Source organism: Bufo bufo, chromosome 1 (assembly GCF_905171765.1).
Source record: "Bufo bufo chromosome 1, aBufBuf1.1, whole genome shotgun sequence".
Classification (NCBI taxonomy): Eukaryota; Metazoa; Chordata; class Amphibia; order Anura; family Bufonidae; genus Bufo; species Bufo bufo.
In genome coordinates, this window is record NC_053389.1 from 41,715,093 (window position 1) to 41,787,181 (window position 72,089).

Consider the following 72,089-nt stretch of genomic DNA (forward strand, 5'->3'; position numbering starts at 1 on the left):
AATATTTCTGGGTCCAACGACCACTCTCCCGGGAGGGGTAAGTCGCGGCTTAGTCTGTTGGCTACTACGTTGTTCTTCCCTCTGACGTGTACAGCTGATAGCTGTTGAATATTGGCCTCCGCCCATACGAAGATACGTTCCACCTCTTTGAGGAGGGATAAGGATCTGGTACCTCCCTGGCGATTTAGGTACGCAACGGTGGTCATGTCTGATTTTACTCTTTTGGCTTGATCCCGGACCATGGGGTGGAACTGCAATAGGGCATTGTAGACTGCTGAGATTCGAGGACATTAGTCTCTCTACTGGAGTCCAGGTTCCTTTCACCCTCTGCCCCTTCATGTGAGCACCCCAACCTGTGGCCAAAGCATCAGTTGTAATCTCGGTCCCTACGGGAAGGGCGAACGTCCTGCCGTTGTTTAAAGCCATCCACCACCTCAGGGAGTCTCTCGTCTCTCTTGAAACTATTGTCATATGATCTAGAGAATTGCTGTCTCGATCCCACTTCTGTAATATCTCCCACTGTAACTGCCTCGTGTGCCAATTTGCCCACAAAATCGCCTGGCTGGCAGCAGTCATGAGACCGAGCGTCTTTATCATCTGACGAAGGGAAACCAGTCTGGTCTGTTGCTTTGGTGTCCAGAATGAATCCCAGAAATTGTTTCTGTTGGGCTGGTCTGAAACTGGATTTTTCTATATTGACTATCCAGCCTAAAGACTGAATTCTGTTGAATATTAACTTCACCAGCCAGTCGTCCAAATATGGGATTATTGTTATCCCCAGTTCTCTGAGGCCGGCTACCACCGCCGCTATCACCTTTGTAAATGTGAATGGGGCTGACGAAATCCCAAATAGGAGTGCCGTAAACTGCAGGTGATGTAGATGTCCCTCTAAAGAAACTGCAATGCGTAGGAATCTTCGGTGACCTGTATGAATAGGGATGTGCAAATACGCGTCCTTTAGATCTATCGTAGCAAGGTAGTCTCCTGGCTCTATTAGACTTAGTGCGGACAGAATCGTCTCCATACGGAATCTTTTCTTGTGTATGAATTTGTTCAGATACCTTAGAGCTACGATAGTTCTCCACCTCATTTGAGGTTTTGGAACCAAAAACGCTTTAGAATATACTCCATGAAAGACCTTTCTTTCTGAAACAGGTTCTAGAACATTCATCTGAATGAACTCTTTTATAGCCTGTTCTACTAGGCCTTGTTTTTGACCTTGTAATTTCTGTGTTCTGACATACCTGTCTGGGGGGTCTGGCCTGCAGCTCAATACGATAGTCACTTTTTATGGTATCTATAACCCATAGATCCTTCACCACCTTCTCTCATTCTACATGGAAATGGGTCAGTCTCCCCCCTACAGGCATACCTCTGGTGTCAGAACTCCAGCCTGCCCTCCTCTTCCACGGCCTCTTCATCGCAGTGTAGAGGATCCTCTGGAGATACCCCCTCTTGAAATGGATGTCTCTGCTCCGTCTGCTCTTCTGTGTCTCGTGCCTCTATTAGCTGTGAAAAAGGAAGAAAACCACTTCTTCTTAGCAGCATAAGGAAGGGACTTACCCTTTTTATCTGACAAGTTTTCCATGAGTGTGTCTAGCTCAGTTCCAAAGAGTCTATTCGGACGGTATTCCATGGCACATAGTGTGTTTTTGAAGTGGGCATCTGCCTCCCAAGGTTTTATCCATAGGGATCTTCTGCCTGCAGTAGACAACGCCATGGACCGTGCTGCAGACCTCGCTTGTTGTACTGAGACATCACAGAGGAAATCAGAAGCCAGAGCAATCTTTTTAAAAGATAGCAAAATGTCCTCTCTAGGCACACCTTTATCTATGTCCTCCTCCATCTGGAGAAGCCATGATCTAAGGGTCTTAGCGACCGTATAAGAAGCTAATGCTGCTTTTGACTGTCCTGGAGATAGGTCATTATGGGGCATTATCTATCCTTCTATCCATTGGGTCTGTAAAATTAGATCCGTCTTCGCTTGGAACCAACGTGCGTTTGAATAACTTCGAAATGGCCACGTCTATTTTGGGGGGTTCTCCCCACAGTTTTTTTTCCCTCTTGATCTATTATACACATGGTTTTAAACCTTTTGTTGAATATCGATCAGTCCCTTATGTGGCGTCTTCCACTCATTGATCATAAGACTCTTCACTAAGGGGTCAATTTTAAACACTCTAGATTTTTTACGGATACCGTCATTTCCGATTATTTCTGTCTGTACTACACACTCAGGCTCAAGAGATTTAAATAATCTTGACATTCTCTGTAACGGAAATATATTCATCTCTTGATCACTTTCTTTAGATTCTGAGGAGTTAATCTCGTCTATAACTCTGTATTCCTCTATAACTCTGTATTCCTCAATCATGTCGGACTCTCTGGGTGAAGAATCCATCTTTTCAGAAGTAGCCGCCGGCCTGAACTCTGTCTGAGAAGCTCCTGCTTCATTATCCTTACTAGCTGACTGCTTGAACTGCTTAAATGCATCATGTACAAAACCCTTCATCCATAATAGGACGTCTTCCCAGCGGACTGTCTTGCAGTGGAGCCTCTATCTTCAGAAGCCTGAGACATTGTTCTACAATAGAGCAGAGCAAGACTTAGTTTAATCTGTTCCATTGTGACCAACCCCTAATAGCTAGACCTAGTCGCCAGCCCACGTCACTAATAGTCTAATAATATATATATATATATATATATATATACAGTACAGACCAAAAGTTTGGACACACCTTCTCATTCAAAGAGTTTTCTTTATTTTCATGACTATGAAGGCATCAAAACTATGAATTAACACATGAGGAATTATATACATAACAAACAAGTGTGAAACAACTGAAAATATGTCATATTCTAGGTTCTTCAAAGTAGCCACCTTTTGCTTTGATTACTGCTTTGCACACTCTTGGCATTCTCTTGATGAGCTACAAGAGGTAGTCCCCTGAAATGGTTTTCACTTCACAGGTGTGCCCTGTCAGGTTTAATAAGTGGGATTTCTTGCCTTATAAATGGGGTTTGGACCATCAGTTGCGTTGAGGAGAAGTCAGGTGGATACACAGCTGATAGTCCTACTGAATAGACTGTTAGAATTTGTATTATGGCAAGAAAAAAGCAGCTAAGTAAAGAAAAACGAGTGGCCATCATTACTTTAAGAAATGAAGGTTAGTCAGTCAGCCGAAAAATTGGGAAAACTTTGAAAGTAAGGGCTATTTGACCATGAAGGAGAGTGATGGGGTGCTGCGCCAGATGACCTGGCCTCCACAGTCACCGGACCTGAACCCAATCAAGATGGTTTGGGGTGAGCTGGACCGCAGAGTGAAGGCAAAAGGGCCAACAAGTGCTAAGCATCTCTGGGAACTCCTTCAAGACTGTTGGAAGACCATTTCAGGGGACTACCTCTTGAAGCTCATCAAGAGAATGCCAAGAGTGTGCAAAGCAGTAATCAAAGCAAAAGGTGGCTACTTTGAAGAACCTAGAATATGACATAGTTTCAGTTGTTTCACACTTGTTTGTTATGTATATAATTCCACATGTGTTAATTCATAGTTTTGATGCCTTCATAGTCATGAAAATAAAGAAAACTCTTTGAATGAGGTGTGTCCAAACTTTTGGTCTGTACTGTATATATACCCTCTGTATGATGAGGTTAATATTAGCCATCAGTGGTAATAATATGAATATCCACTAGATGGAAGCAGACTACCTGAATACATACAACTCTTGTAAATCAGAACCCCTTGAGAATACAGCATTGAACCCAACTCGACATAAGGAAAACTCCATAAGAGGGAGACCCCCTTATTTAGCAATCTTGGCGAGATCCCGGCAGAGCGGCGTGAATGACTGACGCCAGACTGTTTTTATTCCGCCCTCCCCCCAGCGAGGCGGCGTACGCGCAGACATACGCACGTAATGCTGGCCGGGGAGAGGCGGAACCTCCAGAGGGACGCGTCGCCATCAGCCAAGGTAATACCCTGGTCTCTTAAAGGGCTTCTGTCACCCCCAAAACACATTTTTCATTTTTGGGCTTGTTAAAATCCTTATTGAACGACTATTCCCTATATAGGGCTCTTACCTTGGTCTGTGGCTTCCTTTCATTAAAAATCGATCTTTTAAAATATGCAAATGACTTCACTACCAGCAAGTAGGGCGTCTTATTGCTGGTAGCCGCCGCAAAAAACTGCCCCCTCCTCCTGTTGATTGACAGTGCCAGTGAGCGCTCTCCTCCTCCGGCTGGCCCTGTCAGCATTTCAAATCCCGCGCCTGTATTCATTCGGCGCAGGCGCTCTGAGAGAAGGACGCTCGCCTCCTCAGCACTCCCTCAGTGCGCCTGCGCCGATGACGTCACCGAAAGAGAAACCTTCAGGTTTTTTTGCGGATCCATTGAAATGAATCGTTCCGTATACGGTCCGTATACGGAACGCAAAAAACGGAACTTAAACGGAAAAAAAACCCTTCGTGTGCAAGAGGCCTTAGGCAGTTTTATAGGATCTGCATTTAAATTGATTCATTGACATCTCCTGTCCTATGCTTTCAGGAGGATTAGAAATCCCTGTGGGTGCTGCTGCTGTAGGACGACAAGAAAAGGTATATTTTTTAACGTGGAGATTTTTTATTTAATAAAAATTTATTTCACTTTTTTAACCATTTACTAGTCCTACAAGGGGACTTTGACAGGTGATCTTTTGATCCCTTCTATAGTCACCTGTACTGCTTATGCAGTACATTGTATTATACTGTCAGTGCTATACTGACAGGCACCAGCAGGCAGCTCCAGAGAGGGGCAGCCTCATACGGATATACTGCAGTGAGGTCTGGAGCCTTTATTAGGTCCCAGCCTGCCACATGAAGATCACAGGTTGCAGATGGGGGACACAGGGAGCATCATCTCTATAAACCACTTTGTTGCCGCACTCACTATTGACTTTGGCATCTAATGTGAGAGCTGAGCCCCTGCTCTCTGCTGCACAGGGCTTCCGTAAAAAGGCAGCGGCCTAGCCAAAGGACCCTTAGGCCTCTTTCACACGGGCGTCGCGCGTGAGGGCCGGACAAAATGCAGGTGCGTTGCGGGAAAATGCACAATTTTTCCACCCGAGTGCAAAGCGTTTTAATGCGTTTTGCACACGCGTCAGAAAAATCGGCATGTTTGGTACCCAGACCCGAACTTCTTCACAGAAGTTCGGGGATCGGTGTTGTGAAGATTTTATTATTTTCCCTTATAACATGGTTATAAGGGAAAATAATAGCATTCTGAATACAGTATAATGTCCATTGAGGGGTTAAAAATAATAAACAAATTTAACTCACCCCATCCACTTGGTCGCGGATCTCCTCTTCTTTCTACTTTCTTCAGGACCTGGCTAAAGGATCTTTGATGATGTCACTGCGCTCATCACATGCTCCATCACATGGCACATCTCCATGGTGATGGACCATGTGATGAGCGCAGTGACGTCACCACAGGTCCTTTTCATCAAAAAAGAAGGAAGACATGCCAGGCTGAGCGTTCAAGTGGATTAAGGTGAGTTTATTAATTGTTTTTTATTTTTTAACCCCTCCATCACTATTTTACTAGGCGTTCTGTATTAAGAATGCTATTATTTTCCCTTATAACCATGTTATAAGGGAAAATTATAAAGATCGGGTCTCCATCTCGATCGTCACCTAGCAACCATGCGTGAAAATCGCACCGCATCCGCACTTGCTTGCGGATGCTTGCGATTTTCACGCAGCCCCATTCACTTCTATGGGGCCTGCGTTGCGTGAAAAACGCACAATATAGAACATGCTGCGATTTTCACGCAACGCACAAGTGATGCGTGAAAATCACCGCTCATGTGCACAGCCCCATTGAAGTGAATGGGTCGGGATTCAGTGCGGGTGCAATGTGTTCATTCTCGCCCGTGTGAAAGGGGCCTTAGTGTTTGCCGTAATAAAGTGTATCGCGGGTCACTCACGCGGTAGGCTACTTTCACATTAGCGTTTTCAATTCCACTATTGAGATCCGTCATAGAATCTCAATAATAAAGAGAAAACGCTTCAGTTTTGTTCCCATTCATTGTCAATGGGGACAAAACTGAAACGGACGAAACGGAGTGCGCCAAAATGCATTCCGTTACGTTTGGTTGCGCTCCCATCGCGAACAGAATAACGCCGCAAGCAGCGATTTTTTTCTGACCGCGATGTGGTGCGGAGCAAGATGGATCCGTCCTCACACACAATGTAAGTCAATGGAAACGGATCCGTTTTCTCTGACGAAATAGAAAACGGATCCGTCCCCCATTGACTTTCCTTGGTGTTCGTGACGGATACGTCTTGGCTATAGAAGACATAATACAACCGGATTCATTGCCGACGGATGCATGCGGTTGTATTATGGTAACGGAAGCATTTTTGCAGATCCTTAAATCATGTTTTTATAGTAACAATGTTTATTTTTATTTTCCATCTGACTATATTTTTAAAACAAATCCTAAAATCGTGCAGTTTTCACACTGACCTAAAATAAGTCAAGACTTCCTGTTCTTTGAGAGTAGCTACATGGGTCATAGACACAGTGGTCAGGAGAGGACCTCTGACTTCTATGGGAGATTTTTCTATGCATGCTGTGTGACTTGTGCAGAGGTCATTTTACAGGGAGGGGAAGTAGATAAGCTGTAGCCATACTGTGGATGGTGGATCATGTGTTATCTATGTATATAGGTGATATCTGTCATTGTAATCCTGCCTTTCATGATAATGAGACGACTGCTGAAAAGTTACCTGTACAGAACAGGAAAACATGACTTATTATTAACCTAGTGGCCAGTGTGAAAATTGCAGGATTATATAAATTATAAACTATAAATAGTGATGTGATAAATTAAAAACAAACTCACCAAAAATTCAAAAAATATATGATTAAGGCATCTTTCACACTACCGTTTTTTTTTCCGTTTAGCGGGCCGTTTTTTGAATGGTTCCGCAAAAAAAAACGGAATGTGTTCCGTATGCATTCCGTTTCCGTATTTCCGTTCCGTTGAAAGATAGAACATGTCCTATTATTGCCCGCAAATCACGTTCCGTGGATCCATTAAAGTCAATGGGTCCGCCAAAAAAACCGGAACACATACGGAAATGCATCCGCATGTCTTCCGTATCCGTTCCTTTTTTGCGGAACCATCTATTGAAAATGTCATGCCCAGCCCAATTTTTTCTATGTAATTACTGTATACTGTATATGGCATACGGAAAAACGCAACGGAAACACAATGGAAACAAAAAAACGGAACAATGAATCCGTGAAAAACGGACCGCAAAACACTGAAATAGCCATACGGTAGTGTGAAAGAGGCCTAACACTAAAATGTGATTTAGGCCCCATTCACACGTCCGCAATTTCGTTCCGCATTTAGCGGAACGGAATTGCGGACCCATTCATTTCTATGGGGCCGCACAATGTGATGCCCGGATACGGAATTGCGGACCCGCACTTCCGGGTCCGCAATTCCGTTCCCGAAAAAAATAGAACATGTCCAATTCTTGTCCGCAATTGCGGACAAGAATAGGCATATTCTATTAGTGCCGGCGATGTGCGGTCTGCAAAATGCGGAACGCACATAGCCGATGTCCGTGTTTTTTGCGGATCCGCAAAACACGCTACTGACATGTGAATGGAGCCTAAGGCTTCATGCACACGACCATATGTGTTTTGCGGTCCGTATGCCATCCGTTTTTTTGGCGGATCCATTGTAACAATGCCTAAAACGGACAAGAATTGGACATGTTCTATTTTTTTTGTGGGGCAACGGAACGGACATACTGATGCAGACAACACACGGTGTGCTGTCCGCATTTTTTGCGGACCCATTGAAATGAATGGGTCCGCATCCTATCCGCAAAAAAAACAGAGTGGACACGGAAACAAACAACGTTCGTGTGCATGTAGCCTTAACCTGTAGGATCCCAGCGCCGTACATGTACAGCACTGCGGGACCTGACTTAAGTCCTAGCGCGGTACATGTACGGCGCTCTGATCAGACGGGTGCAGGAGCTGCGCCTGCTTGATCAGCAGCAGGGGTCCGGCTGTTCCTGACAGCCGAGCCCCTGCTGTATACGCCAGCATCAGTGCATACATTGATGCCAGCGTATTAACCCCTTGTATGCCGCTGTCAGTGGAGGGTATGAACTCCTCTGTCCCAGTTGGGTCCCAGTGCTGCAGTGACAGGGACTTCGGGGCTTGCCTCGTACGGAAGCCTGAGACCCAGCTCCCAGACTGAGTCTCATAGGCACTCTGTCAGTGTAAAAGCTGACAGGCAGTGCATTACAATACACAATGTATTGTAATTTTTTTGTGGAACAGACATACAGACATGGAACGCACACGGAGTAATTTCCAGATACAGGCTGCAAAAAAAACAGAACAGACACGGACAAAAAATAGGTTCGTGTGCATGAGCCCTTTTTTTAAAAAAAACAAAACGCCCCTTTACCATAATAAAGGCATAAAAAATAGAACAAAAAAAAAACCTGAAATATTAGGTATTGCTGTGTTCGTAATGACTGGCTCTTTAAAAATAACATGATCCACACCGTCAGGTGAATGCCATAAATTTTTTTTTTTAAAAACTGTGCCAAAACAGCCATTTTTTGGTCACCTTGTCTCACAAAAAGTGTAATACCAAGCGATCAAAAAGTCCTATGTATCCCGAAATGGTACCAATCAAACCATCATCTCTTCCCGCAAAAAAAAACAAGACCCTACATAAGAAAATTGCCTGAAAAATAAAATAAAATGGCTTTCAGAAAATGGCAACACAAAAACAAGTTTTTTTTGTTTTCAAAAATGCTTTGACTGTGTAAAACTTAACAAAAATAAAAAAACGGACACATTAGGTATCGCCGTGTCTGTAACAACCTGCTCTATAAAAATATCACAATATCTACTCCCTCATAAAAAACAAACTGTGCCAAAACAGGCATTTTTTGGTCACCTTGCCCCAAAAAAGTGTAATATTGAACAATCAAAAAAATCATCAAAATAGTACCAATACAAAAGTCTACTCTTCCCGCAAAAACGAGCCTCTACACAAGACGATCGGCAGAAAATGCAAAAAAAAATATGGCTTTTAGAAAATGGAGACACAAAAACATTATTTTTTTTTCAAAAATGCTTTATTATGTAAAACTGATGTAAAACAAAAAAAAAAGAACACATATTTGGTATCGTCGCGTCCGTAATGACCTGCTCTATAAAAATAACACATGATCTATTCTGTCAGGTGAATACCAGAAAAAAAAACTATGCCAGAACAGCCTCACAAAAAAGCGTAATATTGAGCGATCAAAAATCATATGTGACCTAAAATAGTACCAATAAAACTGTCACCTTATCCCATAGTTTCCAAAATAGGGTCCCTTTTTGGGCGTTTCCACTGTAGGGGTGCATTAGGGGGTCTTCAAATGTGACATGACAACTTAAAATTATCCCAGTGAAATCTGCCCCACAAAAAAACATACGGTGCTCCTCCCCTTCTGCGCCCTACCGTGTGCCTGTACAGCAGCTTACCACCACATATGGGGTGTTTCTGAAAACTACAGAATCAGAGTAAACAAAATTGAGTTTTGTGCGGCTCTTAACCCTTGCTGTGTTACAGAAAAAAATGGATTAAAATGGAAAATCTAAAAAAAAAAAAAAAAAGGAACATTTTGAAATTTCACCTCCATTTTCCTTTAATTCTTGTGGAACACCTAAAGCGTTAACAATGTTTGTAAAATCAGTTTTCCATAACTTGAGGAGTGTAGTTTCTACAATGGGGTCATTTATGAGAGGTTTCTACTATGTAAACCTCAGAAAGTGACTTCATAACTGTTTTGGAAATTTTCTTAAAAATTTTAAGAATTGCTTCTAACGTCCTAAAAAAATAAAATGACATTTACAAAATGATCCAAACATAAAGCAGACATATGGGGAATGTTAAGTAATAACTATTTATGATGTATTACTATCTGCCTTAGGGCTTATTCACATGAACGTGTGCCCGCCGTTTGCAGATGGGAACACATTCATATGAATGGGTCCGCAATATTCTGTCCGCACCAGGGGAAGCGGCTGCTTTGGGGCCCCAACCCAGAAGGGGCCCACCCAGGAGGAGGCCTAAAAGATTTAGGGCTCATTCACATGAACGTATTTTCTTTCCGTGTCCGTTCCGTTTTTTTTAGGCTTTTTTTGCGGAACCATTCATTTCAATGGGTCCGCAAAAAAAAGTGTGCATTCCGTTTCCGTATGCCCGTATTTTTGTCCCGCAAAAAATAGAACATGTCCTATTCTTGTCCGCATTACGGACAAGGATAGTACTGTTCTATTAGGGGCCAGCTGTTCCGTTCCGCAAAATACGGAATGCACAGAAACGTCATCCGTATTTTTTGCGGATTCGTTTTTTGCGGACTGCAAAATACATACGGTCATGTGCATGAGGCCTTAATGTAATTTATTATACAGAGACACTGTAGGAAATGGACGGAGCGGCTGCCGGGCCTTGTCTGAGAGAACGATCTTGACTAGTCACAGGAGTGAGGGTTGTACGGGAGAAGGGGGTTGAGAAGAAGTTGCTGGGGGGCGGGGTCCCCGTTCCAAAATTTGCTGTGGGGCCCAGTTATGTTGCTAGTACGGAAGCGCTCCGTAGTGCTTCTGCTCTGTGCCTCCGCACTGCTCCTTATAGAAAGCAGCGAAATTGAAATTTTGAAAATCGCTAATTTTTCAACATTTTCTATACATTTTGGATTTTCTTTTATAAATAAAACATGTTGACTCAAATTTTTTCACGAGAAAACAATCTCAGAATGGCTTTGGATAAGTAAAAGCGTTCCAGAGTTGTTACCACATAAAGTGACACAGTGTCAGATTTGCAAAAATCGGCCTGGGACTGAAGGTGAAAAGTGGCTCGGTATTGAAGGGGTTAAACAATAGGCGTTAAACATATAAAGACATGGCTGCTTACTTCCACAACCAGCAGCAGCAGCAGCCCGCCGTATCTTTTGGTTGTGTCTTGTATTACAGCCCGGCTCCATTGATGTCAATGGGGCAGAACTGCAATACCGCGCACAACCTGTAGACAGTGGTGGTGCTATTTTTGAAAGAAAGGGGCCATGTTTTTTTATTTTTTTTTATTCTGTACATCCCCCTTTAACCCAGAGATGCCCACCCACCACCACCAGTTGCAGTACACAGAAAGAGGCTCAGTGGGCAAGGGAGCAAATTTAAAGGAAACGTCAAAGCCTAATGCATTTAATAAAAATACAAATAACATAAATGAAAAAACAAACCAAAAAAAACACCAATAAATGTCTCCAAAGACAAGATTCACAGAGCAGAGAGAGAGGTACGGGAGCCCGTTACCCCAGTGCTAAGAGCATCCCTCACAAAAACAAGACCTCAGTAAGGCCTAGTTCACACGAACGTATGGCTTTTATAGTTTATTGCGGTCCGTTTTTCACGGATCCGTTGTTCCGTTGTGTTTCCGTTTCTGTTCCGTTTTTCCGTTCCGTTTTTCCGTATGGCATATACAGTATACAGTAATTACATAGAAAAAATTGGGCTGGGCATAACATTTTCAATAGATGGTTCAGCAAAAACGGAACAGATATGGAAGACATACGGATGCATTTCCGTATGTGTTCCGTTTTTTTGCGGACCCATTGACTTTAATGGAGCCACGGAATGTGATTTGCGGCCAAATATAGGACATGGTCAATCTTTCAACGGAACGGAAATACGGAAACGGAATGCATACGGAACACATTCCGTTTTTTATGCGGAACCATTGAAATGAATGGTTCCGTATACGGACCGTATACGGAACACAAAAAAAAAACGGCCCGTACACTCGCAAAAAAAACGTTTGTGTGAACTAGGCCTAAACCTCAGTCCCGGAGACGTCTTCAGTGAGGTTGTCACAATTTCCGCTCCTCCTCCGTTTCCTCTCTATATCTATGACAACCAATATGGCCGCCGGTACTTTACCAGATTCCAGAATGGCAAATCTGGCCAGATTTGATGTTCAGACACCTGAAAAAGCTGGGTCACGCTCCCTATGAGAGCAGCCATATTGGTTTGCACCCAGCTTTTCCAGGCGAATCTGGCCAGATTTGCCATTCTGGAATCTGGTAAAGTACTGGCGGCCATAATGGTTGTCACCCATTGGTAAACCGAGTTTAATAGACCGGAGTTTTTGCATTGGCTAAGAATTTTTGGGATTTGTGCCATTTTCAGAGTTCACCCTCTGCAGTTCAACCTCCATTGTAATGAATGTCCTCCTATGACTCAGTAGTAAGTCCCAAGATGTGACCCCAGATGGCCGCCATGTTGTCTTGTCTGCCCTGGGTACAGTCCACCACCGGGGGACGTGCTGAAGTACTGCACAGGGATGATGGTGGCAGGCAGGGAGGGGGACTGGTTGTGGTGGGGGGGTAGTGGCACAGCTGACTTGGCTTGCTGGGTATAATAGTTCCCGTCCTGGTATTTGCAGCCTGAGGGGTCGTTGTTGTGGGATTGCTGGACCACCTGGATTCCTTGGAAGTCGAACCTGTAGGCGTAGCGCTTCCCGTGCACCTTGCTCATGATGTTCTTGTCGTAGTAGTAGCGCAGCGCCCGGCTCAGCTTATCATAGTTCATGTTGGGTTTGCTCTTGCGTTCCCCCCAGCGCCGGGCCACCTCGTCCGGGTCCGTCATCTTGAATTCCCCATTCACTCCTTCCCAGGCGATGCAGCCGGCGTTCCCGCTGTCCGATAGGAGTTCCAGGAGGAATTGCCACAGCTGGATCTGGCCGCTCCCTAAAAAAAATTAAGACAAAAATATCAGCGACGATCCCCACATGTGACTGGGACGTAATTCACACAAGAACCACATGGCGAAATGCGCACGCGGTTTGCAGTGGTTTCTATTGTATCCTCAATTCAGGGTGAAAAAGCATATGGCGGGTGGTCGCTGACGGACTAGCCTTATTAATTAAAGACCAAGCCTATTTAAATTTTTGCATTTTCCTCCCCACGTTACAATAGCCATAACGTTTTTATTGTTCAGTTCACATAGCCATAGGAGGGTTTTTTTTTTGCGGGACAAGATGCATTTTCTAATGGCACCAGGTAATTTACCTGGTCTTGTATTGGAAAACGGGGAAAAAAAATTCTTAGTGGGGTAAAATAGAAAAAAACAACAACCCACAATTCCACCAAGGTTTTTGGGGTTTTGACGTAACAGCGTTCACTTTCCTTATTCTGCAGCTCAATACAATTACGGTGATACCCAACTTGTATAGTTTTTATTTTGTTCTATTACTTAAAAAAAAAAAAAAAACTTTTGAAAAAAAAAATTTTTTCTTTGCATCTCCATTTTCGGATAGCAATTTTTTTAAAATATTTTGGTCTACAGAGCTTATGAGAGCTTGTTTTTTGTGGAAAGAACTGTAGTTTTTATTGGCACAATTTTTGTGGTATGTACAACTTTTTGATCACTGATCAATTTTTGGGGGGAGGACAAGGTGATTCAAAAATGACGAATTGTGTGTTTTAAATTTTATTTTTTTCCTTTATGGCGTTCACCTCACAGGAACTTTTTTAAATAATTTAGTGGCTCAGACATTTTTGGATGCGGTGATACCTAATATGTTGATTTTTATATGTAAAATTGTGAAAGGGAGTGATTTAAACTTTTAATATTTTGATGGTTTTTATTTTTATTTTATTTTTTAACTTTTTGCTTAAAGGTTTTTTTTTTTACTGGTGACCTTAGGATAGGTCATCAGTATTTGATTGGTGGGGGCTCCTGTGGGCGCTACGGCCTTCTCATTGCTTTTTCTAGGCCAGTGCCGTCACATTCATCGCTCACGTGGCCTAGGCACAGCTCAGCCTAATAGAAGTGAATGGGGCAGAGCGTGATACCAAGCACAGCCGCTATACAATGTACGTCACTGTCCTGGGTGAGCTACGAGAAGGCCGTGGCACTCACAGGAGCGCCGTTGCCTTCTGAAAACAGCTGATCGGTGGAGGTACCGGGTGTCGGACCCCCACCGATTAGATACTGATGACCTATCCAGAGGATAGGTCATCAGTATAAAAATCTCAGAAAACCCTTTTAATAACTTTTAGCCCCCTTAGGGGACTAGAACCTGAGATCTTTTTGTCCCTTGTCCTATTCACCTAATAAAGATCTATTAGGCAAGGACTACACGGCGACACTGATTGCAGCCAGGATCGCTGAGTAACGGTGATCCCGTAGAAATGAATGAGATCACCTTGGCAGTCGCATGAAATCCAACACGGCTGGATTTCTTGCGACTGCCGCAGCGATCCCCTTCATTTCCATGGGATCACCGTTCAGCGATCCTGGCCGCAACAAGTATCGCGCGACCAGTGTTGCCCTTGCCTTAGGGTGAATGGCATTCTGACGCACTCCCTGCTGAGCTGTGTCTAGTGCATGGCTTTACAGGCAGATTACTATAACAGCCCTGGGAAGCCTCAGCAGGCCCCAGGTTGTCATGATAACCAATCGGAGCCCTGCAATTTCACTGTAGAGGAAGCCGCATCCCTCTGCCTAACCTCACAGATGCCGTGATCGCTGTTAAACACGGCATCTGAGGGGTTTAATGAGGGAGTTCAGCATATTATACAGCCGACACCCGCCGTGTATGGAGCGGGCTCACTGCAGCAGCCCACTCCATACAATTCCCTGCATTAAGGGATTAAAGAGGCGCATGCAACTATAAAACCGCAGCAGAAATCTGGGGCTCAACCTTGGATTTCTGACATGGATTCCGTGGCAAACACATGTCAGATTTTGCTGTGTGAACATGCTTGTAAGATCTTAATGGCGCCTGAGGGAGCAAAACAAAGGAGATGTTACTTGGAAAGCTGGGTGACTTTCTGACAGGCCAGTTGGCATATGTCGTTATCATTCGGGAACATGGGAAAGCTGGGTGTGACAAGCACTCTGGTGGTACAAAATGACCGGTCGTACTTCAGACCACTCGTGTACACAGACCGCCATCAGATGATCACAGTGGAGGAAAACTCAAAATGGCCGCCCCTTCCTCATACACTTGTGAAACTGTCTACAAGAAAAATTCTCTTGGTTGCCTATAGCAACCAATCACAGCACAGCTTTCATTTTACAAGCGCAGGATTTGAAATGAAAGCTGCACTCTTATTGGTTGCTATGGGCAACTAAGACAAGTTTTCTTTTAGGCTGGTACCACACACTTTTTTTCTGGCGTTTTTGAGGTTTTTTGTTTTTTTTAAGTATTTTTGTATACATTGTACAATGGCTGTGCTTTGTATTACAGCTCAGCCCCATTCACTTGAATGGGACAGAGCTGCACATAGGTCATCTGACGTCACTGGCCTAAAAAGAGGCCGGAAATTGATGACGTATCCTGAGGGTAGGCCATTGGTATCAAAATCCCGGAAAACCCCTTTAACTAAACTTCAATGCAGGATCCGGATGCCGTGTTTTTTGTCTAAAATAATAATAATAAAAAAAAAAAACACTGAATGGAAACTCCAGGAAAAGCTATACCCAAAACAAAATCAAGAACAAAGGGTATTTTTTTCACCCTTGAGATGCTCTTTTTTTTGGGGGGGGGGGAGACAAACAAAAAAACGTCAGACATGCAAAAAACATCAGGTGCTAAAACATCATGCTATATGGGCAAAAACACCTAAGAAAATGCTCATGAGTTTTTGGGACAAAAAATGGTTTAGGAGTAAAAAAAAAAAAAAAAAAACTGCAAATACCCTTTTTGTGATTTTTTTAAATTCCTGTGTGACAATATTTTGTCGCACGGGTGTTTTTGCGCAATCTTTGCCACTTCGGAGTGGCGGGGCCCGGGACATGGATCCTGGCAAATTTAGTAACTAGGGATGAGCGAATTTCATATTTTGAAGTTCGTGTGTGGGTTCGTGTTGTGGTATTTACTGAATTGCGTTCTGGATTCCATTACCACGGACCATAACGCAATTCCATGACGAAATGCCTTTAGAGGCATTCCGTTATTCATTCCGTCATAATAGAAGTCTATGGGCTGCAAAACGGATCCGTCCGGTATCCGTTATGCAGGGGAGTCCTCTCCTGCATAACGTAAACCGGACGGATCCATTATGCAGGCCATAGACTTCTATTATGACGGAATGAATAACGGAATGCCTCCAAAGGCATTCCGTCACAGAGTTGCGTTGTCGTCCGTGGTAACGGAATCCATAACGAAATTCAGTAAATACCATAACACGAACCGAAAACGAATTTCAAAATATGAAATTCGCTCGTCCCTATTAGTAACATTTACACCTGGCGCAAATATTGGCAGAAAAAAAAACGACTCCACCCAGATGCAGGCCTAAAGGTCATAAATTAGCCGAATCTTACGGCAGCGTAGAGGGAAATCTAAGACCGGCGTAACGAAGCCTGTCTTAGAGAATGACCCCCGGCGTGTGAAGGAGCCCTTAGACTGCTGCAATATGGCCGACCTCTGGCTTTACTTTTGGGATGAAGTCATTATAAGGTGATTACAGCTAATTAATGAAAAGACGGCTTATAGGCGCTGGCCTAATAAAAAACATTCACACATTTGTACACTCAGCGCGAGTAATTAAAGGGCCAGACGTCCTGCGGAGAGGCGTAATCTGCTTTCTGCAGGACTGAGATCGACAAGTGGTCGCCAGCTGAGCAGACAGAAGTAGTCGATTGGTGGAGGAAGGTTGGGCTATGAAACCAGAGACCCGGAGAGCGAGCATTACAACATGGCGATGTTTTCTTACACAATATTGTGTCAACAGAGCAGCTTGTGCGGTATTACTAAATCCTCACAGCTTTACCCCCGGCTTACAGAGGTTGTGCAGCCTGTGGAGCAACGTGATCTGCACAAGACCCCCTGCGTTCTAATTAACGTACTCCTCTTACTGAAATACACAAACACGCGCTTGGCCCCCCGGGCTCCAATGTTCCGTGTAATTGCCTTTCTCCTTTATTATAGAACCCTCTTACGGATAGGATGGCGGTTTTCCATCGCCGGATTTGCAGCGTAATGTGGTACCAGCGAAGTGGACGACGGTTTTATCAAATTTCTTCCCCATTGGAAATTGACCCATAGGGCGGATTTTAGATCCCTAGCGTGTATGCTGCGGTTATCCACCGCGGATTTCACCCCTTTGCAGCAAAAACCACGACAAATCCACACAGAAATTTCCGCTGAGGATTTGGCTGCGTCTTCGTGACAGAAATTCCGTAGCGGATTTGGCTGCAGATCTGCCACGGATTTTACCGTATGCATTGCAAAAGATGACCTCTGTGGTGGATAACTTGACACGATGCAGATTTAGAATCCGCACCGCAGGGCAATTTACGCTGGGGATTTTTTATTTTTTCAAAGCAAGGAGATTTCTTAATATGGTAAACACTTTTCTTGTACGGTAAAACACAGCGAATTTGCCACACGCAAATCCATGGCCGCAAATTCACAGAGTATCTGCTATGTGTGGACACACTCTACGGGCTCATGCACACGAACGCATTTTAATGTCTGTGTCCGTTCCGTTTTGTTTGTTTTTTGCAGCCCATATGCAGAACCATTCATTTCAATGGGGCCGTAAAAAAAAACGGAAATGACTCGTGTGCATTCCGTATACGTATGTCCGCAAGTCAGTTCTGAATTAAAAAAAAAAATAGAACATGTCTTATTCTTGTCCATTTTGCGGACAAGGACAGGCATTGTTACAATGGATCCGCAAAAAAAAAAAAACAGATGTAACACGGACATCATCTGTGTTTTTTATTTTTTTGCGGATCCCTGTTTTGCGGACCACAAAATACATACCGTCGTGTGTATGATCCCTAAGGGTGGCTGCACACGGTGCGGATTATGCATGTTTTTTCAGACCTAAAAGCTCATGCATACGACCTTGACATCCGTATTGCATCCGTTTTTTTTTTTTTTGCAGATCCATTGTAACAATGCCTATCCTTGTCCGCAAAACAGACAATAATAGCAGATATTCTATCTTTTTTGCGGAATGGCCATGCGGACATACGGAAACGGAATGCACACGGAGTCATTTCCAGTTTTTTTTTTGCGGAACTATTGAAGTGAATGGTTCCACATACGGGCTGCAAAAAAAACCAGAATGGACACGGAAACAAAATACGTTCATGTGCATGAGCCCTAATACAGTACAGATGCTGTTTTTGGTGTGGAATAAGATCATCTTATAATAGGACTAACCCCAAGAATATTTGTTTTTACTACCATCCCCAGTGCAACCGCAAAGTTATTATTATTATTATAAAGTGAATTTCCCAGCAGGGGGCGACAAAGAGCATAAGAGCAAGCTCCTCCCTGCACAAGGAGACCAGGAGATATCAGCCCCTCCCTGCACAAGGAGACCAGGAGATATCAGCCCCTCCCTGCACAAGGAGACCAGGAGATATCAGCTCCTCCCTGCACAAGGAGACCAGGAGATATCAGCTCCTCCCTGCACAAGGAGACCAGGAGATATCAGCTCCTCCCTGCACAAGGAGACCAGGAGATATCAGCTCCTCCCTGCACAAGGAGACCAGGAGATATCCGCTCCTCCCTGCACAAGGAGACCAGGAGATATCAGCTCCTCCCTGCACAAGGAGACCAGGAGATATCAGCTCCTCCCTGCACAAGGAGACCAGGAGATATCAGCTCCTCCCTGCACAAGGAGACCAGGAGATATCCGCTCCTCCCTGCACAAGGAGACCAGGAGATATCCGCTCCTCCCTGCACAAGGAGACCAGGAGATATCAGCTCCTCCCTGCACAAGGAGACCAGGAGATATCCGCTCCTCCCTGCACAAGGAGACCAGGAGATATCCGCTCCTCCCTGCACAAGGAGACCAGGAGATATCCGCTCCTCCCTGCACAAGGAGAGCGGGAGATATCAGCTCCTCCCTGCACAAGGAGAGCGGGAGATATCCGCTCCTCCCTGCACAAGGAGACCAGGAGATATCCGCTCCTCCCTGCACAAGGAGACCAGGAGATATCCGCTCCTCCCTGCACAAGGAGAGCGGGAGATATCAGCTCCTCCCTGCACAAGGAGACCAGGAGATATCAGCTCCTCCCTGATGGGAGTGAATTTTTGAATAGAATTACAGGTATTTTTCTGAATGGGTCCGCAATTCCAGAGATGCGGAACGGAGTCACGGAACGGAACACCAGAAGCACTACGGAGTGCTACCGTGGTGTTTTTTTCCGTTGTTCCGCACCGCAAATAAATCTGACATGTCATATTTTTTTGCAGTGCAGACAGACCATGGACCCATTCAAATTCAATGGGTCTGGCCCGCTGCACGGATGTTGCAATTGCGGTCCCCAATGCACGGATTGGCCGCACAACGGCCGTGGGCATGTGGCCTTAATGAAATGTCTGCTCCATGTGACTTAGGCCTCTTGCACACGGCTGTTGTGGTTCCGTTCCGTGCTTTGGGGACCGCAATTTGCGGTCCCCAATGCACGGGCAACCTCCGTGCAGCGGCTGGGACGGATCCAGACACATTGAACTTGAATGAGTCCGTGATCCTTCTGTTCCGTAAAAAGTTAAATTTTTTGTGGAACGGAAGCACTCCGTAGTGCTTCGGTGGTGTTCCGTCCCGTGCTTACGTTCCGCACCGCATTCTCTGGATTCCCTTGAATGGGTCCGCATCCGTGATGCGGAATGCACACAGCCAGTGCCCCGTGTATTGCGGAACCGCCATATGCGGCCAGCAATACGGCCACGGGAGCACAACGGCCATGTGCAAGAGGCCTTAGGAATGTTCCTTGTATCATCAGTGGAAATCTCAGCTGTATCTGGAGTTACCCTTTAAGGCTACTTTCACACTAGCGATCCAGCAGGGTTCAGCAAAAACGCTTCCATTACTGATAATACAACCGTCTGCATCTGTTATGAGCGGATCCGGTTGTATTATCTTTAACATAGCCAAGACGGATCCGTCATGAACTGCATTGAAAGTCAATGGGGGACGGATACGTTTTCTATTGTGGCAGAGAAAACTGTTCCGTCCCCGTTGACTTACATTGGGGGTCATGCTGAATCCTTCTTGCTCCGGACAAAAAGCAAACTACAACATGTTGCGGTTTTCTCTCCGGTCTGGGAACGCAACTAAACGGAACGGAATGCATTTTGGAGCATTCCGCTCTGTTCAGTTCAGTTTTGTCCCCATTGAGTCCTTAGATAGATTTCAGCTGCGGGGAGCCTAGATTTTGGGTGTGTTCATACCTGGCCTATATAATGAAGTTTGCTGTGACATCTCACCTGGATTAGACAGACGGCTGCTCGTCGGACCCAACACCTGGTACGGATCTGGAAAGGAAAGATTTCAGGCTCTAAAATGACTTGATTATGTATAACGCATTTTCTTAGTGTGAACAAAGATGCAAAAAAGTTTTTCAACTCTTTCATATACTTTGTTTCCCTGCCTTGTCATGTTCTAGATTTGTGATGGCTGTCAGTGAATGGAGGTTTACACTGATGTGTTACCCAGGATTTGATGAGAATGTGAAATGAAACCCTCATCAGCGTTCAATGCACATGACATAGTTCATGTCACTATATGCATATAGCACTGCTGCATGATAGACACACATAGAAACATATATTACAAATCCATACACATAATACACACGCACGCACACATATTCCAAAGCTCATTGCGGACAGAGCTGCCTGTAGGGATCCAGTTACAACAGCTAGTATAAGGCTGGTTTCAGACGGGCGTTGCGGGAAAAGGTGCGGGTGCGTTGCGGGAACATGCGTGATTTTTCCGCGCGAGTGCAAAACATTGTAAGGCTACTTTCACACTAGCGTTCGGGGCTCCGCTTGTGAGTTCCGTTTGAAGGCTCTCACAAGCGGCCCGAACGGATCCGTCCAGCCCTAATGCATTCTGAATGGATGCGGATCCGCTCAGAATGCATCAGTCTGGCTCCGTTTGTCCTCCGCTCCGCTCAGCAGGCGGACACCCGAACGCAGCTTGCAGCGTTCGGGTGCCCGCCTGGCCGTGCGGAGGCAAACGGATCCGTCCAGACTTACAATGTAAGTCAATGGGGACGGATCCGTTTGAAGTTGACACAGTATGGCTCAATTTTCAAACGGATCCGTCTCCCATTGACTTTCAATGTAAAGTCAAAACGGATCCGTTTGCATTATCATGAACAAACGGTAATGCAAACGGATCCGTTCTGAACGGATCTAAACGTTTGCATTAGGCCAAGTTCACACGACCGTATGGCTTTTATAGTTTTTTGCGGTCCGTTTTTCACGGATCCGTTTTTGAGTTCCGTTGTGTTTCCGTTTCCTTTCCGTTTTTCTGTTCCGTTTTTCCGTATGGCATATACAGTATACAGTAATTACATAGAAAAAATTGGGCTGGGCATAACATTTTCAATAGATGGTTCAGAAAAAACGGAACGGATACGGAAGACATACGGATGCATTTCCGTATGTGTTCCGTTTTTTTTGCGGACCCATTGACTTTAATGGAGCCACGGATCGTGATTTGCGGCCAAATATAGGACATGTTCTATCTTTCAACGGAACGGAAAAACGGAAATACGGAAACGGAATGCATACGGAACACATTCCGTTTTTTTTGCAGAACCATTGAAATGAATGGTTCCGTATACGGAACACAAAAAAACGGCCCGTATACGGAACACAAAAAAACGTTCGTGTGAACTAGGCCTTATAGGTGCGGATCCGTCTGGGCAGATACCAGACGGATCCGACCTAAACGCAGGTGTGAAAGTAGCGTTTTGCACGCGCGTGAGAAAAATCGGCATGTTTGGTACCCAAACCCGAACTTCTTCACAGAAGTTCGGGCTTGGGATCGGTGTTCTGTAGATTGTATTATTTCCCCTTATAACATGGTTATAAGGGAAAATAATAGCATTCTGAATACAGACTGCCTAGTACAATAGGGCTGGAGGGGTTAAAAATAAAATAAAAAATAATCTAACTCACCTTAATCCACTTGATCGCGCAGCTGGCATCTCTTCTGTCTTCTTCTTTGCTGTGCACAGGAATAGGACCTTTGATGACGTCACTGTGCTCATCACATGGTCCAGTCACATGGTTCATCACCATGGTGAGGGACCATGTGATTGGATCATGTGATGTGACGTCACCACAGGTCCTTAGCCGGCAGCTCAAAATTACAGAAGAAGACAGAGATCTGCAACTACGTGATCAAGTGGACTCGGTGAGTTAATTTTTATTAATTTTTAACCCCTCCAGCCCTATTGTACTATATATTCTGTATTCAGAATGCTATTATTTTCCCTTATAACCATGTTATAAGGGAAAATACAGATTGGGTCCCCAGCCCGATCGTCACCTAGCAACCATGCGTGAAAATTGCACCGCATCCGCACTTGCTTGCGATTTTCACGCAGCCCCATTCACTTCTATGGGGCCTGCGTTGCGTGAAAAACGAATATAGAGCATGCTGCGATTTTCACACAAGGTTTTTTTTTCTCTCAGGCTATGAGCTGAGCGCTGCGATTGGCCAGCGCTACAGCATAGGAGAAAGAGACGCCGGCAGGTTCCCCTGGGTGGAGCCTAACTATGAAGATACCGGAGGCTATACCGGGAGAACGGAGCGGCGCCCAGGTATAACAGTAAGTGCAGGGAGATCCTTAGGCGCCGCTCTACACGTCTGTATAGTTAGTTTAGATGTTTTATTCTGGTGAAAGGTCCTCTTTAATCCACTTGCTCGCACAGCCGGCATCTTTTCTGTCTTCTTTTTTGCTGTGAGCAGGAACAGGACCTGTGGTGACGTCACTCCGGTCATCACATGGTCCGTCACATGATCTTTTACCATGGTGATGGATCATGTGATGACCGGAGTGACGTCACCACAGGTCCTGTTCAGCAAAGGAGATAGAAGGAGATGCCGGCAGCCCCAGCAAGTGGACTAAGGAGAGTTAAATTATTATTATTATTTTTTTTAACCCCTCCAGCCCTATTGTACTATGTATTCTGTATTCAGAATGCTATTATTTTCCCTTATAACCATGTTATAAGGGAAAATAATACAATCTACAGAACACCGATCCCAAGCCCGAACTTCTGTGAAGAAGTTCGGGTTTGGGTACCAAACATGCGTGATTTTTCTCACGCGAGTGCAAAACGCATTACAATGTTTTGCACTCACGCGGAAAAATCGCGCAGGTTCCCGCAACGCACCCGCACCTTTTCCCGCAACGCCCGTGTGAAAGAGGCGTTAGGCCTGTACTAGCTTCCAGTCTCTGGATGTAAACAAGAATATTCTCATTCACTGGCAGCAAGCAGAGATATTTTTTTTTTTTTTTTTTAGGAATTTAAGCACAAACTATAATACAAGGCTGCCTAACTTTTTACCATACACTGGAAATGCCCTTGACCTGGTCTACGTGTTCCCACTCACCTGGTGTATTGCGTATGGTGATGGCTGGAGTCTGGGGCGGGGAACCTATAGTACAAAATAATATATATATATATTTTTTTTTATGAGATTGACTCATTTATATTAATCATGCATTTATTAATTGCTCCTGTTGTACTGAGCTTAGACGACATTAGCTCCATCATCTAGATAGAGCCGACTGAGACTTTTCACCTCTGTGGATTGTATTGCTGATGGACTGCAAGCTTCTCCGCACCTCGTCATATGCCGGCTCTGCAAATACAGCATAGGAGCCATAGTCAGGTACAAGGCGTGGCTCTATCACATCCCGTATGCCACCAGTGGCCTGACTTACCTGACTTCACTGTGTGCCTCGGGGCCACTGGATAAGCTGGAGCAGCAGGGACCACAGAATATGTGAACGTTGGGCTGTCTGTGGGAATTAACGAGAAAATGTAACTTGTTGGAAGCGAAATGGTAAGAAAAACATGTTAAGGCCCCTTGCAGACGAGCGTGTCCGCATTATGTACGGATGCGTTCAGTGAAAACTGCGAGATTTCGCAAAGAAAGCCACTCAGTTTTGTTTGCGATCGCGTTCAGTTGTTCAGCTTTTATCGCGCCAGTGCAATTCGATTTACTGCGTTTTGCACGCGCGTGATAAAAAAGCGGAATATTTACAAACAACATTTCTTAGCAACCATCTGTGAAAGTCGCATCGCATCCACAGTTGCTTGCGGATGCGATGCGATTTTCACGCAGCTCCATTCACTTCTATGGGGCCAGAGTTGCGTGAAAATCGCAGAATATAGTACATACTGATGCGTGAAAAACACCGCTCGTGTACACAGACCCATTTGAATGAAGGGGTCCGGATTCCGTGCGTTCGCATCAAGCATTGCACCTGCGCGAAATTCTCGCTCGTGTGAAAGGGGCCTAAGTGTTCACGCTGCATGTGGTGAACTGACTGCAAAAAATATATATTTGCGCGTACATACTTTGGCGGAGATATGACAAGTGTGAGATCAGCATGTCGGTACTGTAAGAGGATGCCATTCGTAGGAAGTCCTCCCGCGTCATCCTGCATAGCTCTTTCCCATCTACACCCTGCATCAATGAGGTGTTCACGTCACAGAGGGCATATTCCTTCACTGCCCAGTCCAACCACTGAGCTACATGGTCTTGTGTCCAAGCCAATGGGTCTGAAGTCAGAAAGATATAGAATATAATTTCTATAATACTGCTCCTATGTACAGGAATATAACTACTATAATACTGCTCCTATGTACAAGAATATAACTACTATAATACTGCCTCCTATGTACAAGAATATAACTACTATAATCCTGCTCCTATGTACAAGAATATAACTACTATAATACTACTCCTATGTACAAGAATATAACTACTATAATCCTGCTCCTATGTACAAGAATATAACTACTATAATACTGCTCCTATGTACAGGAATATAACTACTATAATACTGCCTCCTATGTACAAGAATATAACTACTATAATACTGCTCCTATGTACAAGAATATAACTACTATTATACTGCTCCTATGTACAAGAATATAACTACTATAATACTGCCTCCTATGTACAAGAATATAACTACTATAATACTGCTCCTATATACAAGAATATAACTACTATAATACTACTCCTATGTACAAGAATATAACTACTATAATCCTGCTCCTATGTACAAGAATATAACTACTATAATACTGCTCCTATGTACAGGAATATAACTACTATAATACTGCCTCCTATGTACAAGAATATAACTACTATAATACTGCTCCTATGTACAAGAATATAACTACTATTATACTGCTCCTATGTACAAGAATATAACTACTATAATACTGCCCCCTATGTACAAGAATATAACTACTATAATACTGCCCCCTATGTACAAGAATATAACTACTATAATACTGCCTCCTATGTACAGGAATATAACTACTATAATACTGCTCCTATGTACAAGAATATAACTACTATAATACTGCTCCTATGTACAAGAATATAACTACTATAATACTGCTCCTATGTACAGGAATATAACTACTATAATACTGCTCCTATGTACAAGAATATAACTACTATAATACTGCTCCTATGTACAAGAATATAACTACTATAATACTGCCTCCTATGTACAAGAATATAACTACTATAATACTGCCTCCTATGTACAAGAATATAACTACTATAATACTGCTCCTATGTACAAGAATATAACTACTATAATACTGCCTCCTATGTACAAGAATATAACTACTATAATACTGCCCCCTATGTACAAGAATATAACTACTATAATACTGCCTCCTATGTACAAGAATATAACTACTATAATACTGCATCATATATACAAGAATATAACTACTATAATACTGCTCCTATGTACAAGAATATAACTACTATAATACTGCTCCTATGTACAAGAATATAACTACCATAATACTGCCTCCTATGTACAAGAATATAACTACTATAATACTGCCTCCTACTTACAAGAATATAACTACTATAATACTGCTCCTATGTACAAGAATATAACTACTATAATACTGCCTCCTATGTACAAGGACCTAACTACTATAATACTGCCTCTTATGTACAAGAATATAACTACTATAATACTGCTCCTATGTACAAGAATATAACTACTATAATACTGCCTCCTATGTACAAGAATATAACTACTATAATACTGCTCCTATTTACAAGAATATAACTACTATAATACTGCTCCTATGTACAAGAATATAACTACTATAATACTGCCTCCTATGTACAAGAATATAACTACTATAATACTGCTCCTATGTACAAGAATATAACTACTATAATACTGCCTCCTATGTACAAGAATATAACTACTATAATACTGCTCCTATGTACAAGAATATAACTACTATAATACTGCTCCTATGTACAAGAATATAACTACTATAATACTGCTCCTATGTACAGGAATATAACTACTATAATACTGCTCCTATGTACAAGAATATAACTACTATAATACTGCCTCCTATGTACAAGAATATAACTACTATAATACTGCTCCTATGTACAAGAATATAACTACTATAATACTGCTCATATGTACAAGAATATAACTACTATAATACTGCTCCTATGTACAAGAATATAACTACTATAATACTGCCTCCTATGTACAAGGACCTAACTACTATAATACTGCCTCTTATGTACAAGAATATAACTACTATAATACTGCTCCTATGTACAAGAATATAACTACTATAATACTGCCTCCTATGTACAAGAATATAACTACTATAATACTGCTCCTATTTACAAGAATATAACTACTATAATACTGCTCCTATGTACAAGAATATAACTACTATAATACTGCCTCCTATGTACAAGAATATAACTACTATAATACTGCTCCTATGTACAAGAATATAACTACTATAATACTGCCTCCTATGTACAAGAATATAACTACTATAATACTGCTCCTATGTACAAGAATATAACTACTATAATACTGCTCCTATGTACAAGAATATAACTACTATAATACTGCTCCTATGTACAGGAATATAACTACTATAATACTGCTCCTATGTACAAGAATATAACTACTATAATACTGCTCCTATGTACAGGAATATAACTACTATAATACTGCTCCTATGTACAAGAATATAACTACTATAATACTGCTCCTATGTACAAGAATATAACTACTATAATACTGCTCATATGTACAAGAATATAACTACTATAATACTGCTCCTATGTACAAGAATATAACTACTATAATACTACCTCCTATGTACAAGAATATAACTACTATAATACTGGCCCCTATTATGTAATTACTATAATACTGTTATACCATTTCTTTCTACTGACCTGCAGGTACAATCACCCTCTTTTCCTCGTTGCCGTTCATATGACTTGGTGACTCGGTGCCATTACTCGTGGTGTCGGGGTAGGTGGTCTGGTAGTTTGTATGGGGGCTCTCATTGTCCTCTTCGGTTTTGTTCACTTGTAATACCGATACTCCACCTGAGGGGAGTCTTAGCAAGAGAACAAAAGAAAAATCATTGATGTATTGAAGTGACTCTCGTGCGACCTCCCTGACCAGACACAAAGCGGTGGTTCCCCTGATTAAAACGCTGGTTTTGTTTTGTTGATCTGCGGCTCCGTTCCCGAGTTATGAGACTTTCTTAGTATGTAAATTAGACCTTTGGTGCAATAAGGGCGTCACCTGTGCACTTGTTGCATCAGAGCTCCACTCCTTTGTGAGCCAGCCCCTCCCTCTCTGCTTGGCCCTGTCAATCAAAACAGTCAGGGAAGGGATGGCCACAGAAAGGAGTGGAGCTCTGCTGCAACAAGAGCAACGGTGACAACCTCGTTGCACTGAATGCCCAATTTACATATTAAGAAAAAGTATCGTAACTCTGGAACGGAACCTCCAATCAACACAAGGAAAACAGCGTTTTAATCAGGTGAACTATGGCTCTGTGTCTATGTAAACAGTTGTCTTTCTCTCAAACAGCGCCACCCTTGTCTATAGGTTATATCTGGTATTGCAGCTCAACATCTATGGAGAAATACAAAAGTACATGTAGCCTGAACTATTACAGATAATAGTATGGACCTTAGAGAAAGCAATTTTTTTTTAACACCAGGGGAGCTTATACTCTTCTCACCGATCCCTTCTCGACAAAGCAGTGACCTGTCTCAACTTGCGAATGTGTCAGTGGTCACACTTCTATGTCAAGTGGGACCAGGAAAAAGAGACCAATGGGGGACCTGGGATTCGTGGGAGTGGGATTGGTAAGGTTAGTATGACTTCTTTTATTTTCTTAAGCTTTTCTGGTCAGCTAGGTGTCCCATTAACAAAATTCCTGATCTCCTGGTGGTGGTGGTGGACACTGTCCTTCTCTTTTTTTTATAGAAAGACTGTATCTTTCAAGATGTCAGAAGAGTTGAGTAGCCTTCATCATTGGTCTAATCTAGAATGGTGAAGGTAGGATCACATTCTATGGATCTTTGGTTGGTTCTTGACTTTTGCAAACTAACCAAAGGACTTCTAGAAACATTCACAGATTTTATCAAGACTATTATCAACCCAATGTAACCTCAGGATGAATCCTTACCGGTTCCTGGATTGCTCTTCTGTCTCCTGTTTAATGTTCTGCTGACGATCACTGGTGGACATCCATGTGGCCTCAGGATAATTTCCACGTTCCTTAATGGGTGAATATTCATCGGGCATCTCTGTCTTCATCAGAAGAGGAGAGAAAAGAGTGTGGTCCTCACTGACCACCGAAAGGGCCTCCTGGATGAAGAAACGGGGACAAGAAATGAGATGATACATAGTGTCAATCCTCGCAAGGTGCTTTCCTTGTTACTAAAATGATAATTTTGGCGATTCGGCAGGATGAAGAGGGTTATTTACTAATATGCATGTAAATCCTTCACAATAAAGCAGGGCTTAAAGGGTTTTTCGGGTTTAAACAGCCTAGTGTCCATGTTTCTGGCCGGTTGGTGACTCAGTTATAGCAGAAAGTTCACTTGAGGTCCCTGAGATGTGAATCATTATGGCGATTCGGCAGGATGAGAGGGAAAATATTCCAGTGCTCCATGTAGACCTTACATAATAAAGCCGGGCTTAAAGGGTTTTTTCCTTTGTGGGTAACCTAATTTCTATGCCACAAGATCTCTCATGGCTAAGTGATAGCAAAAGTTTGAGTTGGAAGTCCCTCAAGATCCAAACAATTCTGGCGAATCGGAAGGATGAAGGGGAAAATATTCAAATGCTCAACGTAGACCCTACCTAATAGGGGGCTTAAAAGTTTTGTCCTGTGTGGTTAACCTAGTTTCTATGTCTCAAGCTCTTTGATGGCTAAGTGATAGCAAAAGCTTGGTGGTCCCTCAAGATCTGAACAATTCTGGCAATTCGGCAGGATGAAGAAGGGTATTTTCCAATGCCCATGTAGATACGGCATGCTAAAGCAGGGCTTAACTGGGTTTGTCCTGTGAAGACCTCCTGGTTTCCATATTGTCTTCTCCTTGGTGACTATGTAATGGCAGAAGGTTCTGTTTTTGAGGGTCCCTTGAGATTTACAGGGTTAGAGAAACATCCAAAGCCCCATAACAGGTGGCACCAAATGGGTTAACAGGATTCCATTAGAAGGTTAGATTAGGTCCTCTAGACATAAGAAACTGAACCAATGGATACAACTGGGTGACCCAGTTAGCCCCACAGGAGCCAATCAGAAGAAGTTAGCCCCGCCTCCCTGACTCCTTGGCAGAGGGCACTTCCTGACTTCCTGTGTCACGTGACTTCTCTTGTCTCACAGAGGAGATCACCTTACTTCCAGTCCCTTTGTAGCCCCCCCTTCCCTTATAATCGGCTCTCCTGACGGGCAGTCCCCTCCCCCTCCAGCCCTATAATAAATAGTTCTTAAACCACCACAACAATGTAGTTTTCCCCGGCGGAAGCGACCACAATGGAAGCAACTTCGGCCAAGAAACTTCTAGATGTTGTTATAAAAATATAAATATATTTTTCAGAGCCGCGATTCTTCATATCTCCGGAAATTCCACAGAAATTATTATATATTGTTTTGTTATCACATCACCAAGTCAGCAAATAGTTTATCAGTGACCCCCAGATGACTTAAAGGGATTGTCCACTTAAAGGTGAAAACAATTTTCTGACTTTTTTTTTTTGCCTCTGATATCAGGCCTTTCTAGTGACATGTGGCATCTTGTCTGGCGCACTATGGGTATCTATGCCCGCGTTTACAGTAATGGGGTATGCTCACTTACACTGTATATAGCGCTAGAGTGGAGGCACCTGATTATGTCATGTGACCACATACAAAAAGTTTGCTACATTTGTTTCTGAAGTTGTTACCAAACTAAAACTTGTGATGACCTAAAAGATGCAAGGATGACAGGATCTGTGTCTTCCATGCAATTACCTGTCACAGTAATCACTCCCCTTATAATAATTAGCATTTGTAGTGTACAGCACCCGCCTATGGCCGCCTGTATCCTGTCTATGAATCAGGCTGCCCAAAAATAGCCAATATTCAATTTATGTCTGCTCAATGCCAGGCGGCTTCCCTGCTTTATTACCTGAACACATGCAGCTATAGCGAGGCTTTCCTACATTTGGGAAGAGTCTGCTGTCCTGGCCCCCCACCAGTCCAGTATACATAATGCCCAGATGACAACTCTGCCTGGCACAGGATTGCACACACTCTACCTTGTACGGCCAGAGGATATTGCCCCACAGACCTCAGGTTACACAAACCGGTGTTACCCCACAGACCTCATCAGGGACAAAGAGGAAATATCCGGAAATATCGATGGAGAGTGTTGTAGCCATCAATAGTAGGAGGTCAATCTCAGGTTCTATCTCATAGGGGGTACGCCACCTGCAACAGATCCTCAGCTCTGTACAGCCCGGAACAGTGTCACACATGCCAGGCTTAGATACTCAGATCATCAGACAGTATCACACATGCCAGGCTTAGATACTCAGATCATCAGACAGTATCACACATGCCAGGCTTAGATACACAGATCATCAGACAGTATCACACATGCCAGGCTTAGATACTCAGATCATCAGACAGTATCACACATGCCAGGCTTAGATACACAGATCATCAGACAGTATCACACATGCTAGGCTTAGATACTCAGATCATCAGACAGTGTCGCACATGCCAGGCTCAGATACACAGATCATCAGACAGTACCGCACATGCTAGGCTTAGATACACAGATCATTATACAGAATAGCACATGATAGGCTTAGATACACAGATCATCAGACAGTATCACACATGCTAGGCTTAGATACACAGATCATCAGACAGTATCACACATGCTAGGCTTAGATACACAGATCATCAGACAGTATCACACATGCTAGGCTTAGATACACAGATCATCATACAGTATCACACATGATAGCTTTAGATACTCAGATCATCAGACAGTATCACACATGCTAGGCTTAGATACATCGATCATCAGACAGTATCACACATAGCTTCAGATACACAGATCATCACACACAATAGGATTAGATACTGTAGCTCTGCATACAGTATTACACATGCTAGGCTTAGATACACAGATCATCAGACAGTGTCGCACATGCCAGGCTCAGATACACAGATCATCAGACAGTATCGCACATGCTAGGCTTAGATACACAGATCATTATACAGAATAGCACATAATAGGCTTAGATACACAGATCATCAGACAGTATCACACATGCTAGGCTTAGATACACAGATCATCAGACAGTATCACACATGCTAGACTTAGATACACAGATCATCAGACAGTATCACACATGCTAGGCTTAGATACACAGATCATCATACAGTATCACACATGATAGCTTTAGATACTCAGATCATCAGACAGTATCACACATGCTAGGCTTAGATACTCAGATCATCAGACAGTATCACACATGCTAGGCTTAGATACATCGATCATCAGACAGTATCACACATAGCTTCAGATACACAGATCATCACACACAATAGGATTAGATACTGTAGCTCTGCATACAGTATTACACATGCTAGGCTTAGATACACAGATTATCATACAGTATTACACATGCTAGGCTTAGATACACAGATCATCAGATAGTATCACACATGCTAGGCTTAGATACATCGATCATCAGACAGTATCACACATAGCTTCAGATACACAGATCATCACACAGTATCACAGAGCCTTAGTAGGCAGTATCACACACAATAGGATTAGATACTGTAGCTCTGCATACAGTATTACACATGCTAGGTTAGATACTCAGATCATCAGACAGTATCACACATTATAGGATTAGATGCAGTGGCTCAGCAGAAATCCCACCTGATAGGATTAGATACAGTGGCTTAGTAGACCGTATCACACAAGATAGTTTTAACTCAGCAGACCGTATCACATGTGATAGGCTTAGATACATCTCTGTATCTTCACTTAACGTCCTGTTGCACATGTGATCTCTTATACCTCCCTGTCCTATGATATACGATGGGAGTAGTTGTCCAAGGCTCGGACTTGGTGATTACTGGTCACGTGACTCCTTATAGATTAGTCTTGTCTCACGTCAGAACCTGTAATTTACCTGGAACTATTTGCATTTCATTAATTTACGGTGGATTTTATTTTCAGACAAAAAAATATAAAAAATCCCCGGAAAATTGAAATCTCCGAGACGTTGTTTTCTGTTCATCTGATCGATTCTGTCTCTTTGTGATATCAGTTCCAGGGAAAGCTGGGTGACGGCCAATACGTCTACTGTAATATGGTATTAGGGCCACCTTTAAAAGCCAGGTCCTGCATGACCTTCATAATAAGCGCAGTCACTCCTTTTATACTTCAGAGCTGCAATCGCAATTCTGCTACTTTTTATTGGAAACAGTCAGCAAGCTGGTAGACAACCCTTTTTCAATTGATTTAAATGGGTGTTCAACTAGTTAAGAGGTTTCCACTGCCAATGGTCCTTCTCGAGAGCGGAGTGAAACCACTTTACGGGGGTTGAGGGGCGGGAGAAATCCGGTGGGGTCGGCCGTGATCCTGATGGCGGTCCATGCCTTGATTGCGTTTTCAGGCCTGGTCCACGTCGTGTTTTCTGGGTTGGTAAAGGTGTCATATTCGGGCTTCACAAGGACTGCAGCGGCGGTATCTTGTAGAGGTTGAGCCACGCAATTCTTGTCAGTACACGAGGAGATTGACTCTGCAAGGCTCTGAAATACTCTGTGCTGCCTGCTGACCTGTTCCTCTCACTGTGTATATGTCACTGCAGCCTTTCTCCTTGTCCCTATTCCCCTCCTGGAGTGGACAGATCATTTCTTACAGCAAGATCAGTGCTCTCCTCTCCTGAAATACTCTGTGCTGCCTGTGATTGGTTCCTCCCTGCTTTTTATAAGTGTCTGCTCTTCTCCTGAAATACTCTGTGCTGTCTGTGATTGGTTCCTGCCTGCTTCCTGTAAGTGTCTGCTCTTCTCCTGAAATACCCCTGTGCTGCTGTGGATCCTACTTCTACAGCTGTATAAGTGTCAGATAGTGACCTCCCACATATGAACACATTCCTCTCCTGAAATACCCCTGTGCTGCTGTGGACCCAGTTCCTTCCACTTTGTAACTCTCAGATAATGACCTCTCACATAAGCAGCATGTTTCTTTCCTGAAATACTCTGTGCTGCTCTGGACCCTGCTCCTTCCACTATGTAAATCTTAGATAGTGACCTCCCACAATACTCTTTTCTCTCCTGAAATACCCTTGTGCTGCTGTGGGCCCTGTTGCTTTCACTATGTCATCTCTCCTGGCACGTCTGTTTTACTAGATGCCTTCACCATCAAAATAACAACTCTGGAGCATCTTTTTCTTATGTCTGTCTGTTGTCCGAGTCCTCTATTGTTCCTACTATAAATTTATGAATACATTGACAACTGGGTGTTACTATTAACCTTGTAAAAGGGGTACGTCCCTGCACAGTCTGACACCGGCAACACTTATTGGACAAACCCCCAACTGGTGACATCGAGATGCCAATTTATTTAAAAAAACTTCTAGTATGATTAATAGAGGGACGGAACAACATAAAGTTCTATGAGAAGATGAGCCAGAATTGTCATTTCATGTAGCGGACAATTATTTCCTAAAAAAAAAAAGACATGTCAGGAGAGGTGACAGGCCCTCCTATAAGATGAGCATGCTTCTCTCCTGACATACTCTGTGCTGCTGGTGCCTTTTACTGCATGTGCTCGGAGCTCCCATTGCAGTGAATTGTTCTCCTTCACTTCGGGGGCCCTAGCGATACGCCATCCATGTCTGAGATGGGCCAACCCCTTCAATATAACAGGACAGGTTACTGCTTCCTATAAGATCAGCACACTTCTCTCCTGACATACTCTGTGCTGCTGTGGACCTTGCTCCTTCCTCTGTTGTGACCTGTCACTAACCCGACACGCTCCAGAATGAAATATGCTTCCACTATGTAAACTCTCCCACAAGATCAGCACACTTCTCTCCTGAAATACTCTGTTCTGCTGTCTTAAGCATTATAAACAGCGTCCCTTGTCGCCAAACGGTAGAGACAAGCAGATTTGCGGCCCTGGGTTAGAGCGTTAATGTTGGTACTCTCAGCCCTGAGGACAGCAGCAGTAGCTGTTCCACAGAAGCCGTCACTTCCCCCTTCTTGTGGATCGCGGCGCTGACAAAAATAACGAGATGTGCGAAAGCCGTCGATTACCGAACAGATAGAAGGTTCCATGGTAAACAGGAAGAAGAAAACCACAAGTGATCTGCGCAGCAGCGCTCCTGCCAAACCTGCGCCCCCGTCTCATACAGATGGGGATATGACTTCTCAGTTTTAGAAAAGCATGGCTGCATCCTTCCAAAAACAGCGCCACACCAGTCCAACAGGTTGTGTGTGGTACTGCAGCTCAGCCTCCGTCACTGACATGCAGCTAAACCGTAATACCAGACATGACCTATGGACAGGGGTGGCGCTGTGTCAAAGAGCCACCCCTTTAAATAGCACAACTATAAAACTCGGCATCTTTGTAGTATATTTCCATCACTGTGATAAGTGGAAACTGTCAGTAAGCAGCACAGCTTCTGCCTATGGATCTCACTGTGAGCTTATTTCCGTAATATTTATGGCGATTGCGCAGGAAATGTGTTATGTCTTATTAGTATACATATTCAAAAAGTTGGAACGTGAGACTCCTGGGGGCCCGATGCAAAAGGTGTACCAGGGCCCCCACCTACCATGTGCCATTGTGTCCTTCTATGTGATGGAGAGGCCTTTGGGCCCCTTAAAGTACTAATTGGAGGTACATGAGAGAAGTAAAAATGCTCGTTAGAGGTATGTAAGACTTTGAGATCTGTCAACAGCATCTTGCTGACGGTTTCTCTGTAGCCACACGAGGTCTTTCTACCTCTGTTAAAGGAAATGTCGAAAAATAAGCTAGAACAACATAAAAATAACAAATTCATGACACAAAGACGCCGGATCGTGCACTCGCTCTCTATAGAGACATATCATTGGCAAATAGGTCTGTCAACAGCAGCTCGCTGACGGTTTCTACAGAGTAAAAAGTAAGGACAAAAATAAGTGACAACTATAGAGTGTATTTTTATTAAAGGCAGAGCGCCACTTTAAGAGCCCTGACACCCGGAGACGTACAGGGCGATGTGTTATTTTTTTCTTTCTGTTGTGATAGGAAATGGGCAGGAGTCAAGTCTTTGTGGGAACGATCTGTAAGAAGATCAGACGTCATGTGACCTGGCTATAAAATCTGAGTAACCACAGATGGCGCCGCACCCGAGCCTCGCCCTGGCACAAAGAGATCTGCAGCAATGGGGCTGTAAGGTGGACCACATCACCCAGCTTTCCCAGATGCTGACCTGTCACCTGAATCTCTATTACAGCTTCCACCCAGCTTTCCACAAGATGAGTACACTTCTTTCCTGACATACTCTGTGCTGCTGTGGACCCTGCTCCCACTATTACGTAACTCAAATAATAACCTCCTACAAGATGAATACACTAATTTCCTAACATACTCTGTGCTGCTGTGAACTCTTCATCTACTGCTACCACTATGCAAGTCAAATAAAGACCTCCCACAACATGAGCACACTCCTTTCCTGACATACTCTGTGCTGCTGTGGACTCTGCTCCTACTACTATATAATAACAGGAGGAGCACACTCCTCTCCTGACATACTCTGTGCTGCTGTGGACTCTGCTTCTACTCCTATATAATAACAGGAGGAGCATGCACCGCTCCTGACATACTCTGTGCTGCCGTGGGTGCTTATTCTACTGCTATGTAACTTCCAAATAATGACCTCCAAAAAGATGAGTACACTCATTGCCTGACATACTCTGTGCTGCTGTGGACTCTGCTCCTGCTACTATATAATAACAGGAGGATCACACTCCTCTCCTGACATACTCTGTGCTGCTGTGGACTTTGCTCCTACTACTATATAATAACAGGAGGAGCACACTCCTCTCCTGACATACTCTGTGCTGCTGTGGACTCTGCTCCTGCTACTATATAATAACAGGAGGAGCACGCTCCTGACATACTCTGTCCTGCTGTGGACTCTGCTTCTACTCCTATATAATAACAGGAGGAGCATGCACCGCTCCTGACATACTCTGTGCTGCCGTGGGTGCTTATTCTACTACTATGTAACTTCCAAATAATGACCTCCAAAAAGATGAGAACACTCCTTTACTGACATACTCTGTGCTGCTGTGGACTCTGCTCCTACTACTATATAATAACAGGAGGAGCACACTCCTCTCCTGACATACTCTGTGCTGCTGTGGACTCTGCTCCTACTACTATATAATAACAGGAGGAGCACGCTCCTGACATACTCTGTGCTGCTGTGGACTCTGCTCCTACTACTATATAATAACAGGAGGAGCACACTCCTCTCCTGACATACTCTGTGCTGCTGTGGACTCTGCTCCTACTACTATATAATAACAGGATGAGCACGCTCCTGACATAATCTGTGCTGCTGTGGACTCTGCTCCTACTACTATATAATAACAGAAGGAGCACACTCCTCTCCTGACATACTCTGTGCTGCTGTGGACTCTGCTCCTACTACTATATACTAACAGGAGGAGCACGCTCCTGACATACTCTGTGCTGCTGTGGACTCTGCTCCTACTACTATATAATAACAGGAGGCGCACGCTCCTCTCCTGGCATACTTTGTGCTGCTGTGGACTCTGCTCCTACTACTATATAATAACAGGAGGAGCACGCTCCTGACATACTCTGTGCTGCCGTGGGTGCTTATTCTACTGCTATGTAACTTCCAAATAATGACCTCCAAAAAGATGAGTACACTCATTGCCTGACATACTCTGTGCTGCTGTGGACTCTGCTCCTGCTACTATATAATAACAGGAGGATCACACTCCTCTCCTGACATACTCTGTGCTGCTGTGGACTCTGCTCCTATTACTATATAATAACAGGAGGAGCACGCTCCTGACATACTCTGTGCTGCTGTGGACTCTGCTCCTACTACTATATAATAACAGGATGAGCACGCTCACTCCTGACATCCTCTGTGCTGCTGTGGACTCTGCTCCTACTACTATATACTAACAGGAGAAGCACACTCCTTTCCTGACATACTCTGTGCTGCTTGGGAATGTATATATATATATATATATATATATATATATCTGTACAAATCTCAGTTGATTTCTATAAATGAAAGTTTCTGGTTTGGGGACTGCAGTGCTTGTCCAGTGGAGGTGGCAGACCCCGCATTCCTCTGGGTGCAGGCCTCTCCCTGATTGTAGAGGGTGGGGTGCAGGGGGGATACTCCGGATGCTGGGACGGAAATTTCCTACCGTCTGGAGCTGCAGATAAGAAGTGGTTATCACAATGGACTCGCCGCTTCCTGTGCTGGGAGATGATGTGCGGTGAGCGGTCCCCAGACTGGGACAAACAGTCCTGATAATGGGGCAGCAGGCTTCTGCTCACTACAAGTCCCAGCAAGCCATGATTCCATCTTGCATGGATTCCTACAGCTGCACAATGTACGAGGAAAGCGGCGGTGGTGGAGCACCCCTTTAAGAATTAGGGAATTGCCTTATGAGCACTTTTCTTAAATATTTGCTTATTGAAATTCTTCATGTTAGCAGCAGTATGGAAAGAGTCATTGAGACGGACAGAAGATAAGTGGGGGGGGTCTAGGAGCCGAGACCCCCAGAAATCACCAGGAATAACCTTAATTGCCGTATAATGAAAAGCTCCAGTAGATTTTATGTTTCAATATCGCACCGTTATTCATATCGCTTCTTGCTGTCGGTGAATGGAAATGCTCCTGTTTACATCCAGTGGCTGAACTTCTGTCCTGACTTAATACTTCTCACTGTTGAGGTTTTGTTACATTGTATCCAGTCTGGCCAGTGCATTATAAGCAGGATCCAGACTGCTACAATGTGTCAGCGCAGGGAAAATGGAAATACAATTGGAACAAACTCTCAGCTGTTAGAAGTATTAGGCCAGGATAGATTTTCAGCCTTCATTCACAAAAAGCAAGCAGGGATCTTGACACATAAAATAGTTTTTCATAAAGTCTTCAGTATCCCTTGAACACTATGTAGTATGCTTAAAGGGGTATTCCGCTTATATGGAGTTAGGATATAACTATCAGATCTGTGAGGGTCCTACCTCTGGGATCCATACAGATCACAAGAACGATGGCCCTGTACCCCCCGATCTAATAGTTATCCTCTATCCTGTGAATAGGGGATAGCTTTTAATAACTGGAATACCCCTTTAATTCTTTTATTTTATACTCCATGCACATCCAAATCTGCATTCACAATTTTGCCGAGTATTCCAGCCTAGAACATGTTCTCACCTAAACACAGAACAAGCGGCAAATGCTAGGTTGGTGGGGGCCCCGTCCGTGGGACCCCCATGATCACCAGAATGGGCTAGGAGGAGTTTGAATGGAGTAGCGGTCGAGCGCGCGCCCTGTCCCTCCATTTAAGGTGGAATCTGATTGGTTGCTCTGGGCAGCGAGGCCAGACTTCCTTTACACCAGTTTTGAAGAATCTTTCCCCCTGGAGTCAAGTCTTCAAGGAGAAGTTATCGAAAATGTTCCCATAAGGCCTCCTGCACATGAATGTGTGCGCCCCGTGGCCGTGCTGCGGCCCGCAATTCACGAACGCTGACCGTGGGGCAGCTGCAGCAGATCGTGGACCCATTCACTTTAATGGGTCCGCGATCCGCCCGTTCCGCAAAAAGATAGATGTGGAACGGAAGCACGGATCGGAACCCCATGGAAGCACGGATCGGAACCCCACGGAAGCACGGATCGGAACCCCACGGATGCACGGATCGGAACCCCACGGAAGCACGGATCGGAACCCCACGGAAGCACGGATCGGAACCCCACGGAAGCACGGATCGGAACCCCACGGAATCACGGATCGGAACCCCACGGAAGCACGGATCGGAACCCCACGGAATCACGGATCGGAACCCCGCGGAAGCACGGATCGGAACCCCACGGAAGCACGGATCAGAACCCCGCGGAAGCACGGATCGGAACCCCGCGGAAGCACGGATCGGAACCCCGCGGAAGCACGGATCGGAACCCCACGGAATCACGGATCGGAACCCCGCGGAAGCACGGATCGGAACCCCGCGGAAGCACGGATCGGAACCCCGCGGAAGCACGGATCGGAACCCCGCGGAAGCACGGATCGGAACCCCGCGGAAGCACGGATCGGAACCCCGCGGAAGCACGGATCGGAACCCCACGGAAGCACTACGAAGCGCTTCCATGGTGTTTCTGTCCGTGCCTCCACACCGCAAAAAAAATAGAACTTATTTAAGTTGAATGGGTCTTGATCTGTCTCGGCTGCCGCACTGAAGTTGCAAATTGCGGTCCCCAATGCACGGAACGGATGCACAACGTTTGTGTGCAAGAGGCCTTATACAGTGGAGGACATAAGTATCTGATACACTGGAGATTTTGCAAGTTTCCCACCTACTAAGGCCTCCTGCACACGACCGTATGGCTTTTTCAGTCTTTTGCGGTCCGTTTTTCACGGATCCGTTGTTCCATTTTTTTTGTTTCCGTTGTTTGTTCGTTTCTGTTCCGTTTTTCCGTTCCGTTTCCGTATGGCATATACAGTATACAGTAATTACATAGAAAGAATTGGGCTGGGCATAACATTTTCAATAGATGGTTCTGCAAAAAACGGAACGGATACGGAAGACATGCGGATGCATTTCCGTATGTGTTCCGTTTTTTTTGCGGACCCATTGACTTTTGAATGGAGCCACGGAACGTGATTTGCGGGCAATAATAGGACATGTTCTATCTTTCAACGGAACGGAAAAACGGAAATACGGCAACGGAATGCTTACGGAGTACATTCCGTTTTTTTTTTGCGGAACCATTGAAATGAATGATTCCGTATACGGAACGCAAAAAACGGCCAGTAAACGGGGGGAAAAAACGGTCGTGTGCAGGAGGCCTAAGAATGGAGAGGTCTGTAATTTCTATCATGAGAGACAGGATTTTAAAAAAAATCCAGAAAATTTTTTGATTTATAAATAATTAATTAGCATTTTATTGCAGGAAATAAGTATCTGATCACCTACCAACCAGCAGGAATTCTGCCTCTCACAGACCTGTTAGTTTCTCTTTTAGAAGCCCCCCCACTCCGCACTCATTACCTGTTTGAACTCGTCACCTGTATAAAAGTCACCCGTCCACCTGTGCTCCATCAGTCACACTCCAGCCTCTCCACCACGGCCAAGACTAGAGATGAGCGAATTTCATATTTTGAAATCCGTTCACGCTTCATTTGGTGGTAAAAGCAGAATTGCGTTATGGATTCCGTTACCACGGAGCATAACGCAATTCTATTACGGAATGCCTTTAGACTTTTAGAGCCATTCCGTTATTCATTCCGTCATAATAGAAGTCTATGGGCTGCATGGATCCGGATCCGTTCTGCAGCCCATAGACTTCTATTATGACGGAATGAATAACGGAATGCCTCTAAAGGCGTTCCGTCATAGAATTGCGTTATGCTCCGTGGTAACAGAATCCATAACGCAATTCTGCTTCTACCACCGAACGAAGCGTGAACGGATATTATAACATGAAATTCGCTCATCTCTCTAGCCAAGACCAAGGACACCAGGGACAACATGGTAGACCTGGGCCACAGGACAATAGGCAAGCAGCTTGGTGAGACGGCAAGACTACACCGTCATAGATTAAAATCCTGCAGGGCACGCAAGGTCCCCCTGCTCCCGCCAGCACATGTCCAGGCCATGACCATGGGAGAAGGTCATGGGGTCAGATGAGACCAAAGTAGAATATTTTGGTATCAACTCCACTTGCCGTGTTTGGAGGAAGAAGAAGAAGCATGAGTACAACCCCAAGAACACCGTCCCTACTGTGAAGCATGGGGGGGTAACATCATGCTTTGGGGGGCTTTTCTGTGAAGGGGACGGGACGACTGCACTGTATTAAGGAGAGGATGAATGGGGCCATTTATTGTGAGATTTTGGCCAACAACCTCCTTCCCTCAGTCAGAGCATTGAAGATGGGTGGTGGCTGGGTCTTCCAACATGACAATGACCCGAAGCACACAGACAGGATAACCAAGGAGTGGCTCCGTAAGAAGCATATCCAGGTTCTGGAGTGGCCTAGCCAGTCTCCAGACCTAAATATAATAGAACATCATTGGAGGGAGATGAAACTCTGTGTTACTTAGCGACAGCCCCGAAACCTGACAGATCTAGAGGAGATCTGTGTGGAGGAGTGGGACACAACCCCTGTAGCAGTGTGTGCAAACCTGGTCAAGAACTACAGGAGACGTCTGATCTCTGTAAACAAAGGCTTCTGGACCAAATATTACACTGATTTTCTGTTGTATCAAATAATTATTTCATGCAATAAAATGCAAATGAATTATTTACGAATCATACGATGTGATTTTCTGTCTCTCACAGTAGAAGTGAACCTACGATATAAATGACAGACTCTCCGTTCTTTGTAGGTGGGAAACCCAGTGTATTATCAAATACTTGTTTTTCCCACTGTATATGGCTACCAGGTATATTGCCTCTGCTTTGGATGTGACTGGAGAAGAAACAGAGTACAAAATATCAGGAAGGTTACTCAGCGTCACGCGGGGCCCGGGGGCCCCAATCATCCCATGAGCTCAGAGCTGTAGTTTTGTGCTGAGCGGGGAGGTGCAGGGGTTAATGGAGGAAGGAAACACTTTCCGTATGACATAAACTTTTGACTTTTAGGAGATTCCCAAACTGACCTGGAAAACTATAATGTAACTTCCCTGCCGCACAGCACTACAACTCCCATTCATTTAATTTTAATGAAACAGAGCTGTTGTATCTAAGCCTATGATGTGTGATACTGTCTGCTGAGCTGGCGTATCTAAGCCTATGATGTGTGATACTGTCTGTTAGGTAGATGTATCTAATCCTATCATGTGATACTGTGTGATCTAAGCCTATCACATGTGATACTGTCTATTGGGCCAGTGTATCTAAGCTTATCATATGTGACATCATCAGTGATACTGTCTGCTGAATTACTGTATCCAAGCCTATCATATGTGATACTGCCTGCTGAATTACTGTATCTGAGCCTATCCTGTGTGATACTGCCTGCTGAGCTGTGTATCTAAGCCTATCACATGTGATACTGTCTATTGGGCCAGTGTATCTAAGCCTATCATGTGTGATATCATCAGTGATACTGTCTGCTGAATTACTGTATCCGAGCCTATCATATGTGATACTGTCTGCTGAATTACTGTATCTGAGCCTATCATATGTAATACTGCCTGCTGAGCTGTGTATCTGAGCCTATCATATGTAATACTGCCTGCTGAGCTGTGTATCTAAGCCTATCATATGTGATACTGCCTGCTGAGCTGTGTATCTAAGCCTATCATGTGTGATACTGTCTGCTAAGCTGCTGTATTTAAGCCTATAACATATGATACTCTGTTGAGCCATGTTTCAAAGCCTATCATATGTGATACTGTCTGTTGAATTACTGTATCTGAGCCTATCATATGTGGCACTGTCTGTTCGGACGGTGTATCTAATCCTATCATACGTCATACTGTCTGTTAGGTTGGTGTATCTAAGCTAATCATATGTGATACAGAGACCCATACAGCGTGGTTTCCTGACACATGGTGCACACTATATGAGTGATATATTTCAATGTATGTGGACTTTATATTATATTACAGGACGGGTCATGTGACCGCCCATACTTTATATTACATTACAGGACGCGTCATGTGACCGCCCATACTTTATATTATATTACAGGACGGGTCATGTGACCGCCCATACTTTATATTATATTACAGGACGGGTCATGTGACCGCCGTACGTTATATTATATTACAGGATGGGTCATGTGACCGCCCATACTTTATATTATATTACAGGACGGGTCATGTGACCGCCCATAATTTATATTATATTACAGGACGGGTCATGTGACCGCCCATACTTTATATTATATTACAGGACGGGTCATGTGACCGCCCATACTTTATATTACATTACAGGACGGGTCATGTGACCGCCGTACGTTATATTATATTACAGGACGGGTCATGGACACAATGGCCAGCGAAGAGAAATTTCTACAGAATCCTTGTCTCTTTGATTTTCTTTACATTGTGCGGCTTTGTCCTGATGAAGCTCCCAGTCTGAGCACCGCCCCCGCAGAGCACAATCACATTACACTACAGGAAGGTCAGAACAAGAAGAGCCATAATTGGAAGGGGTTGTCCCACAAAAATATTCTACAGTTTTCAAACCTGCACCTGGATCTGAATACTTTGTAATTGCAGGTAATTAAAGATTTAGTATAAAATGAATCTATCTGTATAGCACCACCCACTGTCTGCTCTTTTCCTTATTTCCCCGACAGCGCTGAGGTGGTCGCTGGTGCTCAGTTCCATCCTTCAACTGCCACCGGCTGAATCGACTGTTAGAAACTGTGACAGTTACAGGGAGAAAGCAGCAACAAAAAGGACAGCAGAAAGGACATCCCCCTGAGAAAAGACATGCCCCATGAGCTGTGATAGGGAGAGAGCTGCAGCAGAAAGGACATGCCCCATGAGCTGTGATAGGGAGAGAGCTGCAGCAGAAAGGACATGCCCCATGAGTTGTGATAGGGAGAGAGCTGTATCAGAAAGGACATGCCCCATGAGTTGTGATAGGGAGAGAGCTGTATCAGAAAGGACATGCCCCATGAGCTGTGGTAGGGAGAGAGCTGTATCAGAAAGGACATGCCCCATGAGCTGTGGTAGGGAGAGAGCTGTATCAGAAAGGACATGCCCCATGAGCTGTGGTAGGGAGAGAGCTGTATCAGAAAGGACATACCCCATGAGCTGTGATAGGGAGAGAGCTGTATCAGAAAGGACATACCCCATGAGCTGTGATAGGGAGAGAGCTGCAGCAGAAAGGACATACCCCATGAGCTGTGATAGGGAGAGAGCTGTATCAGAAAGGACATACCCCATGAGCTGTGATAGGGAGAGAGCTGTATCAGAAAGGACATACCCCATGAGCTGTGATAGGGAGAGAGCTGTATCAGAAAGGACATACCCCATGAGCTGTGATAGGGAGAGAGCTGTATCAGAAAGGACATACCCCATGAGCTGTGATAGGGAGAGAGCTGTATCAGAAAGGACATACCCCCTGAGAAAGGACACTCCCCCTTGAGTAATTGGAAGAATGAAATGAGATCTCTGGATCCATGTGAGGTACAGGGCTGGTTCTAGGTTTGTTAGAAAGAGGTTTTCATGTCCTATATGATGTCTGATTTTTTATGTTAATCATGGGAGAAACCTGAACATTCTAGTTTATAGGAGGTTGTCCAGCCTTCAGGACAGGCCATCAGTAGCTGATCAATGGGGTCCGACACCCTGTGCTTCCACCAATCAGCTATTCCGGTGTAACTCAGTTGCCGTAACCAGGAGCAGGCACCACACAGCGCCGTCAACCTTGTAGTGGAGGGAACGCGTTACTACAGCACTGTTCCCATTGCAGTCAAAGGAGCAGCGCTGCACTAATGTGTAGTTCCAATGCAGACACCCAAACAGCTGATTGGTGTCAGAAGCCCTCACTGATCAGCTACTGATGGCTTATCCTGAGGATAGGTCATCACTTAGTAAAGGCTGAACAACCCCTTTAAAAATCTGTAATCACCTAATACTCCTAACAGCTGAGGGTTTGGTACCATTGCATGCAGCCTGTACAACCCTCTGCTCTCCAAACTGATACATTGTAGCAAACTACCAGGACAGGAGAGAGACAAATGTATATGATTAGGTTTTTTTTAGACACTGAGTGTAAATAAGAATGTCCCCCATTCACTGACAGCAAGCAAAGATCTTGCAAATGGTGAAGAACTGAAGCAAAAAGATTAACACTGCAAGATCTTTGCTTATCCATACAACAGTGACTTAAGGGGATCCCAACCTTTACACGTCCTCTAAGTGCTGATGTAAAGGGGGCGCCACTGAGTTCACTAAATAGCGCCAGGAGGGGCAGGAAGAAGTAACCCCCGCCTCTGACACCTTAGGACTCCTCTTGTTTCTTAGTAGTCAGGTCTGCAAAGCTATGTGACAAATAGAACTGAAATAACCTAGAAACGAAGATACTGCACAGACTGCGGGTGGGGGAGGGGATTCTATTTTTTGAGAGGGGGGGTTGTCTTTGCGGTATTTCTTGTTATGGAACCTGCTCAGGACCCGACATATCTCCCCCGCAGGGTCTCTTACCACTAACGGCTGTGTCTACATCCGACGAGTTAACCCCTTCAGTACAAACACAGAGTGCAGTATATAGCGCCACTCCATCTGTAACTCCGCCCACAACATATACATATATACACTCACCTAAAGAATTATTAGGAACACCTGTTCTATTTCTCATTAATGCAATTATATAGTCAACCAATCACATGGCAGTTGCTTCAATGCATTTAGGGGGGTGGTCCTGGTCAAGACAATCTCCTGAACTCCAAACTGAATGTCAGAATGGTAAAGAAAGGTGATTTAAGCAATTTTGAGCGTGGCATGGTTGTTGGTGCCAGACGGGCCGGTCTGAGTATTTCACAATCTGCTCAGTTACTGGGATTTTCACACACAACCATTTCTAGGGTTTACAAAGAATGGTGTGAAAAGGGGAAAACATCCAGTATGCGGCAGTCCTGTGGGCAAAAATGCCTTGTGGATGCTTGAGGTCAGAGGAGAATGGGCCGACTGATTCAAGCTGATAGAAGAGCAACGTTGACTGAAATAACCACTCGTTACAACCGAGGTATGCAGCAATGCATTTGTGAAGCCACAACACGCACAACCTTGAGGCGGATGGGCTACAACAGCAGAAGACCCCACCGGGTACCACTCATCTCCACTACAAATAGGAAAAAGAGGCTACAATTTGCACGAGCTCACCAAAATTGGACTGTTGAAGACAGGAAAAATGTTGCCTGGTCTGATGAGTCTCGATTTCTGTTGAGACATTCAAATGGTAGAGTCCGAATTTGGCGTAAACAGAATGAGAACATGTATCCGTCCTCTGATGGCCACTTCCAGCAGGATAATGCACCATGTCACAAAGCTCGAATCATTTCACATTGGTTTCTTGAACATGACAATGAGTTCACTGTACTAAAATGGCCCCCACAGTCACCAGATCTCAACCCAATAGAGCATCTTTGGGATGTGGTGGAACGGGAGCTTCGTGCCCTGGATGTGCATCCCTCAAATCTCCATCAACTGCAAGATGCTATCCTATCAATATGGGCCAACATTTCTAAAGAATGCTATCAGCACCTTGTGGAATCAATGCCACGTAGAATTAAGGCAGTTCTGAAGGCAAAAGGGGGTCCAACACCGTATTAGTATGGTGTTCCTAATAATTCTTTAGGTGAGTGTATACATCTACTGTATCTGACAGAAGTCAGTCCACCCCTCACATTTTTGTAAATATTTTCTTCTATCTTTTCATCTGACAACACTGAAGATCTGATACAATGTACAGCAGTCGGTGTACGGCTTGTAGAACAGTGTACATTGGGTGTGCCCTCAAAATAACCCAAGACACAGCCATTAATATCTAAACCACTGGCAACAAAAGTGAGTGCAGCCCTAAGTGAACATGGCCAAATTGTGCCCAATTAGCCATTTCCCCTCCCGGTGTCATGTAACTTGTTAGTGTTATAAGGTCTCAGGATGGGGAGCAGGTGTGTTATATTTGGTGTTATCGCTCTCACACTCTCTCATACTGGTCACTGGAAGTTCAACATGGCTCCTCATGGCAAAGAACTCTCTGAGGATCTGAAAGAAAGATTTGTTGCTCTACATAAAGATGGCCGAGGCTATAAGAAGATTGTCAGCACCCTGAACCTGAGCTGCAGCACGGTGGCCAAGACCATACAGTGGTATAACAGGACAGGTTCCATCAGAACAGGGCTCGCCATGGTCGACCAGAAAAGCTGAGTGGACATGCTCAGAGGTTGTATGAGTGCTTCCAGCATTGCTGCAGGGGTTACAGGGGTGGGGGGTCCGCCTGTCAGTGCTCAGACCGTACCATACTGCATCACATTGGTCTGCATGGCTGTCATCCCAGAAGGAAGCCTCTTCTAAAGATGAGGCACAAGAAAGCCTGCAAGCAGTTCACTGAAGACAAGCAGAATAAGGACATGGATTACTGGACCCATGTCCTGTGGTCTGATGAGAGCAAGATAAACTTATTTGGTTCAGATGGTGTCAAGCGTGTGGGGCGGCAACCAGGTGAGGAGCACAAAGACCAGTGTGTCCTGCCTACAGTCAAGCATGGTGGTGGGAGTGTCATGGTTTGGGGCTTCAGCTGTGGGGATCTACAGTTCATTGAGGGAACCATGAATGCCAACATGTACTGTGACATACTGAAGCAGAGCATGATCCCCTCCCTGCGGAAACTGGGACGTAGGGCACCATTCCAACATGATAACGACCCCAAACACCTCCAAGACGACCACTGCCTTGCTAAAGAAACTAAGGGGTAAAGGTGCTGGACTGGCCAAGCATGTCTCCAGACCTAAACTCTATTGAGCATCTGTCGGGCGTCCTCAAAGGGAAGGTGGAGGATCGCAAGGTCTCTGACATCCACCAGCTCCGTGATCTCACCATGGAGGATGGAAGAGGATTCCAGTGGAACCTGTGAAGCTCTCGTGAACTCCATGCCCAAGAGAGTTAAGGCAGTGCTGGAAAATAATGGTGACCACACAAAATATTGACACTTTGGGTGTCCTCATTTTTGTTGCCAGCGGTTTTGACATTAATGGCTGTGTGTTGGGTTGTTTTTAAGGGCACCCCAAGTTTACACTGTTATACAAGCCGTACACGGACTGCTGTACATTGTATCAGATCTTCAGTGTAGTCCCAGGAAAAGATAGAAGAAAATATTGAGGGTGTGCTGACTTCTGTGAGATACTGTAGATATATGTGTATCTATCTGTGAATGCAGGGTGGCCTGAGTCACCAGCATACCAGAGGATCCTCCAGTGGCCCCAGGGTTTAACATCATAAAGGGCCCCAAAGATCCAGCAGAAGACAACCTCATGTGGAGTCAATCACTTGGCTCTAGGGTCTATTTCCTATATATGTATATATAATGCTTCAGACCTTTTTACTTTTCGTGACTTCTTGTTTTGCTTTTTGTACTAAAATAAATATAATTCCAGTTTTTCCCCATCGTTCTGCGCTCAACCCCCATAATGAGAAGGCGAGAACAGAATCTTTGCCATTTTATTGAAAAGGAGAAACTAAAATCTTGCAGTAACTTTCACACGTCCGTGGAACGCGGTCCGTGAGATACCGGACTGGCAATACACTCGTATGATCTATACGAGTGTATTACTGTACAACAGCGGCGTCACGAAGCGCACGGCCTCATAGCAACCAATGACGCTGTGCGCTCCTGCACTCAGCAGGAATCCAGTCCGGTATCTCGCGGACCGTGTTCAGGCCTTACTCAGGACTTAGGGCTCCTGCACACGACCGTATGCCCTCCGAGACATGCGGGCCATATGTCCCGGAGCGGCATTGATCGTGCGCACGGGAGTGCACAGCATCATAGATTACAATGATGCTGTGGACGTTGGGCCGCCCGCGGGACTATTGTCCCGCACTTATAAGATCATATGAGTGCGGGACAATAGTCCCGTGGGTGGCCCGATGTGCACAGCATCATTGCAATCTATGATGCTGTGTGCTCCCGTGAGCACGATCAATGCCGCTTCGGGACATATGGCCCACTCATAGACCATACACTCACCTAAAGAATTATTAGGAACACCTGCTCTATTTCTCATTAATGCAATTATCTAGTCAACCAATCACATGGCAGTTGCTTCAATGCATTTAGGGGTGTGCTCCTGGTCAAGACAATCTCCTGAACTCCAAACTGAATGTCAGAATGGGAAAGAAAGGTGATTTAAGCAATTTTGAGCGTGGCATGGTTGTTGGTGCCAGACGGGCCGGTCTGAGTATTTCACAATCTGCTCAGTTACTGGGATTTTCACGCACAACCATTTCTAGGGTTTACAAAGAATGGTGTGAAAAGGGAAAAACCTCCAGTATGCGGCAGTCCTGTGGGCGAAAATGCCTTGTGGATGCTAGAGGTCAGAGGAGAATGGGTCGACTGATTCAAGCTGATAGAAGAGCAACGTTGACTGAAATAACCACTCGTTACAACCGAGATATGCAGCAAAGCATTTGTGAAGCCACAACACGCACAACCTTGAGGCGGATGGGCTACAACAGCAGAAGACCCCACCGGGTACCACTCATCTCCACTACAAATAGGAAAAAGAGGCTACAATTTGCACGAGCTCACCAAAATTGGACTGTTGAAGACTGGAAAAATGTTGCCTGGTCTGATGAGTCTCGATTTCTGTTGAGACATTCAAATGGTAGAGTCCGAATTTGGCGTAAACAGAATGAGAACATGTATCCGTCCTCTGATGGCTACTTCCAGTAGGATAATGCACCATGTCACAAAGCTCGAATCATTCCAAATTGGTTTCTTGAACATGACAATGAGTTCACTGTACTAAAATGGCCCCCACAGTCACCAGATCTCAACCCAATAGAGCATCTTTGGGATGTGGTGGAACGGGAGCTTTGTGCCCTGGATGTGCATCCCTCAAATCTCCATCAACTGCAAGATGCTATCCTATCAATATGGGCCAACATTTCTAAAGAATGCTATCAGCACCTTGTGGAATCAATGCCACGTAGAATTAAGGCAATTCTGCAATTCTGAAGGCAAAAGGGGGTCCAACACCGTATTAGTATGGTGTTCCTAATAATTCTTTAGGTGAGTGTATATCTCATAGGGCATATGGTCGTATGCAAGAGGCCTTAGTTAAAGCCCCTTTGGCAGTGATTACAACCTACAGTCTTCTTGGGGATGATGCAACAAGGTTTAGACACCTGGATTTGAGGATTTTGTGCCATTCTTCTCTGCAGATCCTCTCAAGCTCTGTCAGGTTGGATGGGGCCGTTGATGGACAGTCATTCTCAGGTCTCCCCAGAGATGTTCAATTGGGTTCAAGTCAGGGTTCTGGCCTGGCCACTCAAGGACATTCACAAAGTTGGCCCTAATCAGTCTCTCCTGTGTTGTCTTGGCTGTGTGCTTAGGCTCATTGTCTTGTTGGAAGGTGAACCTTCATCCCAGCCTGAGGTCCAGAGCTCTGGATCATACTTTGCTCCATTCAACTTTCCCTCAACCCTGACCAGTCCCCACAGCATGCTCCTGCCCCCACCATGCTTCACTGTAGGGCTGGTATTGAGCAGGTGATAAGCAGGGCTTGGTTTTCTCCATGCTTAGAATTGAGGCCAAAAAAGTTCATTCATGGTTTCATCAGTCCAGAGAATCTTGTTCCTCACAGTCTAAGAGTCCTTTAGGTGCTTTATTTTTTTTCAAACTTATGTGTCTTTTACTGAGGAGAGGCTTCTTTCTGGTCACTCTGCCATAAAGCCCAGATTGGTAAAGGCTACAGTGATGGTTGACCTTCTGGACGTTTCTCCTATCTCCACACAGAATCTTTGAAGCTCAGCCAGAATGACCATTGTGTCCTTGGTCACCTCTCTTACTAAAGCCCTTCTCCCCCAATTACTTCATTCTAGGAAGAGTCTTAGTTGTTCCAATCTTTTTCATGTAAGAATTATGGAGGCCACCGTGCTTTTGGGAACTTTCAGTGCAGCAAAACCTTTTTGTCCCCCTTTTCCAGATCTGTGCCTCCACAAAATCCTGTCTCTGAGCTCTACAGGCAGTTCTTTCCTCCTCATGGCTTGGTTGAGTCTTTCCACATCATGTCCAATCCACTGACTTTACCACAGGTGACTCCAATCAAGGTGTAGAAACATCTCAGAGATGATCCAGGGAGGCCCCAGAGCTAAATGTCAAGTGTCATAGCAGAGGGTCTGAATGCGAAATGTTCCTTTTTAATAAGTTTGCAAAGATTTCTAACCTTCTGTTCTCACTTTCTCATTATGGGCGGTTGAGAGCAAAACGATGGGGAAAAACTGGATTTTTTTGTATTTTAGCACAAGGAGAAACATAACAAAAGTGGAAGGGTCTGAAGACTTTCCACATGCACTGTAGATGCACCCGGCGTGAAGGGGAAGGGTTAACTGCGCTGTTTTGAGTAAGCAGTTTCTGTAAATGGGAGGAGGATGTGCGAGGTTACACAACACGGACCCAGTGTGCAATCATACACCTGAGGCTGCACCACTGACACCAGAGTACTATGATACATCTGAAGCTGCACCACTGACACCAGAGTACAATGATACATTTGAAGCTGCACCACTGACACTAGAGTACTATGATACATCTGGAGCTGCACCACTGACACCAGAGTACAATCATACACCTGAGGCTGCACCACTGACACTAGAGTACTATGATACATCTGAAGCTGCACCACTGACACTAGAGTACAATCATACACCTGAGGCTGCACCACTGACACCAGAGTACAATCATACACCTGAGGCTGCACCACTGACACCAGAGTACAATCATACACCTGAGGCTGCACCACTGACACTAGAGTACTATGATACATCTGAAGCTGCACCACTGACACTAGAGTACAATCATACATCTGGAGCTGCACCACTGACACCAGAGTACAATCATACATCTGAAGCTGCACCACTGACACCAGAGTACAATCATACATCTGGAGCTGCACCACTGACACCAGAGTACAATCATACATCTGGAGCTGCACCACTGACACCAGAGTACAATGATACATCTGAAGCTTCACCACTGACACCAGAGTACAATGATACATCTGGAGCTGCACCACTGACACCAGAGTACTATGATACATCTGAAGCTTCACCACTGACACCAGAGTACAATCATACATCTGAAGCTGCACCACTGACACCAGAGTACAATGATACATCTGAAGCTGCACCACTGACACCAGCGTACAATCATACATCTGAAAGCTGCACCACTGACACCAGAGTACAATGATACATCTGAAGCTGCACCACTGACACCAGCGTACAATCATACATCTGAAAGCTGCACCACTGATACCAGTGTACAATGAGATAACATCTGGAGCTGCACCACTGATATCAGCATACAGTAATAAATTTAGAACTGCACCACTGACACTAGCATACAATGATACAACATCTAGAGCTGCACCACTGACACTAGCGTGCAGTAATAGAACATCTGGAGCTGCACCACTGACACCAGAGTACAATAATACATTTGGAGCTGCACCACTGACACTAGGATACAATAATACAACATCTGGAGCTGCACCACTGACACCAGCAGTAACAGCGATCGCCAGATCCTCCTGAGTTGCTGTGCACAAAAATAATCTGCTACAGATGTTATAATCATATATGACCTCCATGTTAAAAGAAGGATTATAAATACGGCTATGGCCCTTTAAGAATACAATTACAGGGATGTAGTGGAAAATGGCGCAATTGCATTACTACACAGGACACAGGTTTTATGCAGGATATTTTCTGAGAAATGTATTATACGTTCTGTGCCTTCTGGTGTCTGAACACTTGATTCTGATACATGGTATGCATGCATTCATATAGAAATGTAATATGGAGATGCAGAGCTGAGTTTGTCATGTGCAGCAACTCATAATGCAGTCCTGGATTTCTAGGCTGACAACGTACTGACGGCACAGTGCCAAAGGGTCCAATGACAATGTCAGCTCTGCTAAACCTGCACAATCCATTTCATATTGTACCCTGCGACCTAAACCATTCGCTAATTAAAATCAGTTTTACATAGGACTGCAGGTAAAGCCTTCCACCTTTGGTTCAGTGGTCACTATGTACTAATGGCACCGTTCCAACGAATTCAATGACAAAGTCATCACTGCTACATCTGTACTCTATAAAAATAATAAATGAATAGTTGGGTGATTTCTGGCGTCCTGAACCTTTTTGTGTTTTATACGTTTTACGCACGCTTACATATAGAAATAGCAGAGTTAAGTTTGACATGTGCAAGTGCTTAAGAAATCACCATGTATTATGTATTATACATATTGTATATTGTACATATAAAATTAGATGACATATTATGTATTATACATCTTCCTCCATTATTAGAAATGCCTAACATGGGTCTGCAAAATGTGGCAAAGCTGTGTTTGTCATGTGCAAAAAACAAAAAAACAAAAAAACAAACAAACCTGCATTTGTTGTGCATGCATGTGTAGTTTTACACAGAGATGTAGCAGAGCTGAGTGTGTCATTGGCGACACCACAATTCTATGCTTTTTACACAGCACTGCAGCTGTATCTGGTGCATGACACAGCGAGGTCTGCTACATCTTTATCTGTCAACCAATTCTACCCCCAAGGGGTTAACCCCTCCCTCCCTGAACCTGCTGCTCTTTGCGGAAACAGCAGCTTCCTCATAATACCCAAAACCGAACGAAAACTGTCACTAAATAGCATTTTCTGTAAAACTGTCCTGAGGCCGAACCGACTCTGACCTCAGGAATATGGATTTATCTGGACCAGGAGTCAATATTCATTGTGTTTCCAATGAGAATCTTGTATATTATGCAGGACTTATATGTACGTCCTCCAAGGTATTACTATGTAAAATAGAGTTCTCCAACCTGAGGTCGAACTACAACTCTCAGCATGCCCTGAGAGTACCACAGCTGGAGAGCAGGATGGAGCTCACCAGGAAGATTTATGCAATATGATTATTTGATACCTTTGCATCAATAAATAAAAAGTAACAAAAATGATATATATATATATATATATATATATATATATATTAATAATAAAAAATATATATTACTTGAAAAAATATTATTTATATATATATATATATATATATTATTATAGTAAAGTAATATAAAAATAATATCTTTGAAATTAAAACTTGAATAAAACGAATAAAAAAGGCACAACAATAAAAAATAAATTAATTAATAATAAAAACTATATATTTGGATTATTTGCTACCTTTCTCATACTAAAACGAAATTGATGCATAACTAAATAAGAAGCAAGAAAAAAAATACTTAAAATAAATAAAACAAGAGAAAACGAATACAAAAATAAACCAAAACTGCACAAAAGTTTAAAAATGCATGAATTCCTAATCAACACTAACAACTATATATTTAGCTTTTTTTTTTAAAAAATGTAGTAACCTTGTCAGATACAAAAACGAAGTTGATACATAACTAAATAAAAAGTTCAATCAATAAATAAAAAATACTGAAGTAATACAGTGCTTCATTATAAAACCAATGCAAACATAATAAAATGCACAAACATAAAAAAAACACATCAATTCTTAATTAACAATAATAATGATGATATACTAAGGGAAAATGATATCTGATCTATACATAGGAAATTAATCCATAGTAAAAAAAAAATAATAATAATACATCAGTGCATCACAGAGAATAGAAACAGTCATATAGAAATATATAAGCAACATAAATAAAAGACAAATAACATATAAAGAAAAACGAATAAAATATGAAGAATTAAAAAATCTAAATAAAAATGCACCAGATGCCCATGGAGAGGGTTTTTTAAGCTCATAGAAGCCCTAACCTGACACTACAGCAGAGCAGCCATCATCATCATCATCATCATCATCATCATCTTGGCGCCCAGATCTCATCTATTCATTGATCTTTATGATTGTGCAGCTTTTAGCGGCAAAGTTATAATAAATCCTGAGCCGTCCTGACCGGACCGGACCGGACCGGTCTTTGTGAGGAGAGCAAAGTGCGTTCTTATTCTTAGAATTAGAATAAATGAATAAATAAAACATAAAATATGGGGGGGAAAAAGTCTAAAAAAAAAAGGTACCAATGTGGAGGAATTATAATAAAAATAAATAAATAAAAAATATTAAATATGTAGAAAAAAAGGTACAAATGCGAAATAAAATAAATAAATAAACAATAAATAAAATGCTAAAAAAAAGAATTTTCGATAAAACGAGCATGAGCGAGTATTGTACAACATACAGTATCTACTCATCTCTCTCATCTATCGATCTCATATCTATCTCTGTCTCTATTGTAAAATAATAGAGGAAACGAATGATGAAATAAAAACGATAAAATAATATCCAATAAACACGATTATTATATTTTCATAATTTATGATTTCAGAAACAAAATAATAAATACATAAAAGCCCAGCAGTATGTGCGGACATTACTAAGTGGTATAAATGTAATAATGAGTGACAGTAACCGATGTGGAGTCAGACAGTAAGAGCAGAGGACACCTGCCTCGGGACCATGTATGGTTGGAGGTCTCCTCTGATCTCTAGGACACCCACCTGTTCAGCCCCAGGATCCTGAGCACCATGGACAGCAGGTGGTGGTGGTGGTCCCCCCCAGACCTGACGACCCCCCAAGTGCCTGCTGCAGGTCCCCCATCCTGGGTGGTGTGCTCCCTGCCTGGTCCCAGCTCTGAGCTCTAGAACTGGAGGTTTTGGCTTGTTGTTATTTAAGCTGAGACATGAACCACTAAAGGAAGAGGAAATCTGGTACCAAAAGGAAAGAGTTGGGGCTTCGGAATAACCGCCCCAGGGCTGAGTGTCACAGGGGAAGAAGGAAGGGGGTGGCTGCAGTCCATGGTGTCCGGCTCCTGGGGCTCCTCTGCAGCTCCATCATCACCTACCTTGATGGTGCAGTCCATGTCACCTCCTGTGGAGCTGAGGAGCAGGTGCTGCAGGAGCCTCAGGAGGAGGCCATGTCCAGGTGAGGTTCTGCAGCAGAGCTGGGGCGGGCTGGGTGTGAGCCTGCTCTGCTCTCTGACTCTGTGTCCCCTTCTTTTTGGGGAAGTGATGTCACTTTGGTTTCCTTCTTGGTGACAGATGTTCAAAAATGAAACTTTCAGCTGGAAGCTTCAGTCCTGAACTTGCTGCACAGAAGAAGGAGAAAGCAAAAGAGCCAGCAAAGAGAAGGCTCCACCAAAGAGGTGGAAAAGAGCCCCCCAAAGATGGGATGGGGGGTGCAGAGATGGAGAAATGGTGGTGGTGATGGTGGTGGTGGTGGTGATGGTGGTGGTGGGGCATGGGGACTACATCAAGAACTTCCACTGTCAGCAGCTCCAGAGCCAGAAGTGAAGGGTCTGCAGGTGTAAGGAGGGGTGGGCTCCTGTGAGGGGGTCTGTGGTGTCCTGGATGTAGAGGGGTCAGAGTAACTGCTGCGGGGTACTCCGGTACTGATACTACTACTAATACTGCTATACTACTACTAAGAATATTGATAGTACTAGTGTTAATACTTTTACTGCTACTACTAATAATTATATCTATGCTTCTACTAATAAAACTGATACTAATAATACTGCTACTACCATTACTACTACTGATAATACTTTTACTGCTATAATACTATTAATTGTACTAAGAATAATGATAATACTACTACTAATAATAATACTGATAATAAAAATATTACTGATACTACTATTGATAGTACACATACTGCTAATAATAATACTTATACAGCTACTAATAATATTAATACTGATAATACTTATACTGCTAAACTAATACTGCTGTAACTCTCTATACTACTTTAACAATAAGGTGAAGAGTAACTGCTGCAGGCTATACACATCCTGCTACTAAAAATACTGTTACTACTACTGATAATACATATACCATTACTAGTCTTCTGATAATCATATTACTACTACCAATGATACTCTATTATAATAATGTAAAGAGTTACTCCTGCAGGTTATACACATCCTGCTACTAATCATACTGATAATAATACTGCTACTACTACTAATACTGATATACTTATATAATATATAATTATACTACTACTACTTGTAATTATCCTATTACTACTACCTATACTTCTCTATGCATCAAATAATAAAGTGTACAGCTACACTGCTAGTAATAGAAAAGGACAGTAAGTGGTTATACTTATAATACTGATAATAATCCTACTACTAATATCAGTACAGATAATAGGTATAGGAATAACCATAGCAATACTAATACCTCTGAGAGTACTGGTAAAATACTGATAATCCTCCTATTACTACTGGTTAGGCTACATGCACACGACAGTTGTTTTTTGCGTCCGCCCAAAAAAACGGATGCGGCATCAGTTTTTTGGGAGGATCTGTTTTTTTCCACAGATCCCTTGTAATAAATGCCTATCCTTGTCCGCAAATGTGAAAAAAGTAGGACGTGCACTATTTTTTTTGCTGAAGGGAAACACGGACAATGGATGCGGAACACAAACGGATGAACTATCAGCATTTCTTTGCTGACCCATTGAAGTGAATGGGTCCCCATCCTATCCGCAAAAAAAATGGAACGGAGGCCGAGTGTGCGTGAGGCCTAATACTGGTACTAATTACACTGCTACTAATAATACTATCATCATACTACTGGCACTAATACACCGGTAATACTTCTACTCTTTATAATACTTATACACTTATTACTTTTAATAAAGACTGATTCTCACCAATAATTACTTCACCAACAGTACTGATATTTCCATACTACTGATGCTTCTACTAGTAATAATGCCATTAAGAATACTGCTCATACTACTGATTATACTCATAGTACAAATACTAATACTATTAGGTATCCTACTGTCAATAAAAACATGAATTCTGGCAGTTATAACGACATCGATGATAGTAGTAAAAAGGAACATCAAACAATCTCAGGAGAGGTCATGGGTATCTGATCAGCGGGGGTCCCGGCACCCCTCCGGATCAGCTTTTCTGGGGCCATGTGATGTCACATCTATCGGTCACATTGAAGTGAATGGGCTGAGCTGCGATACCAAGCACAGCCACTATACAATGGATGGCGCTGTGCTTGGTCTGAGCGCCTCAGCCTTTCAGGCTACTTTCTCACTAGTGGTAGCCTTCTCCGGCGGGTGAACAGCCGGCCGGATCGGTGCTACCGCTAGTGCACCGCGCCGCCGGAAGTCCCGGCTGTAGCATGGCAACACATGCTACAGTTTTATTCCGGCCACCTCTCGGCATGTTTGCCGTGCTGCGGCTGGACCTCCATTATAGTGAATGGGGCCGGACGGGACTTCTGGCGGCGCGGTGCACTAGCGGTAGCACGGATCCGGCCGGCTGTTCACCCGCCGGAGAAGGCTACCGTTAGTGAGAAAGTGGCGCCCGGAGTCTGACCTCCACCTATCTGATACTAATGGGGTTTTCCAGTACTAGAATATTGATGACTTCACCTCAGGATAGGTCGTCAATATCTGATCAGTGGGGGTCCAATTCCCGGCACCCAAGCGGATCGGCTGTCACAGCATCTTCCTACGCCTGTGATGTCACATTGCCTCATTGAAGTGAATGGGCCTGGGCTGCAGTACCAAGCACGGCCACTATGCAATGTACGGCGCTGTGGGGAGGCCACAACACTGCGGCCCCTTCAAACAGCTGATCGCTGGCAGTGCCGGGTGTCGGACCCCCACAGATCAGATACCGATGACGTGTCCTAATATCTACTATATAACTCCCACTATCATTAACATGGACTGCACTAATGACCCTGGATGTGGGGGCCTCGTCCTCCGCCTCTGTTTGGGGGTGACTCACAGTTTCCACAGTTAGACGACATTTCTGGGTGACGGTAGATGAAGATAAGTCTCTTTGTTGCTTAAACCGCTAGATCTACATCTCCAGCTAAAGCCGCAGGTGACAGAGACGCAGGAGGGAGGGGGCGGGGGCGGCCATATAACCCCCCCAAACATCATTCAGAACCAGGAAATACTTCCTATCATTCGAATATCCTATACACAGCGGAATTGCTTTAAGGGGGTGCACATGGCCGTGTTACCATTTTACATTGGGGCCCAAGGGGTGTTCCCATGACAACAACTTTTCCCCTGGTTGCCGGGGGTCTGACTGGATGGAGGCCCATGTTCTAGTGATCAGCAGGGACCCCCGCCGATCAGACACATCCCTGTGGATAGGGGATACGTTTAGACGGGGCCTACTGGATTTCAGCATGCCCAATTGTATGGTTGTCAACGGAGATAAGGGCACAGCACCAACCAAAAATGGCTGCCATTCCACCACCCAGCTTTCCATATATCCATAATAATATGTAAATCTGTATTGTTTTGCAGAGTTACATCACATAGTTGCTCTCACTTCCTGCCTTGTCTGTGTGTCAGTCTACACTGCTGGTCTGGAATTCTAGTCATGAACCAGGAAGCCCAAGATGAGACCAGAGTGGTCCACTATTGTATGCTATACTTCTGCTATAATGTGCAAAAGGACTCATGCACACGACCGTATGTATTTTGCGGTCCGCAAAACACAAATCCGCAAAAAGAACGGATGACATAAGTGTGACGTCTGTATTGCATCCAGTATTTTTTTTTGCGGATCCATTGTAACAATGCCTGACAAGAATAGGACATGTTCTAATTTTTGGCGGAACGGACATGCGGACATACGGAAATGGAGCCATTTCCGGTTTTTTTCACGGACCCATTGAAGGAAATGGTTCAGCATACGGACCTGTACAAAAAAAAAAAACGGAACGTAAAGAAAAGAAAATACGGCCGTGTGCGCGAGCCGTTAACGTAATCATTCTGCAACGAAGATGGCTGCCATGAATGGAAACCTTCTTGTTTAGATCCAAGATGTGTAGAGCAGCTGAGGGTTTGTTACAATGAGATCCGGTCTATCTTTGTGAGCTATACCGTCTAGATTCCCAACTGATACATTTTACCTGCGCTGATACAGTGTGATGTCAGGACAGGAGAGAGATGGTCTGGATGCCATTGTAACAAACCCTCAGCTGTGAGAATCACAAGAATTGCACAGGACGTAAGCAAGAGTGTTTCCATGTATTGCTAGCAAGAGGTGTGTGTGTGGTTGGAGGGGGGGGGGGGGGGGGGGGGGGGGGGAGTTTAAAATGCAAATTTTTGCACAAAAATGTGCAACTTTTTGAAATTTTACGCTGCTCTCGTGAAAAGTGGGCGGGGATGTGGGCGTGGTCTGTATGTTAATGGAGGTCACGTCAGATCTAGGCATTCGATTTATTATCTTAAAAAGCAAAAAAAGTTGCAAAAACTCACTCCAGTAGAGGGCAGCGTAAACAAACAAAAACAAAGTAGAGTACCATTTCTAGGTAAAATGCCCGTTAATATGTCTTTCTGCTTATTGGAAACACATCAGCATCTCCACCGTCTGCACCAAGCCTGTAATGGAAACAACTAGGTTGGAGTCAGTGATGTGAGTGGCCACTAGGGGCGCTGTTCTACTAGAAATTATTGTGGAGGCAACTCCTAGACCAGTTATTCCCAAGCCTCTTACACTGGGAACCATGAATATGTTTTTCCTCCTACAAAGGCTGCATATTTATAGGTCGGTGCAATGTCCTGGACTGCTAATACTGGGAGAGATCTGCTATTAGAGCCTCTCTAGAAAGGAACAGAAGGGCCCATGTCCATCAAGTGGATATATGAAAATTCTAGTCTACACAGCTGACTGTATCACAAATGATAGGATTAGATACAAATGCTACATCTGATAAACTTAGATGCACTGGAACAGTACTAGAGTGTCCCTGCTGCTTGTAGTAATTTATTACTTTACAATTAGCGCACTTTGGGTTGTGGTGTGTCAGAGAGGAAATATACTGCTCACAGATTCAAAATATCAGATAAAATATAACTACAAAAGCAGTATTTAGGACACACTGGAGGTGACACAATCAGGATGTAGAAATGTGTTCTTGTCTTGTGTTTATGTTATGTATTTGAAGTGGTGGAGTGGTATATAATACCGCCTCCTATGTACAAGAATATAACTACTATAATACTGCTTCCTATGTACAAGAATACAACTACTATAATACTGCTCCTATGTACAAGAATATAACTACTATAATACTACCTCCTATGTACAAGAATATAACTACTATAATACTGCCTCCTATGTACAAGAATATAACTACTATAATACTGCCTCCTATGTACAAGAATACAACTACTATAATACTGCTCCTATGTACAAGAATATAACTACTATAATACTGCTCCTATGTACAAGAATATAACTACTATAATACTGCTCATATGTACAAGAATATAACTACTATAATACTGCTCCTATGTACAAGAATATAACTACTGTAATACTGCCTCCTATGTACAAGAATATAGCTACTATAATACTGCTCCTATGTACAAGAATATAACTACTATAATACTGCTCCTATGTACAGGATTATAACTACTATAATACTGCTCCTATGTACAAGAATATAACTACTATAATACTGCTCCTATGTACAAGAATATAACTACTATAATACTGCCTCCTATGTACAAGAATATAACTGCTATAATACTGCTCCTATGTACAAGAATACAACTACTATAATACTGCCCCTATGTACAAGAATATAACTACTATAATACTGCCTCCTATGTACAAGAATATAACTACTATAATACTGCTCCTATGTACAAGAATATAACTACTATAATACTGCCTCCTATGTACAAGAATATAACTACTATAATACTGCCTCCTATGTACAAGAATATAACTACTATAATACTGCTCCTATGTACAAGAATATAACTACTATAATACTGCTTCTATGTAAAAGAATATAACTACCATAATACTGCTCCTATGTACAAGAATATAACTACTATAATACTGCCTCCTATGTACAAGAATATAACTACTATAATACTGCTCCTATGTACAAGAATATAACTACTATAATACTGCCTCCTATATACAAGAATATAACTACTATAATACTTCCTCCTATGTACAAGAATATAACTACTATAATACTGCTCCTATGTACAAGAATATAACTACTATAATACTGCCTCCTATGTACAAGAATATAACTACTATAATACTGCTCCTATGTACAAGAATATAACTACTATAATACTGCCTCCTATGTACAAGAATATAACTACTATAATACTGCTCCTATGTACAAGAATATATCTACTATAATACTGCTCCTATGAACAAGAATATAACTACTATAATACTGCTCCTATGTACAAGAATATATCTACTATAATACTGCTCCTATGTACAAGAATATAACTAATATAATACTGCTCCTATGTACAAGAATATAATTACTATAATACTGCTCCTATGTACAAGAATATAACTACTATAATACTGCCTCCTATGTACAAGAATATAACTACTATAATACTGCTCCTATGTACAAGAATATAATTACTATAATACTGCTCCTATGTACAAGAATATAACTATTATAATACTGCTCCTATGTACAAGAATATAACTACTATAATACTGCTCCTATGTACAAGAATATAACTACTATAATACTGCTCCTATGTACAAGAATATAACTACTATAATACTGCCTCCTATGTACAAGAATATAACTACTATAATACTGCCTCCTATGTACAAGAATATAACTACTATAATACTGCTCCTATGTACAAGAATATAACTACTATAATACTGCTCCTATGTACAAGAATATAACTACTATAATACTGCTCATATGTACAAGAATATAACTACTATAATACTGCTCCTATGTACAAGAATATAACTACTGTAATACTGCCTCCTATGTACAAGAATATAGCTACTATAATACTGCTCCTATGTACAAGAATATAACTACTATAATACTGCTCCTATGTACAGGATTATAACTACTATAATACTGCTCCTATGTACAAGAATATAACTACTATAATACTGCTACTATGTACAAGAATATAACTACTATAATACTGCTCCTATGTACAAGAATATAACTGCTATAATACTGCTCCTATGTACAAGAATACAACTACTATAATACTGCCTCCTATGTACAAAAATATAACTACTATAATACTGCCTCCTATGTACAAGAATATAATTACTATAATACTGCTCCTATGTACAAGAATATAACTACTATAATACTGCTCCTATGTAAAAGAATATAACTACCATAATACTGCTCCTATGTAAATGAATATAACTACTATAATACTGCTCCTATGTACAAGAATATATCTACTATAATACTGCTCCTATGAACAAAAATATAACTACTATAATACTGCTCCTATGTACAAGAATATAACTACTATAATACTGCTCCTATGTACAACAATATAACTACTATAATACTGCTCCTATGTACAAGAATACAACTACTATAATAATGCCTCCTATGTGCAAGAATATAACTACTATAATACTGCTCCTATGTACAAGAATATAACTACTATAATACTGCCTCCTATGTACAAGAATATAACTACTATAATACTGCTCCTATGTACAAGAATATAACTACTATAATACTGCCCCCTACGTACAAGAATATAACTACTATAATACTCCCTCCTATGTATAAGAATATAACTACTATAATACTGCTCCTATATACAAGAATATAACTACTATAATACTGCTCCTATGTACAAGAATATAACTACTATGATACTGCCTCCTATGTACAAGAATATAACTGCTATAATACTGCTCCTATGTACAAGAATACAACTACTATAATACTGCTCCTATGTACAAGAATATAACTACTATAATACTGCTCCTATGTACAAGAATATAACTACTATAATACTGCTCCTATGTACAAGAATATAACTACTATAATACTGCCTCCTATGTACAAGAATATAACTACTATAATACTGCTCCTATGTACAAGAATATAACTACTATAATACTGCCTCCTATGTACAAGAATATAACTACTATAATACTGCCTCCTATGTACAAGAATATAACTACTATAATACTGCTCCTATGTACAAGAATATAACTACTATAATACTGCTCCTATGTACAAGAATATAACTACTATAATACTGCTCCTATGTACAAGAATATAACTGCTATAATACTGCTCCTATGTACAGGAATATAACTACTATAATACTGCTCCTATGTACAAGAATATAACTACTATAATACTGCTCCTATGTACAAGAATATAACTACTATAATACTGCTCCTATGTACAAGAATATAACTACTATAATACTGCCTCCTATGTACAAGAATATAACTACTATAATACTGCTCCTATGTACAAGTATATAACTACTATAATACCGCTCCTATGTACAAGAATATAACTACTATAATACTGCTCCTATGTAAAAGAATATAACTACCATAATACTGCTCCTATGTAAATGAATATAACTACTATAATACTGCTCCTATGTACAAGACTATATCTACTATAATACTGCTCCTATGAACAAGAATATAACTACTATAATACTGCTCCTATGTACAAGAATATATCTACTATAATACTGCTCCTATGTACAAGAATATAACTACTATAATACTGCTCCTATGTACAAGAATATAACTACTATAATACTGCTCCTATGTACAACAATATAACTACTATAATACTGCTCCTATGTACAAGAATACAACTACTATAATACTGCCTCCTATGTACAAGAATATAACTACTATAATACTGCTCCTATGTACAAGAATATAACTACTATAATACTGCCCCCTACGTACAAGAATATAACTACTATAATACTCCCTCCTATGTATAAGAATATAACTACTATAATACTGCTCCTATGTACAAGAATATAACTACTATAATACTGCTCCTATGTACAAGAATATAACTACTATAATACTGCTCCTATGTACAAGAATATAACTACTATAATACTGCTCCTATATACAAGAATATAACTACTATAATACTGCTCCTATGTACAAGAATATAACTACTATAATACTGCTCCTATGTACAAGAATATAACTACTATAATACTCCCCCCTATGTACAGGAATATAACTACTATAATACTGCTCCTATGTACAAGAATATAACTACTATAATACTGCTCCTATGTACAAGAATATAACTACTATAATACTGCCTCCTATGTACAAGAATATAACTACTATAGTACTGCTCCTATGTACAAGAATATAACTACTATAGTACTGCTCCTATGTACAAGAATATAACTACTATAATACTGCTTCTATGTACAAGAATATAACTACTATAATACTGCTCCTATGTACAAGAATATAACTACTATAATACTGCTCCTATGTACAAGAATATAACTACTATAATACTGCTCCTATGTACAAGAATATAACTACTATAATACTGCCTCCTATGTACAAGAATATAACTACTATAATACTGCCTCCTATGTACAAGAATATAACTACTATAATACTGCCTCCTATGTACAAGAATATAACTGCTATAATACTGCTCCTATGTACAGGAATATAACTGCTATAATACTGCTCCTATGTACAAGAATATAACTACTATAATACTGCTCCTATGTACAAGAATATAACTACTATAATACTGCCCCCTATGTACAAGAATATAACTACTATAATACTGCTCCTATGTACAAGAATATAACTACTATAATACTGCTCCTATGTACAAGAATATAACTACTATAATACTGCTCCTATGTACAAGAATATAACTACTATAATACTGCTCCTATGTACAAGAATATAACTACTATAATACTGCTCCTATGTACAAGAATATAACTACTATAATACTGCTCCTATGTACAGGAATATAACTACTATAATACTGCCTCCTATGTACAAGAATATAACTACTATAATACTGCTCCTATGTACAAGAATATAACTACTATAATACTGCTCCTATGTACAAGAATATAACTACTATAATACTGGCTCCTATGTACAAGAATATATCTACTATAATACTGCTCCTATGTACAAGAATATAACTACTATAATACTGTCTCCTATGTACAAGAATATAACTACTATAATACTGCCTACTATGTACAAGAATATAACTACTATAATACTGCTCCTATGTACAAGAATACAACTACTATAATACTGCTCCTATGTACAGGAATATAACTCCTATACTAGTTGTACTGTTGGTATATTAGGGACATCTGTGTGCAGTTGTGTAACCCTGCGGCTGCAGTGTAATGTGTGGAGGTTGCTTGTTGCTTGTGGTTTTGCAGCTGTGGTAAACGGCTGATGCTCTTGTGCCATCTTTGTGCAATGAGCTCTAAGTTTTTTCTGTGATAAACCATGAAGTGAACGCTCGGCCTCAGCTGATACAATGTTATTATAGATCACTTCCTGCAGAAGAAAACTCCCCGAAGTCTGAGCACAAAGTCTCACTGTGAACTTACCCCAGTACTGCTTTACAGAGCCGACATAATATGGCTCTGCAGTTTCTACATACTGTATTACTGCCATACCGTGCCTATATAATAGTACCGTACCATCTTTACTAAGATTGCTGGCCATACTTATAAAGAGAGACATAGCATTTAATAATTTTGGTGCATCACAGGAGCTTTGAGCACCAGACGCTGAAATCTGGCCTAGATTTCCGGATTAATCGATACCAGTTTTTTTGCGTACGTTTTTCCTAAATCTGTCGGGCAGCATAGTCACCGCCGTCCCATCAACACCTCGCCCACTTTTTATTATGAAAGTAGGCAATAGCTGGCACATTTGTATGCAAAATAGACCTTGCCTAAAAATCTGCAACTTTTGTACTCCAGTAAAACTGGCACAGAATAATTTTTTAATACATTTCCCTTACCATGTTCACATAATACTGCAATATGATGCCCCTATACTTAAAGGGATATCCCCATCTCAGGCTTTAAAGGCATATCTCTAGGACATGGCATCAATGTCGGACTGGTGAGGGTCTCGGTTCTGGAACCTGACCCTATCTCCAGAACAGGGCCCCCGAAGTGAAGGAGGGCGCACCGCGCTTGTATGGGTGCTCTCCATTCACCGTCAGGAGAATTATGAAAATATATGAGCGCGCACACTTGGTTATTTTCACAATTCCCATAGCCGTGAATATAGAGGGTGGTCACCTCTCCCGTCACCTCTACGGGAGTGCCCTAAATAGCCCAGCCAGTGCATGGATAGCGGCGAATGGAGGGTGGCCGCACTAGCGTGATGCGCTCTCCTTTACTTTGGGTGTGTGTGGGGAGGGGGGGGGGAATAAATGACCGTTCTGGATATAGGAGCAGGTCCCGGAGGAGGACCCGCACCTACAGTGAGTAACAGAAGTATTTGAACACCCTGCAATTTTGCAAGTTCTCCCACTTAGAAATCATGGAGGGGTCTGAAATTCACATTGTAGGGGCATTCCCACTCTGAGAGACAGAATAAAAATAAAAAAAATTCCGGAAATCACATTGTATGATTTTTAAAGAATTTATTTGTCTTGCACTGCTGAACATAAGTATTTGAACACCTGAGAAACAGCAAGAATTCTGGCTCTCAAAGACCTGTTAGGCCTCTTTCACACGGGCGTCGCGTGTGAGGGCCGGATAGGATGCGGGAAAATGCGTGATTTTTCAGCGCGAGTGCAAAACGTTTTAATGCGTTTTGCACGCGCGTGAGAAAAATCGGTACCCAGACCCGAACTTCTTCACAGAAGTTCGGGTTTGTGTTAGGTGTTGTCTAGATTTTATTATTTTCCCTTATAACATGGTAATAAGGGAAAGTAATAGCATTCTGAATACAGAATGCTAAGTAAATTAGGGATGGAGGGGTTAAAAAAAATAAAAAATAAATTAAACTCACCTCATCCACTTGTTCGCGCTGCCCGGCTCGTCTTCCTTCTTCTTCTTTGAGGACCTGGGAGGAAAAGGACCTTTGGTGACGTCACTGCGCTCATCACATGGTCCATCACCATGGTGATGGGCCATGTGATGGCCATGGAGGGAGCTGAAACTCTGTGTTGCTCAGCGACAGCCCTGAAAGGTCCTTTTCGCCCAGGTCATCAAAGAACAAAAAAGAAGACGAGCTGGGCAGCGCGAACAAGGGGATGAGGTGAGTTTAATAAAAAAAAATAATAATAATTAACCCCTCCATCACTAATTTACTATGCATTCTGTATTAAGAATGCTATTATTTTCCGTTATAACCATGTTATAAGGGAAAACAATAAAAGGTCCCCATCCCGATCGTCACCTAGCAACCATGCGTGAATCCGCATCGCATCCGCACTTGCTTGCGATTTTTACGCAGCCCCATTCACTTCTATGGGGCCTGCGTTGCGTGAAAAACGCAGACAATAAATAGCATGCTGCGATTTTCACGCAACGCACAAGTGAAAATCACTGCTCATGTGCACAGCCCCATAGAAATGTATGGGTCGGGATTCAGTGCGGGTGCAATGCGTTCAGCTCACGTATTGCACCGGCACAGAAAACTCGCCCGTGTGAAAGAGGTCTTACTGTGCCTTTAAAAAGCCCACCTCTACTCCACTCATTAATCTAACTTAGTAGCACCTGTCTGAGCTCTTTAAAGACTCCTGTCCACCCCACAGTCAGTCAGACGCCAACTACTACCATGGGCAAGACCAAAGAGCTGTCAAAAGACACCAAAGACAAAATGGTGGACCTCCAGAAGGCTGGAAAGGGCTACGGGGCAATTGCCGAGCAGCTTGGTGAAAATAGATCAACTGTTGGAGCAATTGTTAGAAAATGGAAGAGGCTAAAGACGACTGTCAGTCTCCCTCGAACTGGGGCTCCATGCAAGATCTCACCTCGTAGGGTATCACTGATGATAAGAAAGGTGAGGAACCAGCCCAGAACTACAAGGGAGGAGCTGGTCAATGACATGAAGAGAGCTGGGACCACAGTTTCAGAGGTCAATGTCGGTAGAACACTACGCCGTCATGGTTTCAAATCATGCATTGCACAGAAGGTTCCCCTGCTCAAGTCATCACATGTCCAGGCCAGTCTGAAGTTTGCCAATGACTATCTGGATGATCCAGAGGAGGCCGGGGAGAAAGTCATGTGGTCAGATGAGACCAAAGTAGAACTTTTTGGTCTAAACTTCACTCGTTGTGTTTGGAGGAAAAAGAAGGATGAGTTGCATCCCAAGAACGCCGTCCCAACCGTGAAGCATCAGGGTGGTAATATCAAGCTTTGGGGGGCTTTTCTGCGAAGGGGACAGGACGACTGCACTGTATTAAGGAGAGGATGAATGGGGCCATTTATTGTAAGATTTTGTCAGTCAGAGCATTGAAGATGGGTGGTGGCTGGGTCTTCCAACATGACAACGACCCGAAGCACACAGCCAGGATAACCATGACAACGACCCGAAGCATATCCCGGTTCTGGAGTGGCCTAGCCGGTCTCCAGACCTAAATCTAATAGAACATATTTGGAGGGAGATGAAACTCCGTGTTGCTCAGCGACAGCCCCAAAATCTGACAGATCTAGAGGAGATCTGTGTGGAGGAGTGGGACAAACCCCTGCTGCAGTGCGTGCAAACCTGGTCAATAACTACAGGAGATGTCTGACCTCTGTAACCAAAGGCTTCTGGACCAAATATTAACACTGATTTTCTCAGGTGTTCAAATACTTCTGTTCAGCCGTGCAAGACAAAGAAATTATTTAAAAATTATACAATGTGATTTCCTGTATTTTTATTTTATTCTGTCTCTCGGAGTGGGAATGCACCTACAATGTGAATTTCAGACCCCTCCATGATTTCTAAGTGTATCTGATATTGGCGGCACAGCCTAGTGATATGCCATCCGTGTCTGAGAAGAGACAATCCCTTTAAAACGGCTGTACTGTGCCTATTTAATGTTGCTATAATCTCTATGTGCCGACATCATGCTGCAACAAAGCGCATATATAGTGCCATAAAATGTACAGATAATACTTCCATATAGTGCCTAAGTAGAACTGCCATACAGAGTCTACATAATTACTGCCATGAAGTAGTTATATAATTCTGCCCAACCTTGCTTCATTAAGAGTTTAAATCCTCTACATAATATAGTGCCCTCATAATACTGTAAAACATATAATACTGCCCTATCATCTACATATTAGCCTGTACCACCTACAGAATGCTGCCATGCAGTCTTTAAATAATGCTGCTATAGACTGTGTTTACATCATGTTGACGTACGATGCCCACCTGATCTCGCCCTGTGGTCTGTATAAATGTGCCCTACACTGCCCGCATAGGTTTGTCATGCAGCGTGTACATAATACCGCCATATAGTGCCTACATACAAGTGCTATACAGTGAACATGTATTGCTGTGTAGTATCCAAGCCATACAACAGCACTGCGGGCACATTAAGAGTATGTTTTGCCCACTGAGGACAGATGGGTGGTGGAAGGTCCCAAATGGTGAAGGCCCTAGGACATCCCCCTCCTCCTCCAAGATGGAGAAAAGTTGACAACTTAAATTTAAACTGCTGCTTCTTTTACAACCTGCTGCATGGTGCCCCCAAGGCCCTGAGACCACCGCCCTGCCCCCCTGCGGCCATTGTGTGTGTGGATGATGGGTATCCCATGATTGTTAGATCTCAGCTCCTGAAGACCCATCATCCACAATCTACAAAATGCCATCAGTGACTTCCTCCCCGCTGTCATAACACCAAGGACTGAGAGCCACTTCCTGCGTGGCCCTTGCCCCCACGTCCTGCACTCAGCCGTGTCGCCCCTCCGTCATTTACTATGGGTATTGTCTTCTGATATCCTATGTGCATCTGCTCCTCCGTTCTGATAATATAAGCCATAGCTGGTCAAATCTGGAGCCCCCCCCCCTCCCCTCTGGACCACGTGGGCCCAATTCCCCCATCATTCAGTGGATGACTACCCCCAGTGGGGGTCTCGAAGACTGTGGCTTTGCGGCTATACGGTTTGTTCATATAACTACAAACAACCCGTCCAATTTCTCTAGGGGTCAGTCCCTACCCTTTATTTTTTATTTTTTGGTACGATCCAAATGTAACAAAAAGTATCAAAATATTTGCAACATTCTTTCTGCTGCTCCTGAAGCCACATTGTATCTTCTCTGCAGAAATCTCCTCTTCCTGGGGGTCATTTTCCCCTTCACTGGTCAGCTCACCCTCTGGACATCACGCACCAACACGGTGGAGGTTGTAGTCCAGGGTGAGAGGTGATGGGGCTCACTATTAGTGGAGAGGTATAAGGTGTCTCAGTAAGTGATGGAAGAGGTAGGGGGTGGGGGGCGTCTCAGTGACCAATTTTCCAACTTCTATCCCTTAATGTTATTTCAGCCAAAAGTTTCCAAATCAGTGAGGTCTTATCTGAGGGTCCCAGGTCGCCCCTGCAGACCCCTCTGGGGGCTTAGAAGTTCAAACAACAGAGCTTAAAATAGCCACAGACAGAAGAAGGGACAAGGTGGGGGGGGGGAGGAAACAGGTTCGATGCCTTCACTTTGCTGTTATTTTATAAGGTAACGCTGATTGATGTGACGGCCGCTAACCTGAAGCCCCCCCTTGTCCCCTGCACCCGGGGGTAACTGGATCTCCCAACTTGTTAAACAGCTTGTAAAGTTTCAGCTACCAGAGATGCAGGAAGCGATTAACCCT

General features: G+C 43.1%; 1 protein-coding gene across 3 annotated transcripts; it reads right to left on the reverse strand.

The window, feature by feature from the left end:
* Window positions 1-11,893: 11,893 nt before the first annotated feature.
* On the reverse strand, window positions 11,894-56,451 carry LOC120993871 (Friend leukemia integration 1 transcription factor-like). Of its 3 annotated transcripts, XM_040422349.1 has the most exons (10): window positions 56,327-56,451; window positions 28,599-28,780; window positions 27,346-27,512; window positions 24,432-24,635; window positions 23,792-23,869; window positions 23,650-23,709; window positions 23,458-23,502; window positions 20,274-20,357; window positions 12,267-12,816; window positions 11,894-12,234 (listed from the first exon to the last, which is right to left on the reverse strand). In XM_040422349.1, exons 1-9 carry the CDS (start codon window positions 56,342-56,344, stop codon window positions 12,308-12,310), a joined length of 1,347 nt encoding a protein of 448 aa, XP_040278283.1. In that variant the 5' UTR covers window positions 56,345-56,451; the 3' UTR covers window positions 11,894-12,234; window positions 12,267-12,307. The 3 variants fall into 3 exon arrangements, with proteins under 3 accessions (XP_040278283.1, XP_040278287.1, XP_040278278.1); XM_040422353.1 differs by having other exon boundaries at window positions 11,894-12,816; window positions 20,310-20,357; XM_040422344.1 differs by having other exon boundaries at window positions 11,894-12,816.
* Between the last annotated feature and the right edge of the window lie 15,638 nt (window positions 56,452-72,089).

Coding starts and splice junctions, on each gene's coding strand:
- LOC120993871 (XM_040422349.1), bottom strand. Junction 20,358..23,457: donor CACCATACGCAATACACCAG/GTGAGTGGGAAC, acceptor TTTCCTTTCCAG/ATCCGTACCAGGTGTTGGGT. Junction 12,817..20,273: donor AACTTCATTATATAGGCCAG/GTATGAACACAC, acceptor AATTTTTTTTAG/GGAGCGGCCAGATCCAGCTG.